This window comes from Miscanthus floridulus, chromosome 11 (assembly GCF_019320115.1).
Source record: "Miscanthus floridulus cultivar M001 chromosome 11, ASM1932011v1, whole genome shotgun sequence".
Lineage (NCBI taxonomy): Eukaryota > Viridiplantae > Streptophyta > Magnoliopsida > Poales > Poaceae > Miscanthus > Miscanthus floridulus.
This window is the reverse complement of record NC_089590.1, coordinates 58,819,264-58,890,722: the sequence shown is the minus strand read 5'-3', so window position 1 is coordinate 58,890,722 and position 71,459 is coordinate 58,819,264. Positions and strand designations below refer to the sequence as shown.

General features: G+C 46.3%; 3 protein-coding genes and 1 pseudogene across 7 annotated transcripts; 1 reads left to right on the top strand and 3 right to left on the bottom strand.

Moving 5' to 3' along the window:
* Positions 1-30,911: 30,911 nt before the first annotated feature.
* LOC136490869 (B-box zinc finger protein 24-like) lies at positions 30,912-32,302 on the top strand. 2 transcript variants are annotated; one of them, XM_066487067.1, is made up of 2 exons: positions 30,912-31,768; positions 31,901-32,302. In XM_066487067.1, exons 1-2 carry the CDS (start codon positions 31,198-31,200, stop codon positions 32,131-32,133), a joined length of 804 nt encoding a protein of 267 aa, XP_066343164.1. In that variant the 5' UTR covers positions 30,912-31,197; the 3' UTR covers positions 32,134-32,302. The 2 variants fall into 2 exon arrangements, with proteins under 2 accessions (XP_066343164.1, XP_066343163.1); XM_066487066.1 differs by having other exon boundaries at positions 30,930-31,764; positions 31,897-32,302.
* Positions 32,303-32,437: 135 nt separating this feature from the next.
* LOC136490868 (uncharacterized CRM domain-containing protein At3g25440, chloroplastic-like) lies at positions 32,438-35,968 on the bottom strand. Of its 2 annotated transcripts, none has more exons than XM_066487062.1 (4): positions 35,269-35,968; positions 34,570-34,876; positions 33,935-34,345; positions 32,438-33,577 (listed from the first exon to the last, which is right to left on the bottom strand). In XM_066487062.1, the coding sequence occupies exons 1-4, from the start codon at positions 35,409-35,411 to the stop codon at positions 32,996-32,998; spliced, it is 1,443 nt and encodes a 480-aa protein (XP_066343159.1). In that variant the 5' UTR covers positions 35,412-35,968; the 3' UTR covers positions 32,438-32,995. The 2 variants fall into 2 exon arrangements, with proteins under 2 accessions (XP_066343159.1, XP_066343160.1); XM_066487063.1 differs by having other exon boundaries at positions 34,570-34,860; positions 35,269-35,483.
* A 1,163-nt stretch (positions 35,969-37,131) lies between these two features.
* Positions 37,132-42,179, bottom strand: LOC136493185 (uncharacterized). Of its 3 annotated transcripts, none has more exons than XM_066489235.1 (6): positions 41,491-42,179; positions 41,239-41,374; positions 41,050-41,114; positions 40,364-40,457; positions 39,985-40,029; positions 37,132-37,646 (listed from the first exon to the last, which is right to left on the bottom strand). In XM_066489235.1, exons 4-6 carry the CDS (start codon positions 40,409-40,411, stop codon positions 37,434-37,436), a joined length of 306 nt encoding a protein of 101 aa, XP_066345332.1. In that variant the 5' UTR covers positions 40,412-40,457; positions 41,050-41,114; positions 41,239-41,374; positions 41,491-42,179; the 3' UTR covers positions 37,132-37,433. The 3 variants fall into 3 exon arrangements, 1 of the variants encoding a protein (XP_066345332.1); XR_010768313.1 differs by having other exon boundaries at positions 37,194-37,608; XR_010768312.1 differs by lacking the exon at positions 37,132-37,646 and adding an exon at positions 38,569-39,700.
* A 24,940-nt stretch (positions 42,180-67,119) lies between these two features.
* Positions 67,120-68,217, bottom strand: LOC136492019 (UDP-glycosyltransferase 82A1-like; annotated as a pseudogene).
* Positions 68,218-71,459: the final 3,242 nt, after the last annotated feature.

Sequence of the window (71,459 nt, the reverse complement as noted above, 5' to 3'; positions counted from 1 at the left end):
ATCACCAAGTACCTACATCATTAACCTAAGCACACTTTGGTACCCAACTCTTGTTGGGTCCTTTTCGGTTAGTCAACAAGTGCTTAGGCACCCAAATGGCTTTAGCACTAGTTTGTGGTGAACACATCATTATAAACAAATGTGTTCGGCTTAGGAGCGTTACCATTTGGGCATTCATAACTTAGATGCCCCTTTCTTCTACAAGCATAGCATATGCGACCTTTGTTTGCTCTATACTTGTTTTGCTTGTATGGACATCTATCAACCTTGTGGCCCATCTCATTGCATCCATAGCATCTTCTTGTTGCAACTTGGGCTTCCTTTCTTGCCTCTTTGTATATTGGACATTTCTTGGTAGGATACCCCAATTTCTTGCTCATGAGACAAGCGCTTTGTCCATCACTTTTCTTTTGGTTGGCCAACTTGTTTGAGGCCTTTTGTTCGGCCACTTTACACTTGTCGGCCCAACTCTTATGTGGACACATTGCTCACTCATGTCCATATAATTCACAACCATAGCATAACCTATTTCCATGTTTCTTGCTCTTGGTTGTGTTGGCCTTACTTGAAATGTGATTCTTTTGTTGGGCTTTGGAGGAAGCAAGGTTTGAACCCTTCTCAAGCTTCTTCACCATGTTATCACGGTTATCTTGAGAAGGTTGTGCTTTCTCCCTACCCTTCAACCGAATCACATCTTTCTTTAACCTTTTCACATCTTCTTTGAGCTCTATGTTTTCTATAAGATTTAGCCCAATCAAAGATTGGCTTGCTTGAGGAACACACTCATTAATACAAGAAATATTTAATTGAGATGGTGTACTAGTGAGTGAATGTGTGAGAGGTTAAGAAAATTTTACCGATGTGATCACAACCTCATGAGCTACCTCAAGCATGATGCTTGATTCTACTACTTCATCATGAGAGCACTTTAGATGAACATAGTTTGCTTGTAGCACATTATACTTGCTTGATAGTTCATCTAGCCTTGCCTTGAGCTCAAAGTTTTCCTTCTCTAGTTGTGAAACACTAGAAGAGAAGTTAGTAACTAAAGCATGCTCAATTGACATTTTTTTATACCTTTCACTTAGAGCCTTTAGTTCTTCCATCTTGGAGATGAGAAACAATTATTGCTTTTGAAGTGATTTCTCTTGCTTCTCAATCTCTTCTTCAAGCTCATCATTCTTTTCAACTATCTTCATGATGATGAACTTGTCTTTGCGGTTGAGATGATCAAGGTTGTAGTTGTCTTCAACTTCAACATCACTCTCATCTTGATCATCTACCTGTGCTTTTGCCTTTTCTTGATCTTTCTTGTTACTCTTTTTCTTGCTTTTCTTGGCCATAAGACACAAGTGATGAGTATCATGAGATACTAAGGTTGACTCATCACTTGGTCACCACCGGGCTTGAGCATCGTTGCAAACCACTGCTTGCTGTTCTGCTGCCTCGGCTATACCGGACACGTCCGGTATGTGCAGGCAGACAGCAAGTCATGCGCTACTTGCACTTCTTGCTCCGGCTCAGTGCTCTTAAGGTCTTGTGAGGCTTCTTCGCTGCATGAAGACACAATGGACATACTTTCCATTGACTTGGTCTCAAATGCATCATCACATTTGGATTTTCCGTATAAACCAAAAAATCTAGTCCAAATGAGATGAGCACTCTTCGGAGGTGGTTGTCCATTGAAGATTGCCTCATCTTGAACCTCTACACTTAATGTACTCAAAATGACATTAATAGCTTGAGCATTGAGTTGCACACATATCTCTTCCTCTTTTGACAAATTTTTGTAGTTGCTCTAATCAACTATAGGAAGAGTTATGCTTGCATCCACAATATGCTCAACAAGAGGACTAATATCCCTAAAAGCATTGAGTACATGAATTGACCAAGGTAGAAAGTTTGAACCATCATTTTGGAGAAGCACTGGCTCCAACTCGATAGGCGTCGACATCCTTTTCTTACGGCGGTGAAGCTTTAGGTGAGAACCTCTCTCTGATACCAATTGAAAGGACCTAGGATGCCGCCTAGAGGGGGGTGAATAGGCATTTCTGAAAATTAACACCTTTAAATGCGGAAACAATTAGAAAAGGGAGTTTCCAAAATGGAAACTCCAAATTAAGAGTAATACCACCCCTCACAAGTTAGCCACAGAGTAAACAAGGTATAAATAATATATCTAGAGGCTACAACCCTGCAACACAAAGTTAGAACAGAGAATAAATATTTTCAATACTGAGCTTTAATACCGGACGTGTCCGGTATACACGATTTCTGCATATCAACCCCGAACTTGCTCCTTCGATTTCTATCTTCAAACCAAACTATAGGCACCTACTAGAGATGACAATATACATAGAGAGCCTGCACAAGAGCTAGAGCAACACAAATATCAAATGAAATGCGGACTGAGACACAATATTTGTTTTACCGAAGTTTGGACTCGTTCGAGTCCTGCTCTCCGTTGAGGGGGCTACAAGCGACCCAGCGAAGGTCAGCCCTAGAGGGTACCATGAAGGTCACTCTAGCCGGAGTCTTTTCCAACTCATTTTCCTCCTTCCACTAGTTGATTCTGAGGCAGCGGAATTGACCGTTATAAACTTTCTGAGGCACACCACAATCTCTTGGGTGCTCTCTAGCGACGCCTAGCTATCTAGGACCGAAGAGTCCAAGAGTAACAAATGCGAATCACGAGATTGACAATATGCACAAGTGCTCAAGTGGTTGGATTTCTCTCTTTTTTAATTTCACTCAACCCACAATTTGATTTGGGAAATTTGATCAAACACTCACTAAGAGAGGGTTGGGAGAGTTAGCAAAGCTCAAAAACGTGCTAGAGGGTCAGCAGAATCAGCAGCCTCCAAAGGTGGAGGCTTGGGGGTATTTATAGTCCCCTTGGAAAAACTAGCCGTTTTATAGCCATTGCCATACCGGATACGTCCGGTATGACTTATACTACACCAACGGTAACTAAGTTACAGTGTCAATGTGAGGCGTCGGAACTCCCGATGAATGCTGGAACTCTCGATAGTCGGAACTCCCGACTCATGTAGGAACTCTCGACCCTCAGCATATTTGAAAACTAAGTAACTGAGTTGAAGTTTGTGTGTTGTTGGAACTCCCGACTCATGTCGGAACTTCCGACCGTCGGAACTCCCGACTTACATCAGAACTCCCGACTCTCAAGGCATTTGAAAACTAGCCGTTAGCCTCTGGTCCTCCATACCGGACACGTCTGGTATGAATACCGAACACGTTTGGTATGACCACCACAGTGAACTCTCCAAGTCAGTTAAAGCGCGAGATGTCGGAACTCCCGACCATTGCTGGAACTCCCGACCGTCGAAACTCCCGATGAACCAACCCGAGAACAACAATTTTACCATTGCTAGGCAAATACCGGACATGTCCGGTATTGTTAGACCAGCAAGAAATCAGTAAGCTCTTTTGTCTCTCAAATACTCAAAACTCACATGGGTTGGCTTGAGCACTTATAAAATGTTATCTATCAACATGATGCATCCCTCTTAATAGAACGACATACCTATTAAACTCAAGATTAAAGGAAAAATGAATTTATACCGCTTGAGTTGATCTCTTTTGAATTAATGTCGTCTCTTTCAATCTTCATCAAGTAAGGGTGCCAACATGTTGCTATTGATCTTGTCACTTGAGCACATGACTTGAATCCATTCATCAAATATGAATAACTCCAAATGCATCAAGTCACTTCAAGCACTTTGTCCAATATAGATTTGATCCTCCACATCAATATGACCATCGTAGCTTGATTAGTACCTCAACTAAATGCAAGTACTTCCTTCTTCACCCTAGCTAGGTTCTTCGACCGCCAAGCCATCGCTTGCCCTTCACCCTTGCTTAGTACCTCGAAGCCTTTCCTTGCTATCTTCACCATCTTAAGCCATCAAGTCACATCTTGTGTTGAATCAACCATTCATTTGTATTGTTATCTTTTTCATTTCAATTTAGCAAGCTTCAAATATGAGACCATTCCATATGCAATCCCTCATGTCTCATTAATTAATTCTTACGAGCTTGCTTTCATATAGAACATAGAAATCCCACAATAAATAAGTATTTGCATGAATTCTATTTGCATTGTTGTCTTGTGCTTGAACTAGATCGTTTTATACAACAACGCATCATTTTGGCTTTCATTAAGTACCTTGAGATAACCTATTACCTATCCACACTTAGCAAATGGGTTAGACCTTTAATCACGTTGTCATTCAACCATCTAAAACCCACTTGTCGGTGTTTCGGACCGGGGGGTCCTCAACCGACTAGTGAATTTGTTCTGCATGATCCCGAACCGGATGGTGATGCAAAGAGACACAAGGTTTATACTGGTTCAGGCAATCGGCGCCCTACGTCTAGTCTGAGAGATCGAACTTGTATTCCTTGCACCGAGGTGCTCGTAGTAGGGGGTTACAAGCTAAGGGAGAGAGGGAAACTAGTCCCAGGTCTTGGCGGGGTGTCGTGTGGACCGTCTGAGACGTTGCTCTCAAGCGGCTGGAATGTGTACGTGTGTGTTTTTTCGGTGTCCCCGTTCCCTCCGTGAGTCCCCGCGCCGGAGGGTGCGTGCATCTCGGAGTTGGCCTCCTGAAATGGCCCTGGCTGCCCCCTTTTATAGCTGTAAGGAGGGAGCCAGGAATACATGAGAGAGCTACACGTGGAGCCTTAGAAGGAAGATCTAGTACTATTTCCCTGTAGCAGCACAGTGTCGGGAATGGCAATTGGTACTTGATCACTGGTGTGTCACGCAGGCCATGCCCGAGGCTGTTGAAGTCGTAGGAGTCCTTGTTGACGTCTAGTCAGCATGGCCTTCACTGTAGGTGACATGCCATGCCCTGTGGATTTTTTGACTTGGTGGGGCGTCGAGGCCTGGCAGGTGTTTGTGACTGTCTGCGTAGAGGCCTGGGAGGTGACCTGAGTATGATGCAGGGGCCTCGGTGGTCAGCGTCGTACCCGGTTTAGGTGGAAAAGTGCAGGGCATGTGGCCGCAGGGCATGGTAACCCCTGCACCATCAGTAAGGGATGGTAAAAAGGAGATTGGACCGATGTCCCATCATTCCTGTTGCCATACCCTACTGGTTGTGGCTGATGTAGTGGGTGCATTCATGCACATTAAATGGATGGGACAACCTGCCAGAGGGCCTCGGCGAGAATCAGCCTCGGCGAGAGGGCCTCGGCGGGGCGAATCGGCCTCGGGGAGAATCGGCCTCGACGAGAAGGCCTCGGCGAGAGGGCAAGGGGGCCTCGGCGAGAGGGCCTCGGCGAGGGGGCCTCGGCGAGAGGGCCTCGGCGGGGCGAATCGGAAAATCGGCCTCGGCGAGAAGGCCTCGGCGAGAGGGCCTCGGCGGGGCAAATTGGAGAATCGGTCGAGGCCCCGTGGTTGTCCTTCGGCTTTGATATTTGTAAGGTCTAAGTAATCTTTTCGGTTCTTGCTTAGGGTACCCCTTTTTCTAGTATCCGACACCACTAAAGGGCTAGATGCACTTTTAGGCGTCCTCTAGTTGACCAGAGGGTCAGGCTCTATCGTTGGATGCTCATCAAGCTCCATGACTTCAGAGTCAGATGGAGCCGATGGCTAGTTAGCCCCTAAGCTCAATGCAGGTGGCCCATTACCAATCTATTCTGGCTCCTCATAGCGGACCGAGGGCTCATTGAGAAGCCTCGGGATGTGATTGATCTCGAGACCATCGAACTTGTCCTCCAACTGATGGACTTCTTGGCAATACGCAGCCATCTTGGTGTTGTGGCTGCTTGATTCCTTCATGACTTGGTCGATAACCAGCTAGGAGTTGCCCCAGACGTCAAGCCGTCGGATACCCAACTCGATAGCGATAAGGAGGCCGTTGATGAGTGCCTCATACTCGGCCACATTATTGGAAGATGGGAAATGGATGCAAACCATGTACCTCATGCTTACCCTGAGGGGTGAAATGAAGACCAGCCCCACGTCGGTGCCTTTCTTCATCAGCGAGCCATCGAAATACATCATCCAGTACTCTTGGTCAAGGACTGCTGGTGGCATTTGGACCTCGGTCAACGAAATCAACCATCACTTGGGAATTGATGGTCGTCCGAGGGGCATATGAAATGCCTTGACCCATTAGCTTGAGTGCCCACTTCGCAATTCTTCTTATGGCATCCTAGTTTTAGATGACCTCGCTGAGAGGGAAGGACATCACGACCATCATCGGATGTGACTCGAAGTAGTGACGCAACTTCCTCTTGGTGATGAGGACGGCATACAGGAGTTTCTGGATTTGGGGGCAGTGAGTCTTGGAATTGAACAAGACCTCGCTAGTGAAGTACACGGGTCACTGCACTTTAAGGGCATGTCCCTCTTCTTCTTGCTCTACCACTAGGGCGACGTCGACCACTTGTGTGGGGGCCTCAACGTAGAGCAGAAGTGGTTCCCCATCGGTCGGAGGGACCAAGATTGGGGCCTTCGTTAGGAGCTGCTTCACCTTGTCAAGTGCCTCTTGGGCCTCGGGCGTCCATTCGAAGCGGTCGGCCTTCTTCACAAGCCGATAGAGGGGGAGACCACATTCGCCGAGGTGCGAGATAAAGCGGCTAAGCATGGCAAGGCACCCCGTAACTCGCTGTTCCCCCTTTATGTTTTGAATCGGGCCCATTCTCGTGATGGCTGAGATCTTCTCCTGGTTGGCTTCGATGCCATGCTCTGAGACAATAAAACCCAGCAGCATACCCCTTGGGACCCCAAAAATGCACTTCTCGAGGTTGAGTTTAATGCCGTTTGCTTGAAGTTTCACGAAGGTCTGCTCTAGGTCGGCTATAAACTGGGCAACCTGTTTGGAGTTGACCACGATGTCATCCACGTAGGCCTCAATGATCCGCCCGATGAGATCCCCAAAACACTTGAGCATGCAGCGTTGGTACATAGCCCCCATGTTTTTAGATCAAACGGCATTGTGACATAGCAGAATGATCTGAATGGGGTGATGAAAGATGTCGCGAGCTGGTCAGACTCTTTCATCATGATTTGATGGTACCCAGAGTACGCATCAAGGAAGCAAAGGGTTTCGCACCCTGAGGTCGAGTCGACTACTTAGTCTATGCATGACAAAAGAAACGGATCCTTTGGACATGCTTTGTTGAGACCCGTGTAGTCAACGCGCATTCTCCATTTCTTACTCTTTTTCGTACAAGAATGGGATTGGCTAACCACTCGGGATGGTACAATTTCTTGATGAACCCAGCAACCAAAAGCTTCGCAATTTCATCACCGATGGCCCTGTGTTTCTCCTCGTCGAAGCGACATAGGCATTGTTTCAATGGCTTGGAGCTTGGCCTGATCTTCAAGGCATGCTCAGCGACTTCTCTCAGAATACCTGGCATGTCCGAGGGTCTCCACACAAAGATGTCTCTGTTGGCGTGGAGGAAGTCGATGAGCGTGCTTTTCCTATTCGGAGGAAAGCGTGGTGCCAATGCGCACCACTTTGCCCTTAGAGCCGCTGGGGTCTATGAGGACCTCCTTGGCGCCCTCTATAGGCTCAAAATATCCAGCCAGCCACTTGGGGTTGGGCGCTTCTTCGGTGACCTCCTCCCTGATGGCCACAAGCTCTTTGGAGGCGACAATTGCCTCGACATGTTTGCAGCACTCGACCTCGCACTCATAGGCACGCTGGAAGGAGGTGCCGATGGTGATGACCCCACGTGGACCCAGCATCTTCAACTTTAGATAGGTGTAGTTGGGGACAGCCATGAACTTTGCGTAGCATGGACATCCTAGGATGGCATGGTAGGTTATATGGAACCCAACCACCTCGAAGGTAAGGGTCTCCATCCTATAATTGGTTGAATCCCTGAAGATGATGGGTAGATCGATCTGCCCAAGTGGCATGGCCTACTTTCCTAGCACGATGCCATGGAAAGGTGCCTCGGTCGGCCGGATGCGCGCTCGGTCGATGCCCATGGCATTGAGCGTTTCAACGTACATGATATTGAGGCCGCTGCCTCTATCCATCAGCACCTTGGTGATCCACTTCATGCCAATGATTGAGTCGACCATGAGCGAATATCTTCTTGGCTATGGGACGCTTTTTGGGTGGTCGATCTGATCAATGGTTATGGCGGACTCCGACCATCAGAGGAAGGTAGGCGGGGCCGGCGCGGCCGTATAGACCTCGCGACATGCAAGCTTCTGGTGGCGCTTGGAGTCATAGGCCACCAACCCTCCGAAGATCATGAGGCAACCATCTAGTGTCGGAAAGCCGACGTCCTTTCCCTTGGTGTCATCTGTGGTCGGCTTGGGCTCCTTACTATGCTCCCCCTTGTTGGAGCCTCTGGAAAAGAACCGCTTCATGAGGACGCAGTCCTTGTATAGGTGCTTGACGGAGAAAACATGGTTTGAGCATGGCCCTTTGAGCAGTTTTTTGAAGTGGTCTGGGGTGCCCTCGGCGGGCTTCTAATCCCCTTGCGGTCGATGGTGGCCACGAATGAGCCCTCGCACCACTGCTTGTTCTTTTTCTTGTTGGGACAATTGGAGGCACCTTTGTTGGTGTCCTTGTCCCACTTTGCCTTGCTGTTGAGGTAGTCGAAAATTGCCCCGACCGCCTTCTCGCCCGAGGCATTGCTAGTGGCAATGTCGAGGAGCTCCTTGGTGGTTCACGGGCCCTTACATCCTAGCTTGTGAACCAGGGACTCGCAGGTGGTCCTAGACAGGATAGCTCCTATGAAGTTGGTGTCTGAGACGTTGGGCAACTTGTTGCACTACTGGGAGAAGCACCAGATGTTCCCATGAAGAGTTTCCCTAGACTTCTATTGATAGTTTTTGAGATCCCATGGGTTCCCAGGATGTGCGTATGTGCCCTAGAAGTTTCCCACAAAGATCTCTTCTAGGTCCGCCCAACTTTGGATTCGGTTGGGAGGAAGGTATTCCAACCACGTTCATGTCGAATTGGCCAGAAATAATAGAAGGTTGCAGATAATGAAATCGTCACCCATTGGTTTGGCAAGCAAGCCGATAATCCTTGAGCCATAGTCTAGGGTTCATTTCCCCAGAGTATTTTAGGATGTTGGTCGGTGGTTGGTACCGCTGTGTAAAGACGGCGTTGAGGATGTGTCGGCCAAAGGCCTGAGGTCCCGGCAAGTCAGGGCTCGGGCTTCGATCCTCACTGCTGTCGTAGCGTCCGCCATGACGAGGGTGGTAGCCATGGCTAGCCTCCTCCCTCGCATCGTCGTGAGTACACCTGCAGGCATCAAGGGTGTCGCGCGTGTCATAGTGGAGGCCAAGATGTTCATGCACCGCAACAGCAGCGCGTGGCCTACTGCCTTGCCATGCTTGGTGGACTGACACATCCTTGTCGGGTCACTCTAAGGGCATGCGCTGGCTAGTGTCCAACTAGCATCGCTAGGACAGTAAGCTCTCGGCTTGCTACGCCACCGTAGGCTCGAGTAGCATGCGAATCTCTCGATGGGCCCGACAATCCTTGGGCGTCGTGGGCCCCGAAAGCCCCTAGAGCAAGGCCGCTACAGCAGCGATGTTCTGGCTTGCCTGGGTAAAGTGTGGGAGGGCTTCGCCATCCTCGATGATCCTTCGGTTCATGTCGCAGGCTGCGGCGCGCGCACGCCCACCATCTCCATGGCGCTCGATCTCTCACTCGAGCTCCACATGTTCCTGCTCGAGGTGGAGTCATGTGAAAGGATCAAGATGCCCAAGAGGGGGGTGAATTGGGCTAATTCTCAATTTCTTTGCAATAATTAAATCCAACGGTTAGCCCAATTAACCCCTTGTGCCTAGAAAGTGTTTCTAATGTTCTACCACACAAAAAGTCTTGCAACATAAGTTCCAATCCTACTCTAGCATGGCAATTATATAGATGTAAAGACAAGTATTGAATTGCTCAAAGTAAATGCTGAAAGTAAATGCTCAAAGTAAAGAGAGAAGTAGGAACGTGGCGATGTTTTGCCGAGGTATCAGAGAGTCACCACTCCCCACTAGTCCTCGTTGGAGCACCTACGTAAGGGTGTAGCTCCCCCTTGATCCACACAAGGATCAAGTGCTCTCTACGGGTTGATTCTTCGACACTCTGTCACGATGAATCACCCACAACCGTGAATGAAGTTTGCTCTAATGGATCTAAGGGCTTTTTAGGAGCTACCTAGTGCTAGGTTTAGCAAGTATGCACCACACCTAACCCACTAGACTCACCTAGGTCAAGCTACACGTCCATACCCCCCTTAATAGTACGGCCAAAGGAAAAACAAAGTCATAAACTACTCTAAGTGTCTCTTCAACACCAAACGACACTTAGAACTAGTCCATCCTTAACATTGTCGTCCATCCTTTGAAAACCGAAACAATTTCCATCGTAGGGGCATGACCACCATGATAGCCCAATCGATCTCCATTACCATGACCTAACTTAATTGCCTCTACAAAACACATGTTAGTCATAGTAATCACGTATTGTCATTAATTACTGAAACTCAACTAGGGGCCTAGATGCTTTCAATCTCCCCGTTTTTGGTGATTGATGACAATACTACCTCGAGTATGTGAAAGAGTTGTGGTTTTTAACATGCTTGGTTTGTATAAGCTTTTGACAATAAGAACAAAAGAGTCAGGCAAGCTTATATGACCCAAGCCAATATGATGTACTCAAAAGATATGAAAATAAGCATGAGTATAAGTAATAAAGCTCATTTGCATCGGAGTAAAATGCGGAAGCAAAGCAAATGAGCATAGCACAAGTGATATGACATATAAATAATCCAAAGTAGAGAGCACACATGTCATATATCACGATCACGTAGATATCGCTATCACAAAAATATAGTTTGATGCATAAAAGTAAACACACGAATGCATAATAGTGTATCACTCATAAAACTCCAAATGTAATAGATAATCTAATAGATAAACTAAGCTCCCCCTAGATATGTCGCTCCCCCTAAGACTAACATACTCGATCCCTCTCCCCCTTTAGCGTCAAACACCAAAACCTAAGGGTCAGTCGGTGGGGCTACAGTGGATGAGTCAGGTGCTAAGGTACAAGGAGCAAGCTGGAACTGAGTGCCATCATCATCTGAACCAGAGCTCTAAGCAGTCTAACCCTCTATAGCTGGAAGCGACGCTAAAGCAGTATGGGTCGGATCAACAACTAGAACTGCTGTAGACTGTGCAGGTATGACTGGAGCAGCTAGCTCTAATGATGCCACTAAGGAAGGGAGCGTCTCTGTAGTCCCGGTAATAGGTGAAACTATAGAAGGACCTAGGACATGCAAATATGGTAGAGTAGGCTGCCCTGTCAACTCACTGAAAGTCGCTCCAAGACTCCTGGAGATTGAGGTATCTGGCACTAGTAGCGAGGAAGTCTGAGCCAGTGTGAAGCCCATCTGAAGAGGTGTGAACTGCGGGGCTAACACGGGTGAAGCAAACCACTAGGACACCTGCTCTGTAGGTGAAGCAAACTTTGCTGGTGGTTGTCCCTGACTCTAAAGCCCACTAGGCTGTAAAGCTGGAGTCATAGAAGTGGTGGTAGGCTGACCAAGCTAGGGTGAAGGCTATGGCGGTGGAACCCCAATAGCTGTCACTACATGCTGCATAAATCCAAGGAGCTGCTACTGCATGAGGAGCTGCTGCTGATGCATGGTCTACTGCTGCTGCCACTAAAACTCATCCTGCCGAGTCTGAAACTATGCAAAAGTGGCGACGGTCTCCTGAGCCTGGTGAGCCTGATCCTGCCCCACCCGCTCAAGTATGGCAAGTAGAGTGGGGTCTGTCTACGGTGTAGGTGGAGCTAAACTAGAGCTACCGGCCTCATGGTCATGTCGACGTGGAGGCATCTAAGGGATGCCCTAGTAGTCCTCATCTGAGCTGTCGCTGGGGTTGCTCTCGACCATCCCCTCCTGCTGAGCATCAAGTTGCTCCTCCTCTATAGCTGCTATGCCCTTGATAGTCTCATCCTACTGAGCTACATTCTCTGGCACCTCTGGACGTTGGCTTGGCTGGCTAGGTGTCCTCACTGCACTATGTCTGATCATCTGAGTCATATTGTATGCGGGGAACTCTGTAGTGGCACCACTGTACTCTGCCAGCATCTTTGGTAGCCTCATAGTAACTGCCCTATGGATCAGGAATGTAATCCAGTGAGCATACGGTAGCTGCTTGTGACCCCTAAACCTCTCTATAATAGTATCCTCCATCTCTGATAGAAGGAGATCCCAAATATCAAACACTGTCTGCTGCATCAGAGAGTTCAGTAACCACAACTATATGCGAGTCAAGCCCTCGCGATACCCCATCCTCGAAAGCAGTGTCCTCCTCATAATGGCATCAAGCACTCTAGCAGTGGGAGTGAGATCACTGGGTGTCCTGCTAGACCCCTCGCCGAATGGCTCTATGAAGCAGTGGCGGACTAGATCTATAGGGGGCACCATACTGCCATGAGGGCGTCTAGGGGGCGATGTCTGTCCATAGCAAACCTCATGTAGCCGGATGGGCTGCTCCTGAAGCCTAAGTATCTCTCTGACCCTAGTGCTCGTCAGCCTATAATCTCTGCCACTGAATGCAAAGTATATAAATCTGTGCTGCGGGTCAATCTAGAGAGAAGCATAGAACTGACGGACCCAAGATGGAACATATAAGCCTGTCCGTCCAAGTAAATCTATCAACCCTGGTAGGTAAGATAGGTAGGGGCGAATATGCTCTCCAGCTACTGCAATAATAGTCTCAATGTTACACACCCTCTGAGATCTGAATATAGCCCCACTATTAAGATATGCATTATAGAAATCTTCCTGCAGAGGTGTGTAGAACCCCTCTGAAGCACGCTCATCCCACCTTGGTGGAAACCACTGCTCAAAGTCCACGAATCTGAGTTGTTGAACCTGCTTGGTCGTGGCCACCCTAAAATCCAAGTGGGTCACTAGGGGTGGACCCTGTGGTCTAGGCGGTGGACGTGAACCCCTCCGCTGGGTCTCAGACCTTAGAGTGACTGGCACACGGGTACGACCAGAGTGACAAAGCTGTGGCTAAGGTGCCTGCTCTATCTCCATGGCCTGCTCTCCCTCCTGAGTTTGCGCTGCTGGCTGTGGCTCCTGCTGTGACCCCCCCTTGATGCTGACTCTCATCCAAGACAACTCACCATCCCTCAACCATGATAGTCCCAGCTGGACCACCATGACGGCGCTCAACCTACTCAAGTGCGGCTCTAGTAGAAGGAGAGAGCTGATCTATGATCTGGACTCTACTCCTAGCACCTCCTGCCTCTGCATGCTCTACTACTGCTACAACTGTGGCTGCTCTAGCTGTATCTGCATCTGGATACTTCCGCTTCTTTGTTGCAAGCTTCTTCGTTGCCTTGCCTTTTGGATCTATAGGCAAGCGAGGTGGGGGTCTCGGATCCTCATCATCGGGATCACCTCCAACATTCTTGACACAAAACATCTAATGGATCTAAAAAGAACAACTGCCGCTGATGAAGATCAACTGCCAACTATTACTTCTGAGGCTTGACCTCGATCCGTACTTGCGAGCTTGGCCCCGAGTTGACTGACAACTGCAAATAGGACCACAACGGCACCGACTCGTTGCACAATAGAATAGAGGGTATACAAATAATTTTAATTATTCATCTAGAGATATGAAACCCTAGGAAAGCAAGCAATTAGATACGAAATTAGAACCGAGAGCTTGCTACCTGACGAACCGGCGAAATGATGAGAAGTAGAACAGATCGGGGGACCACCGGGTCGACAATTGGTGATTAGGGTTCCGGTGAAGTGCGGTGGTCGAGCAATGCAATGTAGGGCAGTGGATTAGGGCACGGGCGAGGGCTAGGGTAAGAGCTCGATGGTCACTGGAACAAGGGCTCAGCGGCACTGCTGCTGTGGGGGCTTAGGCGGCGTGCGGGCATGGGCTTACGTAGGAGCTTGGGTAGGCAGCGCAGGCAAGCGGGAGCTCGGGCAGGCGATACAGGCAATGGCGGCGCACGGCATAGAGGCACGAGTGGTGGCGTGGGCAGTGATGGCACGCGACGCGGAGGTGTAGGCGCGGCGTAGTGTGGGTAGCTACGGCGGTGGCGCATGGCGCGGAGCTGGCGGCAGCGTAGAGGATGGGCGTGGCATGGGCACAACACGGTGGCTCGGGCATGACGCAGCGCAGGCAGCGGCGGTGGCGCGGGTTAGGGCACGGGCAACTTGGCACGGCGCTGCATTATATGGGGTCCCCCGCGAGATAGAAAAGGAAACGGAGAAGTAGCCCTGAAAACTCATGTTTCCTACTGACCGAACGCTCCGGTGGTAGTGACCGGACGTTGCCACCCAGCGTTCGGTCGATTCCAGAGAGGTCCAAATCCGATGGAATCACGACTGGACACAACCAGAGTCCGGTGCAAGCTGCCCTCAACGTCTTCAATCGACTGGACGCTGGATCGCCATCTGACCGAACGCTAGGAGAACACTATTTCAGTGTCCGGTCACTCCTTCTCAGCAGCAGTTCACCTGCTGTGAACTGACCAGACACCAGAGTCTGGTGCAGCGTTCGGTCACCCTTTTTCTAGGAAATCTTCAAAGTCCTTCGTGCTGCCTGTTCTTAATCAAGTCCCAACTCCAATAAGATCCAAATAAACACCGATTGGGACTGATGTGAGTGACCTCTCTCAAACCCTCAAAATTTTCAAAATATTTTGCCTTAGGCTATAATTCTTTTTAAGAAAATAGGTAATAAGAGGGCAATTGAAGATAAACGACAAAGCAACATTCATGCATATACAATGCAATACTTGAAAATAAATCTAGTTGCTTGTCAAGTTTGATCCAAGGTTAAGCTTCTTCACACGCTTTATGGTGGTTATCTTAACCATGTTAAACAAGCCCTATATGCATTACCAAAAATTAAACATGTTGTATATTACAATGCAATGCAAGGGACAACACAAGCTCATTTTTTAGTGAAGTTGCTAAAATCAAGAACATTGAGCTCATTCCACAATCGACAAAAAGTCACCTCATCTAGCGGTTTAGTGAAGATATCCGCCAATTGATCCTCGGTCCTTACACCTTCTAATGATATATCATTTTTAGCAACACGATCTCAAAGAAAGTGATGGCGGATATCTATGTGCTTGGTGCGAGAGTGTTGAACCAGATTATTTGCAAGTTTTACCGCACTTTCATTATCGCACAAAAGAGGTACTTTTTCTAGAACTACACCATAGTATAGCAAAGTTTGTTTCATATAAAGTATTTGTGCACAACAAGCACCCGTGGCAATGTATTCCGCTTCGGCGGTGGACAAGGCCACACTATTTTGTTTCTTGGAGGACCAAGACACAAGTGATCTACCAAGCAAATGGCACCCTCCGAATGTGCTTTTTCAATCAACTTTGCAACCGGCATAATCCGAATCGGAATAGCCAACTAATTCAAATATAGCTCATTTGGAATACCAAAGGTCAATGCTTGGTGTGTGCTTAAGATACCTAAGGATTCTTTTAACGGCAATCAAATGAGTTTCCTTAGGATTAGCTTGAAATCTAGCACACATACACACACTAAACATGATGTCGGACCTAGATGCGGTTAAATATAACAAGCTACCAATCATAGAGCGGTAGATAGTGTGATCAACCGTGTTACCTCCCTCATCTAGGTCGAGATGTCCATTAGTTGGCATTGGTGTCTTGATTGGCTTACATCCATCCATCTTGAATCTCTTGAGAAGATCATTTGTATATTTCTCTTGAGAGATGAAAATCCATTCTCTCATTTGCTTGACTTGAAAACCAAGAAAGAATGTAAGCTCTCCAATCATTGACATCTCAAACTCCTTTGACATCAATTCACCAAACTCTTTGCAAGAATCTTCATTTGATGATCCAAAGATGATATCATCAACATATACTTGACAAATGAAGATGTGCCCATCAAGCTTCTTGGTGAATAGTGTGGTGTCGACATTCCCGATGGTGAAGCCCTTCTCAATGAGGAAGTCTCGAAGGCGCTCATACCAAGCTCTTGGGGCTTGCTTAAGCCCATGTAATTCCTTGGACAACCTATAAACATAATTAGGATATCTAGGGTCTTCAAACCCGGGAGGTTGATCAACATAGACTAGTTCATCAATAAAGCCATTTAAAAATGTACTTTTCACATCCATTTGATATAATTTCATTTCATAATGTGATGCATATGCAAAGAGGATACGAATGACTTCTAGTCTTGCAACCGGTGCAAAGGTCTCTCTAAAATCCAATCCTTCAACTTGAGAGAACCCCTTTGCAACTAGCATTGCCTTGTTCCTCACAACTATGCCTTGATCATCTTGCTTGTTGCGGAACACCCACTTTGTTCTAATGACTCTTGCATCTTTTGGCCGCTCTTCAAGAGTCCAAACTTTATTGCGGGTGAAGTTGTTCAACTCTTCATGCATGGCATTTATCCAATCTGGATCTTGAAGAGCTTCTTCTACCTTGGTACGCTCATAGCAAGAGACAAAAGAGTGATGAGCAATAAATGAAGCAAGTTTTTGTGAGCGAGTCATTACACCCTTTGATGGGCTCCCTATGATGAGATCTTATGGATGATCTTGTAGTAAAGGTGTATTTCTTCTATTGACCACTTGAGGAGGAGGTTGTGGAGCATCAACATCTTGTGCTTGTACCACCATTTGATCATGGGAGACATGAGTATCTTTATTTTCTACTCTTCCATCTTTATCACAATCTTGTGGCACTTTTGATGAAGAAGGCGTATTAATCACTTGTACATCATCTTCATCATCTTTAGGCTTGATGTCTCCAACTGGAATGTTCTTCATAGCCTCCCTCAATGGTTCATCACCTATATCATCAAGATTCCCATGTGCTCTTTGGGAGCTGTTAGATTCATCAAATTCCACATCATATATTTCTTCAACCAAGCCGGTGGCATGATTAAATACTCTATATGCTTTGGACTTTGATGAGTAACCAACAAGAAAACCAATATCATGACGTCTTTAAAACTTCCCTAGGTGTTGCCGCTTCTTGTAGATGTAGCATTTGCAACCAAACACCCTAAAGAAAGAGACGTATGGCTTCTTCCCATTGAGCAACTCATAAGGTGTCTTGCTAATGAACTTTTGAAGGAATAGACGGTTGGATGCATAGCATGCGGTGTTGATAGTTTCTGCCCATAGAGCTTCGGGGGTATTGTACTCATCTAGCATTGTTCTTGCAAGAGTGATCAATGTCCGGTTCTTCCTCTCAACTACACCATTTTGTTGAGGAGTATATGTTGTGGAGACCTCATGCTTGATCCCAACTTCATCACAATAGACTTCTATGTTTGTGTTATCAAATTCCTTCCCATTGTCACTTCTAATCTTCTTGAGCTTTAATTCAAATTCATTTTGTGCCCTCTTGGCAAACTTCTTGAAGCAAGATGCAACTTCGGATTTGTCATGAAGGAAGAATACCCATGTATATCTTGAATAGTCATCAACAATCACAAGACAATAAAGATTTCCTCCCAAACTCTTGTATGTTGTTGGTCCAAATAAATCCATGTGAAGGAGTTCTAGCACTCTTGTGGTTGACATGAAAGCTTTGGTTGGATGAGTATTTGCATCTTGCTTGCTGGCTTAACATGCACTACAAAGCTTGTCCTTCTCAAACTTCACATCCTTCAACCCTCTCACCAAATCGTTCTTCATTAGCTTCTTGAGTGAGCTCATCCCAACATGAGCAAGTCTTCTATGCCATAGCCACCCAAGTATTGTTTTGGTGAATAGGCAAGTCTTCAAATTTGCATCTTCAGAGGTGAAATCCACTAGATATAGGTTGTTGTATCTAAATCCTTTAAATATCACTTGATCATCATCCTTTTTAGATACAACAACTTCCTTCTTGGTGAACAAGCATTGGAAGCCAAGATCACATAATTATCCAATGGATAGCAAGTTGAAGCTCAATAAAGCAACATATAGCATATTTGAGATAGAATGATCATTTGATATTGCCACTTTGCCCAATCCTTTAACCTTTCCCTTTGAATTATCTCCAAATGTGATTCTTTCTTGTCCATCTACTTCTTCATCTAGTGAGGTGAACATACGAGGATCACCGGTCATATGTTGTGTGCAACCACTATCAATAACCCAATGACTTCCACCGGTCTTGTAGTTCACCTACACACAAGAGATTAAGCTTTAGGAACCCAAACTTGTTGAGGGCCCTTCACCTTCTCAACAAGTGACTTTGCAACCCAAATTTTCTTAGGCCTATTCTTATTGGGAGGTCCTAAGAACATGACTTTTATTTTCCCACTAGAATCCTTTCTAAGCATGTAGTGAGCATTGAAGGCAAAAGGGCTAGCATGCTTGGGCAAGGGTTGTGGTGGTGGAGTTTGGCACTCATGGGCAAAGCGACCTTCTTGTCCACACTCAAAACATCTTTTTGGCTTTGGCTTTGACTTGTGTTGTTGTTGAGCTTGAGCCTTCTTCTCTTCGTTTGCTAAATACCCAATGCCACTTCTATCCATCTTCATGATGGTGTTCATAAGTAGCTCACTTTGTAGATACTTGCCTCTTATGAACTTGCTCAATCCAATCTTGAGATGCTCTTTCTCTAATTTGAGCTTCTTGTTTTCTTCCTTGAGAGCATCATTGTTTTTCTCTTCCTTGAGCTTCTTGTTATCTTCTTTGAGCTTCTCATTCTCAAGGATCAAGTCACCATCATAATCAAGAGTTTCTTGTACACTAGTGTTGTGGCTTTTGATCTCTTCAAGATCTTTCTTGAGCTTTTCATTGTCATTCTTGAGCTTGACAAACTCATCATAATCATCGGCCTCAACCACTTGCTTGCCCTTGCTACTAGAACTTTGATCAATGCTCTCAATGATCAAATCATCACATGATGTAGCTATATCAATCTTAACAACATCGTTAGTAGCATCATGTGGCTCATTGGATAAGAATTCTTGAGCAATAACAAGATTATCATGATTGATCTTTAGAGTTGTATATTCTTCTTTTAGCTTGTTATGGCTAGTGATGAGCTCATTGTGTATCCTCTCAAGTTTATCATGTTTATCTCTAAGCTCTTTCTTAGAAGATTTGAGCACCTTGAGTTTGGATGATATAGCATCATTTGCTTGTCTAAGCTCAATACTAGCATTTTCTGCCATATCACATTTTGCTAAAAGTGAATCATTCTTAGCTTCTATCTTTTCATTCTTAGCTCTAGTCTTTATAATGATCTTAGTGTATTGTTTTAGCAATCTAGCAAGATCATCATAAAAAGGTGATTCATATTCATCATCATCACTATCGCTATCATCATTACTAGCATGTTCATCACCACTACTATCATCATCATTTGATACCTTGCGTTCACCCTTGGCCATAAGGCATAGGTGTGTAGAGGATGATGGCGGTGGTGGCGGTGAAGATGATGAAGAGTCAATAACAATTGCGGCCACCTTCTCATTATCACTATCATCATCGGATGAGCCACTAGATGAATCAATATTCATGAGCCAATCACCGACGATGTATGTCTTTCCACTCTTCTTCTTCTTGTGGAAGTCTTTCTTCTTGCCATCTCTCTTCTTGTATGGTTTATTTTTCTTCTTCTCATCTTCTTCTTCATTACTTGAGTCATCTTTCTTGCCCTTGTACTTGTTCTTGAACTTGTCTTTCTTAGGCTTGGTGCATTGGTGTGCTAGATGACCAAGTTCTCCACAATTGTAGCAATCCATCTCAGAGACCGGCTTTCTTCTAGAGCTAGTGAAGAACTTCTTCTTCTTGCCATCGAACTTGATGCCACTCTTGTTGAGCTTCTTTAGCATCTTGGTGGTTTTTCTCACCATGAGAGCAAGACTTGTATCATCAACTTCATCATCACTTGAGCTCTCATACTCAAGTCTTGCTTTGCCCTTCTTTTGGCTAGCTATGAATGCTAAGTCCTTTTTTTTCTTCTTTTTAGAGGATGAGCCATCTTGAGGTGTGATGTGCATGTACATCTCATGAGCATTGATCTTTCCCAAGATTTGTGTCGGTGTAGCGGTGGAAAGACACTCAAGATCTTTCTTACAACATCGGATGGTTGCATTTGAGTGAGTCCAAGCCCATTGACTTCCTCTACAAGAACATTCAAGCGTGAATACATTTCATTAGCACATTCTTTATGAAGCATCTCAAAAGAGTTAAGCTTTTTCATGATAAGATGATAGCGTTCCTCACGCTCACTCTTTGTTCCCTCATGGAGCGCACAAACGTCCGACCATAGTGCATGGGCGTCTTTGTGGTTCCTCACCTGGTTAACCACATCTTTGCAAAGTCCTCTAAAGATGGTGTTTCGAGCCTTTGCATTCCATTTCTCATAATTCACCTCATCGCCTTGTAGGTTAGTAGCATCCCGAGGTTTTAGGAAGCCTTGTGAGGCGGCTCTAAGTATTCCAACATCTAGAGCTTCTAAGTACGTCTCCATGAGAATTTTCTAATATGGAAAATCATCCCCCTCAAAGATAGGAGGAGGTCCATCCCCATGAAACATCTTTATCTAGGCGGTTAAGCCTAAATACGTGAGCACGAGGCTCTGATACTAATTGAAAGGATCAATATGCCCAAGAGGGGGGTGAATTGGGCTAATTCTCAATTTCTTTGCAATAATTAAATCCAACGGTTGGCCCAATTAACCCCTTGTGTCTAGAAAGTGTTTCTAATGTTCTACCGCATAAAAAGTCTTGCAACCTAAGTTCTAATCCTACTATAGCATGGCAATTCTATGAATGTAAAGACAAGTATTGAATTGCTCAAAGTAAATGATCAAAGTAAAGAGAAAAGGAGGAACACAGCGATGTTTTACCGAGGTATCAGAGAGTCGCCACTCCCCACTAGTCCTCGTTGGAGCACCCGTGCAAGGGCGTAGCTCCCCTTTGATCCGCGCAAGGATCAAGTGCTCTCTATGGGTTAATTCTTTGACACTCTGTCGCGTTGAATCACCCATAACCACTCACAACTTGAGTTGGGTCATCCACAAGCTCTGCCGGATGATCACTAAGCTCCCAATCACCACCAAGCCATCTAGGTGATGGCGATCACCAAGAGTAACAAGCACGAACTCTCACTTGACCACAACAAGCCTAATGAGAAGGGTGGATGCACACTTTGCTACTCTTGATCTCACTAATGAGGGCTCTCTTTGGGATTCTCAAATCTCAATCACCTCACTAGGACCTTGCTCTTCTTGGTACTCTCAAAGGTGTTTCTTAGCTGTTGAAATGAGCAAAAGTACCCCCACACACGAATGGAGGAAGTATTTATAACATGGGTTGAAAAATGAACCGTAAAGTGCCTCTGCGGGGTGACCGGACATTCCGGTCATGTTGACCAGACGCGATGGTCAGTTCACCCTGAATTCCAGTGATCAAATGGTGACCGGACGATGGACAGCGTCCGATCATCACTGACCGAACGCGTCCGGTCGTGATTTTCCCTCTCTGGAACCTTACTGGAGTCGATCGGACGCTAGCCCTCAGCGTCCGGTCACTTCACCTCTCAGCGTCTGGTCACTTCTAGATGACTTCACCTTGATCAAATGAACTGACTGGACTCTATGCCAGCGTCCGGTCACACCAAAGCCAGCGTCCGGTCAGTATTTGACCCTCCATTCACTTCCAATTTTTGAACGTAAGTGAATCAAGTTTGCTCCAATGGATCTAAGGGCTTTTTAGGAGCTACCTAGTGCTAGGTTTAGCAAGTGTGCACCACACCTAACCCACTAGACTCACCTAGGTCAAGCTACCCGTCCATACCCCCTTAATAGTACGACCAAAGGAAAAACAAAGTCCTAAACTACTCTAAGTATCTCTTCAACACCAAGCGACACTTAGAACTAGTCCATCCTTAACCTTGTCGTCCATCCTTTGAAAACCGAAACGATTTCCATCATAGGGGCATGATCACCATGATAGCCCAATCGATCTCCATTACCATAACCTAACTTAATTGCCTCTGCAAAACACACGTTAGTAATAGTAATAACGTATTATCATTAATCACCGAAACCCAACTAGGGGCCTAGATGCTTTCATCATGCTTCCTCAGCTGCTCAACCAGTAGGCGAGGTAGGGCCGCTGCGTCCCCCTCGACCTTATCGTTGAGGTCGTTTGTTGGGGTAGCCTCTCCCTCATGGATGCTTTCAATGTGTCTCTCGGGGGTACCTACCATGAAACATTCACGCGAGGGGTGATGACTCTCCTTGCTGGAGTCAGAGTCAGAGGGCGACTCCGATTCTCCCGTGAGGAGGTCATGGAAAGATTCCATGACATATTCGGTCATCTCCACAAACTCGTCGATCATAGGGGATGAGGGCATGCGTTGCGCCACAAGGTGGTCGACGGTCTCCGTGGCATTGCACAGACTAAACAGGAGCGTTGTTAGGGTGCTCCGGATGAGTTATTTCGGGGAGAGCGGCTCTCCTCCGATAAGCTGCATCATGACATTGGTGAACGAGAAGGTGAGGCGGCACAGGTCCTCCCGGGACGGTCGGCGTCCCAGGAAGGCGCCGAGCTGGCGCTCTAGCCTCCCGTAATTGAAATCGAGGAGCTGGTCGCTCCTAAGGGCGTGGGCCTCCAGTGCGTGTAGCCGTAGCTCCTCAAGCGCCTCGGCGATCATGTCGAGGTCGGTGGAGTGGAGAGGTTGGATGGCGAAGAGAGCCTGCACCAACTCTCCCTCCGTCGCGATGATAAAGTCCAGGTTCCCAAAGCGCACGTGCGCCCTCGGGACCCAGCTGATGCCGTGACTAGCCATCTGAGGCCTAGTGTGGACGTCGAGACGCGTAAAAAGCCCCTACCTTGTGCGCCAACTGTCGGTGTTTTCGGAACACCGACGAGTAAATTTGTATTTGCGCGTCTGGCTCGGATGGTGTGCTCGGAGGACATAAGGGTTTATACTGTTTCGGGCGGAACGTCCCTACTTCTAGTTTGTTGCTACTCATGTTACCGTCACTTGGTTTGCAGTAGGGGTTACAAATAAGCGAGAGAGGGAAAGGATCCCAAGTCTCTAGTGGAAGGAGTGAACGGGTGCTGAGAGCTCGATTCCTGCTCAGCCATGTGCTTGTGTTTTTTCTCGTGGTTCGATCTCGTACGGATCTGGATCCCCCTTCATGGGGCGCCCTGCTTCTTCTTTTATAGACAAAGGGAAAGCGTGGGTTACAGTGGAGGAAAAGGAGAAGAACGAGAGAGAAGAAGGCTTCCAGGATCACCGGGTCCTTCTTCTCCTTCATGCGGGTCCCCCCAATGATGTAGATGTCAACAAGGATGGCTCCATGTCGTGGCCCTGTTCATCACTGGCGCCATGCACAGGCGCCATCTACCGGTCATGGCGTTCCATTCCGTCCCAGCGAACGTCGTGGTGAACTTACGCGCCTGTCAGCGCTCGTACGAGGGTGAGGCAGAATAGCACCGGCACGCCGACGTTGTTCTTGATGTGAATCCTTAGGTATGGCCCATCATAACCATGGGTTTCATCGAGTCGTGCCCGTCTCCTCCCTGGTGTTAGAGTTTTGACCCAGGCCCATACGCTTGGACCTGGAGTAGTTGGCGGCAGTATGGGTCCCCGTCGGACGAGATGGAGCCCGCGACCCTTGGGGGCGGGCGATACGGAGCACGAATCTGGAGGGGGGGGGTCGGGCGAGGCGGAGCCCGCGACCCTTGGGGGTCGGGCTAGACAGAGCCCGCGACCCTTGGGGGTCGGGCAAGATGAAGCACGTACCTAAGGGTTGGGCGAGACAGAGCCCGCGACCCTTGGGGGCAGGCGAGATGGAGCACAAACCCGAGGGGTCGGGCGAGCCGAAAGCTGCGTCCTTGGGGTCGGGCGAGACGGGGCCCGCACCCAAGGAATCGGGCGAGACATTTTAATACGTCTTGCTCTATCCAGGGAAGTCAGCGTGGGCACTAACCTCCATGCTTTGGGTATCCCTAATATCGATACCCGACAGTAGAATCCGTCCCGCGAGTAGGGACGCGTAGGGTGCAGACGCCGCAGAGCGAGTGGGCGAATCAAACGGGGTGGCGCGAGCAGGGTCTGTCTGGACGACCAGACGACCGAACAAGAGCATTACCGTGTTTTTTTGGTGAGGGGGGAGAGTCAGAGGGAGTAGTAATTCCATGAGAAGTGCATAGGAAACATTTTTTTTTTTTTTTGCAAAGTTCAGAGGAAGTGGAAGGATAGAAAACACTTGTTCTGACGGGCCTTACTCGCACAACGTTGAATCGAGAGCCGAAGCCCACTACGATTGGGCCTTGCCATGAGCCCATGACCACTGCTTGTCTGCATTGTACGTACAAAGCTCGTTTGATTTCTCAGGCACTGATGAGTAGTACTATAATAAAAGCTCTCCAGTCTGGTGTTAGATGCGAAGTTTAATCAAAAGAATGGTACGTTTAATTTCTGTACCGATGCAACTGTGCTAGTACATTCATGGACGGCGACCGGGCGGACCTAACTCTCGGGGCCCCACGCGTTATGGGGCTCGCCGCTCGCCCTACATCTGCGGGACGAAGCAACGCAACGCAGGCCACAAATTTGATCGGCAGCGGCACGCCCAAACAGCGACTGTTTCCGAGTCCAGAGAATTTTTTTTATTCCTTACGAGTTGTAGTATCTGAATCTACAATTAACCACACGCCGCACACACAACACAGATGTACGCTAAATCTAGAACCTATACTACCTACTACACACGTCTACAAGATATTTACGAAGACGACACGAGCTTCGCTAGTGACGGACACGTCATCTTCCTTTGTGGTCCATAGACGCTTGAGCATACCTGTACAGAAATTTAGGGAAAAAACTACGGTGAGACACCAGCGCCAAGTCCAGGACTCCACCGGCTCCTGCCACCCGCACTACGTGCGGTCCTCAAGTCCAAAGAATCTAACTCATCATGAATCGAAATCAATAAGGCTGTGTTTAGTCCGTAAAATAAAAATTTTTGGATGTCACGTCAGATGTTTTAGAATATCGGAAGGGGTTTTTTGATACTAATAAAAAAAACTAATTACATAGCTCGTCTGGAAACTGCGAGACGAATTTATTAAGCCTAACTAATCCATCATTAGCGTAGGTTAGTTACTGTAGCACTTATGGCTAATCATGGACTAATTAGTCTTAAAACATTCGTCTCGTGATTTTCAACCAAACTGTGCAATTAGTTTTTTTCGTCTATATTTAATACTCCATGCATGTACCGCAAGATTTGATGTGATAGTTTGGGGTGAAAATTTTTAGAACTAAACCAGGTCTAAGTGCACCGGATGAACCGTGCCGCTGAAAAGAAAACAATTCCGCACCTTTTCTCTCTCTCCCTTTATTTTTTTCATTGAAGGTCTTTTCACTGGTTCTTGACCTTGCTCGTTTGATCGTATCAGCCATGCTTATCAGCTATGATATAGTATTTTTCTCTCACAACAAAACAGTATTAGTCGACTTATGAGCCACAGAAACGATCAAACGAACAGGACGACTCGCTGGAGTAACGCATGTTATGATTTCATATATATTGACCATATTCACTTGTTTTAGAATCCGTATTTTTCAGTTTATTTTTTAGCCAGAACAGTGTTTTGGTTTATTTTTTTCAGCGAAACGAACGGGCCATTCTTGCCAGATTTCGAACAGGGCTGTTCAGAAACCATAAATAAAGCGGTAACGTGTCAAGTGTCAAATTTAAGCGCTGGTGTAAAGGAGGAACAGAGATGGAGAATTAGCATATTGCTAGCATCCGAATGCCCACGCATGCAGTACGTTCCCGGCACCGTCTCGCGAGCCCACATGAAGCCAACATCGTCCTGAACGTAACCACAATCGAGAAGAGGGTGACGGGATGGCGAATGCCCAGCCAAGAGACACGGTGGCGAGGCAATAGACGGTGAAAAGAGACGTAACATTCGATCTATTTTTAAAATATTTAGATGTAACATTTATAACATACGTCTAAAGGTATATGAAACACTTGAAACATGCATATAAAATACTTATAAAAACACCTGAAAAACACTTTATAACCATTGCAGAAACATACACAACATCCAGATAAAATACTTGCAACATATGTGTGAAATATATGCAACATCCAAATAAACACGCTTGCAACATGTCTTAAAAACAGATGAAACATTTGGAATAGAAACTTGCAACATACTAGTACAACCATTACAACATATGCAACATCCTAATCTACTTTAACAATATTCATACCTATGAAACATTAAAAAAACTTAAAATATAGACTTGCAACATGCGCTTTCGGCGTAGCATTTACTTGCTGCTCGGACAAATTAGTAAAGGCTCGTCGAGCTCGACATCGACGCAGAGCTCGATGCCATGGAGTGCCACGGGGGAGGAGGGATGCCAGCAGACAAGCGGCTGTGCGGATTCAGGTCAGACTAGGGCTAAGGCTGTGTTTAGTTCGTGAATTTTGAGAATTTAGCTACGGTAGCATTTTTATTTTTATTTGGCAATTATTGTTTAATCATAGACTAATTAGGCTCAAAACGTTCGTCTCGCAATTTTCAACCAAACTGTGCAATTACTTTTTTTCGTCTATATTTAATGTTCCATACACGTATCGCAAGATTCGATGTGATAGCTACTATGACCTTTTTAAAAAAGTTTTTGGAAACTAAACAAACGGACGTTGCACTCGCCCCACCGTCATCGAACTATCCGTCAGATCCTTTACCGTGCTCTCCAACAGTTGTGCATCTTGTGCACGGCGCGTGAGACGCGAGGCGAGTCCCTTCGCCTCTGCACCACAGGCAACAACTGCTGCCAATCTCGTCGATCGGCTCTGGGAGGAGAAGCAGTACAGAAGAAAAAAATATTGTATTTACGAAACGAGAGTAGGTAAGAGAATAAGACTGTGCTAGATCCATAGCAAGGAAGCTATGTACAGATAAGCATGGCGCCGAATTATTTTAACGGAGCTGCGTTTTAACGATGAGTAAGCCGTTCGATTTTGACTGGGGTCATGTTTAGATCGTAAAAAATTTCAAACCGATGAATAGTAGCACTTTCGTCTTATTTAGTAAATATTGTCCAATTGTGGACCAACTAAGCTCAAAAGATTCATCTCGTGATTTTCAACTAAACTGTGCAATTAATTATTTTTTTTACCTACATTTAATGTTTCATATAAGTGGCTAAAAATTGATGTGATAGAGAGAGTGAAAAAACTTTGGAATTCGGAGGTGGGACGTCAAACGCGCGTATCATTATCGAACCTGTAACCTGTTACGGCCTCTCCAGACTCCAGATCCGACGGTCGGACACCCGTCGGCGCGGCGACAAATCGACCCTCAAACAAAGCTGAGGCGCAGGATCCCCGACTCATAAAAATCAGCCAGACAAGTTCAGGGCAGCAGGCTTTCAGCTTTCAGGACAGCCGACTTGCTTCGTGTTTGTCGTTTCTGTGAAAGAAGATGAATTCCTCCCCCCTTGTCTGGCCGCCGCATTCAAGTCCTTTGGCCGTCCCGTTTCGGTGCTCGACTTCTGATGATCCCTGTTGCGTGCTCTAATCTAACCCGTGCTTTCGTCATAGTGCGGTCATGCTTGACGCAGCGGAGCATTTATCACTGCGTAGTACCAGTAGTACAGTACTCCCTCCGGTCACAAAAAAAAAATATATATTACGTGCCATGAAAACTAATTTATGACTAAATTTTTATTGAATATTATTTACATTTACGGCTCCAAAATAATTTATTATGAAAATACATTTCATAATAAATCTAATAATATCTATTAGATATTATAAATATTAATATTTTCTAATCTATAATTAATCGAATTTAAGATACTAAACTATAACACTGTGCTAAAATTATATTTTTTCTGCACGAAGGGAGCATGTACTGAGGTCCACTCTGCCAGGGGTATTCTCAGCACTGCGCCCCAACTGTGAAAATTTTAACCCATAATACAGAGGGGTTTTTTTTTTTACTTCTGCATGCAACGCCGGGAATTTTCTTCCTCTGTTGCTAAGGCCTTAACGATATGCACTTCGAGGTGCCAAAATATCGTGGGACAAGGTATGGCTGAGATCGAAGCACTCTCCGCCTAGAACACACGCTGTACACCCGTGTGCTGCCGTGCTGGCCCGCGGCAGGTTCTGCCATTTTTTTCCCCCCGAAGCAAAGCAGGTTCTGCCAAATGGAATGGCTATCCATCAGAAAATCAGCGCTCCATGGCCACATATATCCCCAAACGTTACATGACACAGCTCCTGATTCGCGCCGTGGAGATCTTTTCTTTTCTTTTTTCTTGAGACGACTCTTCGGTCCTTGTTAGGTCTTGTTTACACCATATAGATATAAAAGCTACATTTAAAAATTATATTGTTAAAATCTAGATTACAGAAACTGATTTGAGACGTTGTTTGGTCCATAGCATGTTTAGTATAGCTTCTCTGGGAAACACTTTCCTAGTAAGCTATACAAATAGAGAATAAAACATGGTATAAATATTAAATAAATTGGTCTACCTAATTTCTGCAGTTTAATATAAAAATGGAACCGTGGGGGGAAGCACCTAGAAAAGCACATCGTTTAGTTTTTAGCGTTAGTTTATGTACAAAATAGAACCTATGAAGTTGAGAAAAGTTGTTTTTAAAAATAAATTACCAAAATACCGTACTTGAACTTCTTTTTATTTTTCTCGATCACGCAAAATATTTGCGCGTCTTTGTATTAAGGTAGAGAAAAAGTTCAATACAATATGCCTTCGAGCGCCTCTCTAGGGTACTGTATGCTAGGTTGTTACATTGGATAGAGATCAACTCAAATTTGCGGCACTGGCAAAAAGGCGGGCCTGGAGGCAACAACTCACGCAACGCCTGCATATGAGTGGTGTCGCCATTGAATACCTCATCGGACGTCATCGTCGACGTTGACGGAGGTGACATCCCGTTGGAGAGTCCCAGACGCTTTATTACAAGGTACTCACCTCGCTTGGCTATCGGGATATAAGCTGTGGCCTGTGCCGCTATCCGTCTGCTTCGCTTGGGGAGCGAGGGCGGTGCACGTCCGCCGAGGGCCGCCTCATCTCCAGGCAGCTCGAGAAGTGGCAGCTGCCTCGCCTTTGTAACTCGCTCGGTTATTGACGTCGTCCGTCACAGCCATGATCGTCCATCGGGGACGGGTGGCTGTGTCCTCGCCTAGAGTGATGGCATCAGACCTCTCTAGACACACCTCGGCATCCACGACGTCGGCCTGTCGCTCCCGCGGTGGCATGACGAGTGGCTGACCCTGCATAGGCGACAAAGAAGGCGAGTCCGTCGTCCCCTGGGCAGTCTTCATCGGAGAATGGGTGTTCACCAACGATGCATCGACGGGTACTCCAGGTGGCCAGCTCACGATGAACGAGGCGACGAGCTCTTCCAGCATTGGGTCGACCCACGCGGGAGGCCCGCGCGCCTGTGCCCAGCTCCAACAGCAGCGGGTCAGGCTCGAGGTGTGCAGCAGTAGAGATGGCACCGTTGTCGGAGTGGTCGACAGGCGCGCCCATGCTGGTGTCCCTCGCCGGCTTTTATGAGGCACGGTATTGTCTTTAAAGTCTAGAAACTAGAAGAAGCAAGGTTTGTCTAGCTTACCAGTTACCACCCTATTTCATAATCTAGGGCCTTGTTTAGTTGGCGATTTTTTTGGAAAATAGTACTGTAGCACTTTCGTTGTTATTTGACAATTAGTGTCCAATCATAGTCTAATTAGGCTTAAAAGATTCGTCTCGTGAATTTTGTCTAAACTGTGTAATTAGTTTTATTTTTTATTTATATTTAATGCTTCATGCATACGTCCAAAGATTCGATGTGACGAAGAATCTTGAAAAATTTTGTAAAATTTTGAGAACTAAACAGACACTAGTTTTCTCTAGATTTCATAAGCTATGTACGTTTGGAGCCCTAGATGGACTATGAAAGCCAATTTCCACAATCCCTTAGATTCCAAACATGGCCTTGGTGCATGGTGCCCCACTCTAGTGAGTCGATATGGCGTGCATCATAATCTCAGTCTCACACTCGTGCATCATAATGGCCTGTTCGCTGGTTGGTTTCTAGGTTAATAAGTCCGACTGGTGTTGATTTATTGTGAGAGAAAAATACTGTTACTGACTTATAAGTCTTAACTGAAACCAACAAACGAACAGACTGAAAGAACAGTAGCTCTCCTACTTTTTTTAAGAAAAAGAGAAAAGATCATAGAAGATGAGTAAGACTTGAGTTACAGCAGATTTAATCCCCTTCAGTCCTTTTCTATCTCCAATTCACGACCGAAATCGAACCAGCTGGAAGTGTGTTCGTAAAGCTGAGCATGTTGCACTCACGTGTGGACAACTGGACACTATGGCACATATCTCAAACGTGTGGCGCGTACGGGATTTCCCCTGTCGATGGCCACGCCGTACCAGGTACACTGGCGGACCATGCGTGCACATGGACAGAAAATCCCCGCCCGAAACGGAGAACCAGGTCGCTACCGCTACCGGTACCGTCTGTCCCGCTCGCGCGTGCAAGTGCAAGCTACAACTTGCAAGTGGCCACAATTTCATCGTCTCCAATTCCACGGAAAGATCGTCTCGCCCATCCCCACGCGGGGCGCGGGGCGCGGGCCTCGTTCCTGGGCCGAAACTGGTCGAAAAAATACTATTTCGGCTAAATTATTACGAGAAAAAAATATAGTTTTAATTAAAAAAAGAAGCAGAACAAATCGAATATGGTGAAGTCGAACAGGTCCCACACATCAGCCGATCAAATCAAAATCTTGGCCCGCGCGGCCGCGCCCGCGGTCCCGAGGAGATACTCCCGGCTTGCAGCGGAAGCCGCCAAGCAGCTGGCGGAGCCGAGAGCGCCTCTCGTCCACACAGTCACCCCGTCCGGCTGGTCCGGGTCCCCCCGCCCACACCCACCGCGTGCCGGGCCGGAACGGGGCGAGCCGGGGCGTGACGCGCGCTGCGCGATTTATACGCGCCAACCACGCCAGTTAGCTCGCTGCTTTGCTCCCGTTGCCGTGCTGATTTTTTAGGTGGCTGCTGGCCTGCCTGTCTCGAGCGGGAAGCTCCGGATTACGCGAGGCCTGCCTGAGAGCTGGGTGGGGTGTGTGTGTGCCGCCGAGCCGCTGAGGTGAGGAGTAGGAGAGGGCCGGCCGGGCGGCGGCATGAGGATCCAGTGCGACGCGTGCGAGGCCGCGGCGGCCACGGTGGTGTGCTGCGCCGACGAGGCGGCGCTGTGCGCGCGCTGCGACGTCGAGATCCACGCCGCCAACAAGCTCGCCGGCAAGCACCAGCGGCTCCCGCTCGTGCTCGGCGACGCCGCGGCGCTGCCCGCCGCTAGCAGCCTCCCGCGCTGCGACATCTGCCAGGAGAAGCCGGCCTTCATCTTCTGCGTCGAGGACAGGGCGCTCTTCTGTCGCGACTGCGACGAGCCCATCCACGTCCCCGGGACGCTCTCTGGCAACCACCAGCGCTACCTCGCCACGGGCATCCGCGTCGGCTTCAGCTCCGTCTGCGGCGCCGCCGGCGCTGAGGGCATCCCGCCGTCGGCGCCGCCCAAGGGCAGCTCCAACAAGCCCGCGGCCGTCAGCGCGCCAGCTGCCGGGGCCACCAAGACAACGACGGTCAAGGAAACGCTGCCACGGGAGGTGCCGTCGTCGCCGTTCCTGCCACCGTTCGGTTGGGCCGTCGAGGACCTCCTGCAGCTGTCGGACTACGAATCCAGCGACAAGGCAAGTACCTAACCATCCAAAACCTTTTTTTTTGTTCTTCTTGTTGTTGATTGGCAGCGAGGACTAGAAATCAACCACAAGTGTTTCACGTTCTTACTCAATTTTTCATCTGTTTTGTGTTCGCTGTTGCAGAAAGACTCGCCTCTTGGGTTCAAGGAGCTGGAGTGGTTCGCGGACATCGACCTGTTCCACGCCCATTCGCCCGCCAAAACCACTACGGCGGAGGTCCCCGAGTTCTTCGCCTCGCCGCAGCCAGCGAGCAACGCCGGGTTCTACAAGACGAACGGAGTAGCGCGCCAGAGCAAGAAGCCACGGATGGAGGTGCCTGAGGACGACGAGGACTACTTCATCGTTCCTGATCTTGGCTGAGACGAGAGATCTTTGCATGATTCTCCTGTCATGTGATGTGTATGTATGCAAAATATGTATGCCATCATGAGATGCACTGACGCTTACGTTGGACATATATATGTAACTATGTAAGGCAGGGCCATACTTTCGGCCTGATAAATGAGATCGGTTTGATGTATGAGATGAATTCACTTGGTGCAAATGTTCTTCAGCTGGCGTGCCATTCTATCAGATGTTTACCAGTGATATCGTGATTGCATCAGCTAAACATTTGTGTCGCCTGAACACGGTCAAATTGACTAACAAGTTGATTAACAGAGACAGGTTTGCAAATGGAATAAAAATGCAGTGTACCGAGATCATTCGGAAGCACCAAGATCTGCAACATTCGATAATTTATTCTTTTACAATCTGTGCGCAGTTTATTTCACAATCACAAGACATCATTACAAATTAGCTATTTTTGGGTAAAACCTGAAATGTTATGCTAACAATACAGGGAGATCAACCAGCACTACGCACAATCTAGCTCCAGTAAAAGGAATATTAATAAGAGAACCAAATGAAGCAATACCAGTTTTGTATGAGCGGATACTCGCATATCTTGAAGGCTTTACAAAAGTTAGCACTTACAAAGGAGGGCTACGGCTAACACCAGGAATTTCAACAAAAGTATGGAACCATAAGAATATGCTCTATAACATCAAAGCTATCAGTCATCGAATTCAAATGGCCCCATTGAATTCCAGTTATATTATGATCACTGTAAAACAATAGTGAGGGTTGGTCCTATCACTAGACGATCGTAAATTCTTTCTCCACAATGTACTTTTTGCAGTGTACATAAATATGAAGATCGTCATATACAAATCCCATTTTTTCACCTTTTCTTCAACAATGAACTAGCTCTCAGAAAGATTTTATCAATCTCATCGAGCTCTGACACTTTCAGTTCTTTTGAAGGTGAATCAATCTTACCTGAAAGTGAAGCGATCTTCCGTAGATGCGCCTCGAAATCATCTGGTTCGTTATCATTTTTTTCTGAGGGAAACTTATCCAGCCTATCGAGATACAAGGGGCGATCCTTGTTGTCCTCTTCCTGCTCCTCTGATTCTGTCTCAAAAATGTCAGAGAGATCCTCAGACTCTGAAAATGACAAAGACTCTGAAGCTGAGTCATCCTCAACCTCAGAACTTTCATCCTCTAACCTCTTGGATCCCTCTACACTTCCTGACAGGAGATCAGATACGGTTTTGCTGTGAACTGAACTACAAGGTTCTTTTCTCGCTGGCATACTATTTGTATTGTGTGAAATTGAAGCAACATGTTTCCCTACACTTTGTCCTTTATGCTCTCCAGCTAACTTCATCTGCGCATAAAGATCTTCAAGCTCCTGCTCAAGCCTAGGAATATACCGCCTAAGAGCTCTGAGCTTTTCCATATATTTGGATTTATCCAGTGCCTAATTGAAAATTCCAAAACAATAAATATGATGAACAAAAGAACAACTTTTAGAGAAAAAAGGACAACTATTTGTCTATGCTTTAGTATATTATTAATTTACACCTCAAAACACCCTTGCCTCTACCTAGATAAAATTGGCTGGATATGTTTCCAATTCTGTAATACAGTGACATTGATAGATGACTTGTTGAAACAAATCAACAAATTTAGGAAGCCTTACCGTGGTTATATTGCTTGAACTTCTTGGAACTGTCCTATTACTAGTGTTCTAATGTTTTTTACCCAACTATAACATACATCCTATGGTAAAGATGTAGATATGTTTTTCCTTGCACTATGATGCCAGAAGACGTACCTTTTTCCTAGAGAGTGAAACTTTTGGAGACATGATTTCTGGTGGTGGCTGTGCATAGTTTTTCCCTCTGTACATGATAATTGTGTTCCCATCTTGAATGTCAAGTACAATCCCACCACTTAGTCTGGCTAACTCAGTGGCAATTTCCTCCTTGACCTCCTCTGGTGTGAATGTTTTCACAATTACCTGGAGAGTTTGATGCTTTTTCCAATGCAAGTGCATGTTCAAGATCACTCCCTGATAAATTCCACGTCTTCCAACAGGCACATAGTTTTTACATTTTTGGCCCATCTTGAGGAAGTAGAAGTGCTCTTCAGGTGTAAGCACCTCAGGATCATGTGTAGGTTCTGATGGATCTTCCGGTTCAATTTTTTTCAGTGCTGCAACAAGCCGCTCTTCCTTCTTTCGAGCCTTTATGGAACATCCAAGAAAACATAGAATACATTCAGAATAGAGTGATTATGAATTATAGGCGATAAGAAGTAGTTTCTTGCTAGAGTGAAGGTTCAACAAATGCCAAAGGATGAATAGGAACATTGGATGAATGTAAGCAAACATCAATTATTTATTTTAAAGAATCACTGCTACCAAATCAAATATGTAATAGGTATGGAGGGAATGGCAACGCAACTTACTAGCTTCAGTTTGTACAAAATCTTCTCCTCTGCAGTCATTCTTTGGATCTCCTTTTTCTTTTTCCATCTCAAGGATTTCAAAAATCTTGTTACTGCCCTCCTTCCTTTCAGCTTTTTCCTCTTGGGTTTTGGTTCACTAGAATCAACTGGTACAGACACTCCTGGATTTTGTTGAGGCCCTGCAGTAGCCTGATTTCCACTATTGACTGATCGACTTGTATGGATACAATGGTAGGCTTGAATGTTACAACTTTGCAACCAACTGAAGAACCCAGGATCTCGGTTGAAAACCTTGTGGAAAGTATAACTAGAACAGAATTAGAACATGCAAAACAAGAAAACTGCAGAATTGTGGAATTGTTTCAATAGTGAACTGGTCCACCGCTGAGAATCAGAATGTGCTCATAGGTATGGGTGCGCACAGACAGAGATAAAAGTATAGACAACAAATGTAAAAACGTGGCTGAAAGCAATAAACTGTGTTCGAAGGTTCCCCTCTCCGGCATTTAGACAAACACCTGATGCAACTATGCCCCGGAGAGGCTCTATCATTTCATCGCAGACCAACGGCACAGGAGCAATCGAAAGCAAAGTCTAGACACAGTAATATCTTCATCATCACCTCACTAAATTTGCATCGACCACTTAATAAAGTAATAATCAGGGCAGGAGGATCAATTGGGTTTGTCTGACTCTTACGATGGTGAGCTGGGCAGCTGCAGCGTCCCATGGGAAGACGCCAAGCTCCCACCGTAAGACGAAGGGAAAAGCGAGCGAGACCGTGGTTCCTGTCGCCGCCACAACCTTGTGTGCCGCTGGAGCAGGAAGAGACGGCTGGCCATCACCGGGCCAGCAGGGCACACGCAGTAGGGAGCGAGAGGGAGTGTGATAGAGAAACCACGTCCGCGCCTTGGGCCGAAGCGTGCGGAAGCTCTAGGCGCTAAGCCGCCGGCGGGGAGGCGGGAGTACCGCCGACGCCGACCGCGTGGGGGCTCCTGCGCTGGGCGGCGCGAGCGTGCGGGGGCAATGGCTGGCGCATTGCGGCGCGAGAATTCTGCGGGAGCGGAGTGGGGAGCGCTTCTGGGTGACGGGGACGACGCCTCGGGCTCTCTCAGCCGTGTGGGCCGTGCAAAAAACGCCCGCGGCTGGCTACAGGCCCAGCCGCCCAGGCCGGTGTAGAAGGAAGAGACGCTCCTTGTGGGCTTGGCCTGAGGAGGACTTCCTGGGCCGAACTCTATTTCCGTTTTTCGTTTGGAGGGACACTGGTTCCTTTTAAAAAAAAGGAGTAAGAGACACTGGTAAACTTCTCTAAAAAAGGAGACACTGGTAAACTGTTTTCATTTGATTGAATGAAGAAACGGATAAGTAATTAAAATGTGACTGACTAGCTCAATCTCTGAGAGTTGGATTAGAGGATCCCTATTTTTGAGTGATCCATCCCCTTGACGGCTCCACTACGCTGCTGGCAGTTAATAAAAACAGGGGATCACGTCTGGAGAGAGGCAAGGCATGACAGAACATGCCGACAGGATTGGGTTATACTAGTAGTCACGAAACTTACATTTGACATGTGAGCGAGATAGATAAACACCATGTTTGTTTAGGCTGGTTTGACTTATAAGCCATGACTGAAAATACTGTTGGTTGGTTTGGTGTGAGAGAAAAATATTGTTAGTTGACTGATAAGCCAAATACGACTAAACAAACAGGCTGAAAGTCATGCAATGCAGATTTCACTTGACTGCTGGCCTGCGCTACACGGCAGTACGGCACCTCGTTTTACTAGGCGGCCAGGTCATACAGCTGGGGGAATGGAAAGGCTTCTAAGCGAGATGATGGATCCTATCAAGACCTACGACTGCAGCAATATTACTGTAGCAAAGACCTCCGGCTGCAGCCAATGCAGCCGAGCACACTGACGCTTCCATGGGTTAATTTATTTTCTCATAGGTACGTTGATGGACAAAAATCATTACCCATTGTGTCACGACCCGACTATCATTCCAAATTTAAACTTTGCAAAAAAAAAGTCGAAGACCTCACCCCTGACCATCACCTCCTGACCCTTGAAGTGAACCTCGTTAATCTCTAGAAACTTCTCATAGATGATGCAGCTCTACCCTTCTATGTCTTGAGATCATCTTTTCTCCCTACCTTTTTCATGCCATGGTCGGGTTCGTCAACACACTGTTTCATCTCTCGGCTCGCATCGAGCAACGTTCAACCGTGAGTTAATCAATGTGAGCTAGTCACCTCTTCTCAAACCGTGTCTTACAACTTTCTGTAATAGGGATTCCTAGATATTGTAGTGGTAGATCACCCAATTTGCAGCCAAAGAGTTTGGTGTATTGTGTTTTTACATCCTGAGTTTCACCAAAGCAAAATAATTCACTTTTATGAAAATGAACATTGATGACCTAAAAGTTATTTAAAAGCAAAAAATTAAAAATACTGTGTTTATATTCGTCCCATTATATTGGTTTGCCTACCTAATGGACTATTGGTTTGCCTACCTAATGGACTGGATGTTAGCTAGGATCTGGACTAACACTTAGCTATTAATCTGCATATATTTAAATAGACTGACTATGGTTGCTATTTATTAGTCCAAATTATCCAAATAAATCTTAAGGTTAGTATTGTTTGTCCGAGTGATTCGAACAAATCCTAAGATTAGTCTTGACATATTTTGTGGTATAAGAAAATTCACAGCAAAAATCAAGACAATGCAATTCTAGCAGACGGATACGAAAAAGTCCAGCAGCAACATTAACTATTCTAGCGATATTTCATAAAACGACAATATATTTAGGTCAACAGGTGAAATACATTACGTAAGCATGATCCACCGGTACTCCACCATACTAGTTTTTCTTGCTCCCCTGCTCCTTCCGTCCACCAACAGCAACTCCGGCAACAAATGCAGCAACACCTACACCTACTACCGCAGCCATTGGTGCCATCTTGTTCCTAGTGGCTCTTTTCAGCTTCTCATATCCCCTGGACAGCACGCCGACGGCATATCCTCCAGATAACATGCTAACAGAAGTGTTAGACCGTGCCTTGGTCCTCATTAGCTGCTCATACAAAGCAGATTTTTGAAACAAAAGATATCGCAAAAATCAACATGCTTCCACAAAATCAATAATGAATGAGGATGTAGTCGACTGGTCATGTTGAATGTCAACAAAAGAAACAAATTTTTTTCCTTGATAGGCAACAATACTTCACTGGCAACACAAGTTACATAAGCCATTGAAATTTGACAAGGTAGTCAGATTTAAATATCACTATAATAAGAGTTCATATTACACCTAACTTCCTAAGACTATATTTCAGTTTACTTAACACCCTAAGTCTACAATATCGGATCAATCGCTGTTTTTTTCTTAGAAGTTTTATGAAAGCGGACAGTAGTGTTGCTTCGTAAGCAGCCACTTCATATACTGCCTTCCACATCAGACTTCCTCTCCCTCTCCCTCTCCCTCTCCCTCTCTTGCTCTTCTATTTGCTAATGGAATTGACACACACGGCCTCCACCTACAGCATCCCCACTCATGTGAAAAATGAAAAAACCACCGTCGCTAAGCCTGTTCGTTTGGCTGTGGCTTGTCGTAAACGATCGTAAATTTCCAGCCGGAATAGTATTTTTCTCTCACACAAACCAGCCAGCAGTACTTCTTCACGAACCAGCCAACCGAACAGGCTAATGATGATGGCATTGCTGTTATCCACCACAGCCAGTGCACTCCGGAACAAGGTATTGATAGCGACAAGCAACCTCCTCCGGCAGCCTTTCTAACCTCGATGGAAGGGATTATTTCAATAGACTAGTATAGTCCCCGTGCTAACGCCACGGTTTTATTTCAGGGATATACATAAAAACAACTAACGATAATATATTTTTCTGTGCTAACACTATGGTGACCTTCGGTATTACAAATCAAACATTTATTTAAAAGATAATATATGCATCTGCAACAAAGCGAAGATGTGGTATGTTTAAGATTCACTAAAAACAATGATACATTGAGTTAGATACATTAGCACTGATCTCATTTGAAATACATTGATAACTTCATGGGACACACTCAAAGGGTTAGAACTACAATAAGTATATTTTCTGCCAATCGTCTTCTATACCCTAGATACAGAGGCGTAAATAAGTATGTCTTGGTTGCATTGATCGCCGTGGCAAATGTTCAGCATGGTGTGTGTGAAGGACCTTTCTACCAAAATCTTCTCTGCTTCTAGCAAGCATGAGATGGTCCAAACAATTGTGGATGGCTGCAGCTATGTTGCATTGAAGATTGAAATTAGCTTGTTCTAAATATCATACATTAAAAAATAGAGGAATTATTAATTAAATGGACTATATGAGAATTATTTACTGGAAACTTTCAATTCAACTTTCTTGAAGGATCTCACGAGAAACTGGGAAACTGCAGAGAAAGATACATTTAGTAACTTAATCATACCAACTGTAAAACACCACAATCATACCAACTTTTAGTAGGCACCACAATCTATATCATGACAAAGAATGTTCAGTTACTAACAAGATAGTATATTGCTCATGCTAATGCTACATCCACATTAAATCCCAAAGGCAATTGTAGGCTAAATATAAAACATGCATCGGCCTTATAGGTTACACATGTCCGTGCTAACGCTACGAACCACGCTAAGTCCAAAGTTAATTTGGTATCCATGCACAACATTCCATAAAGGCTGCTTTATTCCTAAACAAATTAATGAGAACTGTGAGATTACAAGATTTAGTAAACCATAATCAATCATGCAGTGTCAGGACATTTATAATTTGTGCCAATACAAGATATGAATCTCTCTCCTTTATAAACCATGATATAGCAGCTCCAAGTGATACAAATTATTTTTTCTGGTAATGAACATAAGCTCAAAAGAGGAATTTCTACAAACATTTTAGCATGATAACTACACCTGAATGTGCTTTCCTGTATGGGCATTTTTCTCAGTTGGTTGTCACCTACCAAAGAGACAGGCTCACTTCATGAAATGTTGATCAAGCAGTCACCTGACCTTGATGGATGAGTCAAATGCCAAGCAGCTCCTTCTAACTTTACAACATAGTATAATGCCCGTGCTAACGCTACGGCAACACACAACCAGACAAATCAAATAAGTAAAAGGCATACTCCTTCAAGTCTTCAAATAAATGACGTTTCGAGGTTGTCCTAAATCAAATGTTTTATACGTGGAGTCTAACTTAATTTGTATTATGTGTTAAGTTTTTGCAATTTTGCCATAAAAAGAGACTAATTTTTTTGTGACTCAAAGAGACTACTAATTTAATTCGCACAAGAACACAAGCAATTGTAGAAAAGGAAAAAGCCTGAATACAGATAACATAAGTAATCAAGCAGAGAGTCATACCATTTTCTTTGATACACAGAAAGTTAGAAAGTTGATATAAGGCACCTGAAAGAAAAACATGAGCTACATTAGTAGGGTCATAAGATGCTCAGGAAATGCAAATGACAAAACTTGTGCACATCAGATGGCAAATAGAGCAGTGAAACCCTTTATCAAACAACTCTTTCTACCTATTCATCGGTACACCTACAACATTAATTTAAACCAAGCAACAAAGGCTTACTAATATAACAGAGCAAAGTGTCAGTTTTAAAAGCAGATGGGTGTACGAGGTATCTCATGTAACAATACCTCGGAGGCTTCAAGTGGAGTCTAAAACTGTGTTTTCCAAAAGAAGAAGAAGATGATGAAATATAAGCAAAGTGAAGCGTCACCTCACCTTTCCCTGAATCAACAAAAATTCATTCTTGCTCTTAGTGTTTGACATCTCTTAGAATAAACAGAAGTTCAACCTTGTACTAACTTCAAATGATCTGAAATTTGGCAAAGTACACCAACAAGATCAAAACAGAGGACAGAGGAGTATCTGTTAGGGGTTGACTGAAAAAAGTGTGAAATCCAAAATGTCTTGAAAACTTTTATTCAGAAGCCACATGAGACAGCATTCTTCTAAGCCAGACCAACATGTCACGGTGAAATCTCAAAGGTAGCTATTATGCAAGACAGTAAAAATATGATGAAATAGTCATGGTGCCCAAAGTTATTACACGAGAGATGTAGTATGTTTGCATCATAAAAATTTCAAAAGACAAAAGCCAACATGTCAACTATATACAACAGATAACAACCAATGAGATATTGGTTCATTTCCTGGACACCATTCATCAACTGAAATTTATGTAAATTCTCTGCAGGGATATATGAGAAACTTGGACATAGAAAACATTCGTCCTTTCTCACAAGGTCACCTATGATAATACTAATATAGTGAATTTATATTACACGAAGGCAAACGTTGAAATCATGCAGGATTATATGATGGGAACATAACAGTAAGACCAAGCTTGCAATGGGATTTAGTAATGCTGATGACTTTCTAAACACATGTGCAGGGACAACGTGAACCTGAAAACGCATATCCATCTGAATATATCCATCTTCTCTGCCGAAATATCCATCTGAATATTCACCTGCACCACACAATTGACACGGATTAGATTCACACGAACATCTGCAGCTCATTATATTTCCAAGACCAAAATTGCAACAGGAGAGCGAACAAAGGGAGTTAAATCTCTCAAATCGCTATCTCACCTCACCGCCGAGATAGTAGAGAGGTCGCTGGAGGAGGTGAGCACCGTGTCGTGGAAGGTGGACCTTCCTAGGACCCGCACCATACTCGGATCCACCATGTGCTTCCCGCCTAGTATCTTCAGTATCGTCATCTTGCCTACCACATGGAAAAACGAAGCCACCGCCGAGCTCGATCAAATCCGAGAGAAACAAAGGACAAGGTGGAAAAACGTGTAGTGGGGGCGGGCTACGCCCGCCGGGACGCTGACTCACCGAGACGCCACGACCGGGCCTGCCGCACCTTTGCGCGCCGTCACGCTGGGCCACCTGAGCTGGGGCTGCCCCGCCGGGATGCTGCAACGCCGCGATCGGGCCTCTGCGCGCCGTCGCGAGGCTATGCCGCCATGCTGGGCCTCCTCACTGGGACGCCGCGTGCCGCCGCCGCCGGATTCGGAGGCCTGCTCCCGGTTCCCCGAAACCCTAACCCTAGCCGCCGCCACCACCGGTGGAGCCGGTGCAGGTGCCGTTGACGTGTGCTCGCTCCTGCATTGCGCCCGCTGCCTCCGAGTCCTCATCGACAAACCAAGTGCCGGATCCACTCCTCCCTTCGCAGCATCCGATCGTACTTCACCGGATCCGGCTGCTCCTTCGCCTCCGCCGGAGAGGGAGATCCCATCCTTGATGGCTGATGTGGGGCCGCCCATGGTGTGGAGGACAGGAGGTAGAGGTGGAGTAGGCCCCGAGCGGAGGGATCGCCGCGCGCCTGCACCCGTGTGGCCACGGCGAAGGAAGACGAAGAGGTGGATCGCGTCGCTCGTTTCGCGAGGTGAGGGACGCCGAAGAAAGATCGGTGTTGGATTTTTTTTCTAGAAAAATTGATTGGAGGGCGTTGTGGGAATCGAACACAGGATCGCTCGCTTGGGCGCTGCGCGTTGTGCGGTGCGGGGTGGAGGCGTGGAGCAGCGTTGAAGCCTCTGGATGATCCAAATAAGCCTGGCCGTTAGATGGAGTTGAAGCCTCCCAGGGAGGATTACAGGCCACTAATTTTAATAAAGTTGAAATTCTGGGTACAAAAGCTTTAGTGTACAATGGTTGAACTATCTCAGCGGGGGACACATTCTTGGGTGTACCTAGGATAGTTTTGATTGATCCCTTATAGTAGAGATGTAGCAACAACTGCAATTTTGGCACCATATAACAAAAATACAATTGGGTTTTTGCAGTTGTCCATAAAAACTGTCTGAAAGGGGTCAATGTGCTTTGTGGGGCTGGGGACACTATACAAAAAAATTTCAAACACACAACATATTGGACTGCAGAAGTTGAGGTTCAATTTCAAATAAAGCGACTTAAATGTATTAAACTATTATGAAACTCTGAGCAGGCAATCTTAAACGTTAGACGTTTGAGAGTTTTTTTTTAAAAAAAAGATTTGGAGAAATTGGAGTCAAAAGTGATACAGAAAAAGGCAATGGGTGCAGTGCAAGTGTTTATTTTCCTTCTCATGAAATTGAAAACCAAGAAAGGAAAGTGCTTGCAAACTAACCTGGGCATACAAAGAAAGGGAGTAGATGAGCTTCCGAGAAGCTGCACAATGGATATCATCTATGTACTGATCCCATATTTTGAGAGCAACAGGGTCATCAAGGAAGTGGAGCCGCACCTTCTCTGCCTCGGCCTGTAGCTTGTGCAGTGCCTCAGGCACTCGCTGACGTATCTTTCCTGCTTGACTGCAATGCCATTTGTGCTCCTCCGCGCTCATACCACTCTCAGGACCATAACCCTGTACATGAATGAAGGAGATTGTCATTACCGAAAAACAAAGCACCCTGAAAATTCATAATTGTTTGAAATATTCGCAAGAGCATCTTACCAGTTCTATATTGTTGCCATTGATTTTGCTTGTGTCTGCAAAAGGTTGCAAGTAAGACAGATTAGCGCTATAGATTGGATTTCGAGTTTGTTACAACAAATCAATTCTATCCTACCATAGCTCTGATGGCGACGGATATCCTTGATACGTCGTGATCTCCAAGTTGGTAGTTGCGCCTAGTCCTCGCGGGCTTCCTCCTTGGTCATCCTCCGTTGATGGGCCAGATATATGGTCGGTGAGGGTACCCTGGGCCCATATCTTTGACAGTAGCCCTCGTAGGATTTAATGACGGGCTCGTAGAGCTGTACCATCCTTCGGGTGCTGTGAGTCCCTGTAACGCTCGGGTGCCGTAGGTCCCGATGAACACTTTTCGGTACCGAGATGCTTGAATACAATCAGAAGGTCCTGAGTATTGGGATGACTGTGCGGGTTGCGCTGACTGGCAGTAATGCCTTCCCGAGTTTCAAGATTTCTTCGGGTGGAAGTCTCCCACCTATTTGAGCGCATCGCATGCGCGTCATTGAATCCTGTAAAAGATAAGGATAGTGGTGCCTGGGAACTCAAACCGTTATATTTCCCATGCTTTTTCTTTGCGGAACCCTCTCGATGCCTGGGTGTGTTTTTAATGCCAACCACCCACTCCCCCACTACCATCTTTAGGGCGCTTATTTAAACAGGGGGTAGGGAGGCCAGTGAGTCTCACCCCTCCTTTCTTCCCCAAATCCCTTAGACTTAGACAGGGTGTGAGAGTGGTGATTCTAGTTCTGCGCCATGGTTCATGGTGATTTTCGGCGGTCACGCCGACGTTGGGAGAAGGCTTTCAAGATCGGGTTCCACAGCGGCCTAGCGGCGGCCATTCTCCTTGGGTGTTAGAGGAAGTTCCGCGAAGATGGGGAGGAACAATACCATTGGTGGCCTGGGTCGCTGAGGACGCGGTGGCTGGGCTCACCGGTGGTCGGCGCTCAGGAGCTCCCCGGATCAGAATATCTGTAGGGAATCCTGGAGGGTAAAGGGCAGCTTGCTGTTGCCGGGAAACCCTTTACCCCACAGATCTCGATCTGGCTGCTCTTGTGTATCGATTCAGAGGCTTGACGCCATCGAGTCAACGTTGTTCGCTCCTCCCTGATGCCGCAAAAGATGGCGCGAGCCGCCCTCCTCATGAGGCTTCTCCTCCTCTTGGATGTTAGAGGAAGCTCCATGAGGTGGGACTCCTGGAAGCGTCTTCCAAGCATCGTCTAAGCTTGTGAAGGTTGAAGGCGGGGTAAGGGTCACTGTGCGCCTTCATCCGACTTCTACGCTTCATGAGATGTCCATCGCTTGAGTGGTGAAGTCGAACCTATACTTAGAAGGTTTATCATAACTGTAGTAGTCTCTGATAGATTGTGGTTATTGTAAGCCTGATGATGTAAGAGGCAGCAGAGTTTAATAAAAAAGAATGACTTTTGTTGATTTTGAACACTACTACCTATTTCCCGATTAGATCGGGTGGTTTGAAGATTTTTGTTCAGTCGAATCCGACCTTGCATTTTTACGGGCCCCCTTCCCGACCCGATGGGTAGTTAGTGTAACTACGGGTTATGCAAGGCGACTTGATCTGAAATTTTACTATGACCAAGTGCGGTCATTCGTGGCTCTAGAAGCCAGCAATCCCGAGAGCTCAAGGATTACTTGGGCGAATAGCGAACACATGTAAGCCTCTGGGGCTGTGGTGTATGCTTTTCTATCGAGTTAATAACGGGTAGAACGGGTGAACGTCCGCTATTCGGAAGTGGTAGGACAAAGCCTGACCAGCTAGGGCACATCATAAAACTCTTTTTCCAGATTTCAGGAGCTTGTACTTTGGTTGCAGCCATGGGCTGACCAGTTTTCTGGTTTCCCCCGGAGGGGCACACATCCGCTGAAATAAGGTACTTAGAGCCTGTTCGAACATTCAAAGGATTTACTTAGCCTCGAGGCCAGAGGTTTTAGGATCGGCTAGCGACCCCCCGAACATCCTCCTCACTCTAGAAATGGTAGGGGTTTGGCTTTCACGATTCTGAGCCAGAATCACCGACTGCACCTGCCGCTTTGGTGGGCTACGCCGGGCTTTGGTGGGGTCCAAATGTTGGTCCACCCAGTTTCACCAGCAATTTTGGGCCTCAAGCCCAGGGTCCATAAGGGTTTTTACTAGTATTAGCCGTCCTTATAGGTTAGCCGAGGGTGGAGACGGTCCGTCCCTTTGCCGCCGTCGACAAAAGCAGTAGTGCTCACTCCTCTGCTTACCTAGCAGACGTCGACACATCTAGATCTTGCTCCCGGTAGTCGTAATCATGGCACCGAGAAAGACCCTGGCCAAGAAAACCAAAACTATTAGTTCAGTAAGTGAAGAAGATATGAGCTTGAAGAACAGAGGGGGACGGAGTCCCATCCCTAGTTCTCCGTGGGAGGTGTCGACGGCGATGGAGGACATCAAGAATCTTGTGGTTGGGGGATTCCTAGCGCCAAGGGAGCTTTCGGGTTATCGGTGTGCCCTTGGCTAGGATGTTCCCGCCCCTAATTCCGGTGAGATTGTAGTCTTCATCGACTTCTTTCGTCGTGGATTCTAGGTGCCCGTCCACTGGTTCGTCCGAGATCTCCTCCAATACCATGACGCGTAGGTACATCACCTGACCCCAAATGGGATCATGCTTCTGGCGATGTTCATTTCCTATTGTGAAGACTTCATGGGGATCGAACCCCACTGGGCGTTGTTCTGTCGTTGCTTTGGCATTCTTCCTCAATCTAACCAAAAGGTCGCCGGCAGCCTTTGGATCAAGGTGGCCGACAAATCTATATTCTTTAACATCGATATCCCTTCCAACGTCCTAAATTGGGCGAAGAAGTGGTTTTATGTCTATGATTGTTCGGCTCCGGCCTTTTCCCACAAGCTCCCACCCCCTCTGCCAGCGGCAGAGAAGGAAGAAGTTTCCAAGTCCGAGCAAGAGGAAGTGGATGAACTCGAGAGTGACCTGTAGGATTACCACCGGAGGAGAGGGGTTGCCGGTCAGGCTTACCTGGCGGCCTTCTTTTGGAGGTGGATCCAGCCCCTGATGGAACATGCGTCCCTGATGGGTGACTCTCCCGACGTCGTCAGTCCGTTAGGAGAGCCCATTGAGCCGATGACTGCACTTCAGGTGCTGGTTATTACCAATAGGTGCTGGGTCCAAAATCCCAGCTCATAGGCAAAGACCATCTAGTGGAGCCCCTAAAATCGAAGCCGAGAGATGATGAGAACTCGGTAAGATGTCAGTCATTTAGTGATCAGTTGACAATCGGTTCTGATTTCCTCGTTGAATTTACTCCGTTTTGCAGGATCATCGAAAGTACTGCTCCAAGGCCCCTTTGGACAAGGTCCAAGAGCGGAGGACCGATGGTGCAGAGACATCCACCAGTAATGGCGAGAGTCCACACTTTGAGAGGAGTTGGGTGCCATTGTTCTTGCTCCCCGCCCAGGCCATGAGAGTCTGCAAGCACCAATGAGGGGGTGAAGCCCCCGAGAGGAAGAAGAAGAGGCAACACCGAGCACATGCATCGGTAGTGCCAGGTACGTCGGTTATCCTTGGCTAGTCATGGCTTTAGTGTATGTAAATTCAGTTTACCATGAGTTGTTCGTAGTGCCAAGGGCTCTAGGGTCACCCAGGACCGCCGATGACAAGCCATTGTGGCAGAACCACCCGAAATAGCGTACTTACGAAGGCACTCGTCTTCCATCAGACACTAAGCACCCCGAAAGTAACTACAGCGAGCGGTGTCCGTCGGGCACACCCTAAGGGAGAACCCGAAAGATCCACATTTTTCCCAAGGATCCAATAATGAAAACGAGTTACAACACAAGTCTATCTCATACATTAGAGTTTCTTGAAAAGTACATTATTACAATACCAAATACAGAGTGCGAAATAATAAACAGCGGAATATTAAAAGATAACATCTAGCAATAAGATAACGAGGATTCCGTCTGAGCCCACTAGATGGATCCTCCACACAAGGAACTCCTCAAGCGTCACCTGCAACAGGGGTAAATAAACCCTGAGTACACAATGTACTCGCAAGACTTATCTGATAGTGGGAATACTTTCCCGACTCCAAGGAATATGCTAGGCTTTTATGGTTTGCTGGTTCTCTTTTAGCAAAAAGCAATACTAATAGTGAGTCCTTATTGATACATTATTATCATCAGCCGTATTAAGTTTTCATCTAGTCAATCTATATAAGCATGTTCTACTTTCAAGCAAGAGTTGAGCAATCAGTTCCATTTCTTCTCCTTTCAACTTTCAGTTCTTACTACGGTGCTAAACCGCAGACAAGCCGTACCGGATAACCCGGCGATTCGCGAATCAATGTGCCCAGCTGGGTGCCCCGAAGACACACGCCCCGCTTGTACCCCAGGCACAAGCAGGACTAACCCACCACTCTCCTGTCCCGGGTGTCTAGGTCCCCGTCCAAACTTGGACTCCAAGCCCCCACATCCTGAGTCCCGGACTCAGTGCGGTGCAAGGACCTCCACCACCTCCTCTTCCCATCAGTCGGTCCGGAAAGAGCCGGATCCGCGACAAGAGAGCAGCAAGCCTTCCCTGCGCCCATACCCAAGTATGTGCTCGGGACAATAATCTGTGACTTGCCTAGAGTCATATGCAACGACCGGTCCTTAATCGACATAGACAGGGAAAAAGTGTAACCGGGCTATGCCCTGTTGGCCGCAGGACACAACCCCTCACACCCACCAGTACCAAATCCACATCCCTGTCCGGTCACCATTTTCCTTTCCATTATTTCATCATGATATCATAGTTTAATCACCTATTTGCGAGTAACGACAGGTTACTCACGCTACCGACATCCTGAGCATAGCAGCTACTCGACCTGTACTAGTAGAACTCATGGTGGATATATTTATGCATGTAGCTTCCATAAAAATGCATGTAACGTAAATACATATCATATAATATATTCAGTGATCATTTAAAAATAGGGGTTATGCACCGGGGCTTGCCTTGGGCAGGCGCGGTGTCAGCAAAGTCAGTGACGTGCGGCTCCGGAATATCCTCCTGCACGAGGATCTCCTCGTACTCTTCGACGACTTCGTCGTACTCTTGCTCGCCGAAGGTCACGATCTCCAGTGGCTCGTCCTCTATATGCATGCAGTGATGATGATGCAATAATTAATATATAGGCAACCGCAACTCTTAAAATAAGAATACATCTACCAAGCTACTAAGCTAACTCTAATGACTAATACGCAAAGTTACCTATTATTCCCACTAAACAAGTATGAAACATTTCATGTATTATCTTAGCAACTAAAGGCATCCTTATTGTTAATATCAATTTACTATATATATAATAAAACAAGGCGCACTAGCTACCATGCATCATAAAAATTTATTCTCTAAATAACCATAACGAGCATTTCAAAATAATAAAGTAATCCTAAAGGTATCACTGAACTATACGAACTAATTACACTAACAGATAGATCATGAATTTAAGAATCTAACAAAATTTATTTCACAATCAATAAATAAATTCAAATGAGCTCTAGAGATGAAGAAAACGATATTATTGGAGGAGGCTAATCACGCAATTGAACTTGTTGACTTGCACATGACTGTGGGTCTAGAATTACTAGATGAGACCGCGAGTCAAGAAAATAAGAAGAAGAATGAAGGAATTCTTACAGGCTAGCTACCTCAGAATTGAATGAAGTGCCACCTACGGTGATCGATGTGCGGAGGCAATGCAAGAGGAGAGACACCAGGGAGCTTAGCAAATGCTTGCCCTGCGTGGAGTGGAGCAGAGCCATATATAGCACTGATCGTGGGTGGTCATGACAAGCCAAGTAGTCAGGAAGCATGAACGAGTTGGCAGGGTTGTCCTCTGGCTCCGTGCCGTGTGCGGTGGTGAGGTCTGGGTCATGAGAGAATTAATTCAATGATGGACTTTGAGTGATCTTGGACTTACGAGCACGTCAGGACTAGAGTGGGCTTTGGGGCTGAACGTGTTTGGCGGTGGGGTGCTGGTTTATTTATGCAGGTCAAGGAATTAATTGAGGGGGAGATCACAGGTCAAGAAAACATTAGAGAATGAAAAGATCAATTATAGACTAGCTACCTTAGCTGATTATTGCAGCTCAGGAGAAATCGATAGACGCAGCTTTCACGGGTAAGAATAGAGAAACTTGATTCGAGAGAAGCAAGTAAGCAGCGGAGCGAAATAGCTCGGCGTATCCTTTTAAAGATAGGAGACGCAGGAAATGGAGAAGCAAAGACGCGATAGCGACGCGTCATAAGATTAATGGCTAAACTAGCTTGCTTAAAGGTAATAAAGTGCCGCGGGAACGACGTGCTGCATGGATAAACAGCGTGTTCCACTGGGTACGGCGATCTTTCCTCGGGTGAACAGTGATTTTCCATGGGTGAACAGTGTTTCGTCGGATGAACAGTGTTTTCTGGGCGGCTTCAGTCCTACCATGCGGAAAATCTTCAATGCTACAGTGCTGTCGTGAGGAAAGGATCAGGCATCAGGAACCGTGTTTTCTACTGCGAATAGTGTTTCTGCGCTGCTACATAGTCGCATGTGGAAAAAGTGCCTGACCTTCATTTGCAAAGCAGCTGAGCAGTGAGCGAGCGGAGTGCTTAGCGGGCTGAGCTTGTGAGTGAGATTAATACGTAGCGTGTGCGACACACTATGGCAGTGGTAGCGCGTCGTGCACTGATGATTTTGCAAGGCGATTAGCAAGCGAAGTAAAGGCGGGATAATTAGAACAACAAGAGATGACAGTGGCGCGTCGCGAGATTGATGGAGATAAAAATCTTGCCAAGTGGTATGCTAATAATTAGTGAATGACAATAATTTATCATTTGACTTTGTGGCTATGGAGCTCTCACGTGAAGAGAGATGACGTGCTGGAAGGACAACTTAGACAAGGAATAAATTAGAGCTCAATTTGAGAATTAGTGCAATAAAATTTAATTTCTCATTTACCACATGCAATAATACATAAACATGATGCTCATGACATGGTTTAATATTTTGATTAAGGCGTAACACCGAGGGTGTTACAAATCTACCCCCTAAAACAAAATCTCGACCCGAGATTTCATATGCCTAGTGTGAGAACAAGGTAGGAAATACATTTCGACGTAGCAACTAACTATCAGAACCATTGAGGAGATGGGGGTAATGCTTCAATAGGTAACTCTCTTGTTCCCACGTGGCTTCAGCCTCAGAATGATTTTGCCATTGTACCTTGTAAAACTTTATCACCCTGTTCCTGGTCACTCTCTCCTTCTCATCCAAAATTTTTATAGGATGCTCCACATAAGACAGATCAGGTTGGAGCGGAAGTCCTTCTATTTCTACAGATTCTTCAGGAACTCGTAGGCATTTCTTCAGTTGCGAGACGTGAAATACATTGTGAACTGCCGAGAGAATTTCGGGGAGTTGGAGACGATAAGCAACGGGACCACACTGCTGTAACACCTTATATGGACCCACATACCGAGGGGCTAACTTGCCATGGACACCAAACCGATGTACCCCTCTCAAAGGAGATACCTTGAGATACACATAATCTCCAGCTGCAAATTCTAAAGGTCTTCTTCGTTTGTCGGCGTAAGCCTTCTGTCGACTCTGAGCTGACTTCAAGTGTTCACGAATTATATTTACTTTCTCTCGAGCCTCCTTTATGAAATCCGGCCTGAAGTACCCACGGTCTCCTACCTCAACCCAGTTTAGTGGCGTCCTACACTTCTGTCCATATAAAGCTTCAAATGGTGCCATACGGATACTCTCTTGATAGCTGTTATTATAAGAAAATTCGACTAGCTTCAAACACTGATCCCACTTCTTAGGAAAAGAGATGGTACAAGCCCGTAGCATATCCTCGAGCACCTGGTTCACCCTTTCAGTTTGACCATCAGTCTGGGGATGGTATGCCGAGCTTCTGAGAAGACGAGTACCCAAACACTCCTGGAGTTTCTCCTAGAAACGAGAGACAAAAACTGACCCTCTATCAGAGATGATGGTGCGAGGAACTCCATGTAGGGTCACAATCCGATCAAAGTATAACTCTGCATACTTCTTGGCATTATATCTAGTGTCCACCGGAAGGAAGTGGGCAGACTTGGTGAGACGGTCCACAATGACCCAAATAGAATCAAAGCCCGAGGAGGTGCGGGGTAAACCCACAATGAAATCCAGGGAAATATCCTCCCATTTTCAAACAGGAATGGGCAAGGGCTGCAGATATCCAGGAGTACGCATATGATCTACCTTGACTCTACCACAAGTGTCACACTCCGCAATGAACTGGGTGATATCTTGCTTCATGTAAGACCACCAGTACAGTTGGCGTAGATCATGGTACATCTTGTTGCTACCAGGGTGGATAGACAGCTTGGAATGATGGGCTTCTTTTAAAATCTTTCTTTTCAGCTCTTCATTGGATGGAACCACCAGCCTATCCTTGTATCTCACGACTCCCAGCTCATCAATACTAAAATGAGGTCCACGTCCTTCAGCTAGCAACTTCTTGATGTGAGGAATCTCTTCGGGGTCTTCCTTTTGTTCCCGAATAATTTGCTCCAGCAGCTCTGAGGTCAAAGCAATCTGAGCTAGCACCTCTGTGTGGTGAAGTGACAAGGGTATATCCTCAACCTGATGCGACTTACGACTTAAGGCATCAGCTACCACATTGGCTTTTCCTGGATGATAGTGGACTTCCAAATTATAATCCTTGATCAACTCTAACCATCTCCTTTGCCTCATGTTCAACTCAGACTGAGTGAAAATATACTTAAGGCTCTTATGGTCAGTGAAGATATGCACTTTGTTGCCCAACAAATAATGCCTCCAAATCTTCAGAGAGTGAACTACAGCAGCTAGCTCTAAATCATGGGTAGGGTAGTTCACCTCGTGCTTCTTCAGTTGGCGCGAAGCATAAGCTATCACACACCCCTCTTGCATAAGCACACACCCCAATCCTGTCTTCGAGGCATCACAGTAAACATCAAAGGGCCTCTCAATATCAGGTTGAGCCAATACAGGAGCAGTGGTCAAAGAAGTCTTCAGGGACTGAAAAGCTTGTTCACAAGCTGGACCCCAAACAAACTTAGCTTCTTTCTGGAGCAGCTTAGTCATGGGCTGGGCTATCTTGGAGAAATCGGGAATGAAACGTCGATAGTATCCAGCTAGCCCAAGGAACTGACGGATCTGGTGCACAGACCTAGGAGACTTCCAATCTAACACATCTTGCACCTTGCTGGGATCTACAGAAACGCCCTCAGGTGTCAACACATGTCCCAAAAACTGCACTCGATCTAGCCAAAACTCGCACTTGCTGAATTTAGCATACAGCTGGTGCTCTCTGAGTCGAGTCAGGACTATCCGAAGGTGACAGGTATGCTCTGCATCATTCTTGGAGTAGATCAAAATATCATCAATGAACACTACCACAAACTTATCCAACTCCGGCATGAAGACTGAGTTCATCAGGTACATGAAGAAAGCCGGGGCATTGGTGAGATCGAAAGACATCACTAGGTACTCATACAACCCATACCTAGTAGAGAAAGCTGTCCTTGGTATATCCTGTGGCCTAATCTTGATCTGATGGTAGCCCGATCGGAGATCTATCTTCGAGAACACCTTGGCACCAGCTAACTGATCAAACAAAGTATCTATGCGGGGCAAAGGATACTTGTTCTTAACTGTTACCGCATTGAGGGGGCGGTAATCCACACACATCCGCAGGGTACCATCCTTCTTCTTCACAAAAATCGCTGGACAACCCCATGGTGAAGAACTTGGGCAGATGAAACCCTTGTCCATCAACTCCTCCAGTTGCTTCTTCATTTCTGCCAGTTCTCTCGGAGCCATGCGGTACGGACGCCTGGAGATAGGAGCAGTACCAGGCTCAAGCTCAATGGAGAATTCTACCTCATGGTCCGGTGGCAATCCAGGAAGATCTTCAGGGAAAACATCTGGAAACTCACATACTACTGGAATGGAGGTAAGATTAGGAACGGCTTTAGCATGGGCAGTAACAGGTAAGACCGGTTCTGAGGGTATGATGAGAGACATCCTATCCTCAGAAAATGGAAGCCGTAACTCTACACTTCTTCTCTTCATATCCAATACTACCCCATACAACCGCAACCAGTTCATTCCAAGAATAGCATCAATGCCTTGCCCAGGCATTATCATGAACTGTAGACGGTAAGTGTGGGTGGCTAATACCAAACTTACTGTATCCGTGCAGGTATTGATGAACATCTGAGAACCCGCAGTATGGATCTTATAGGCATACGGTATAGCCAATAGTGATAAGTTGTGCCGCTCTACAAACCCCATGCTCAAAAAGGAATGCGATGCACCAGAATCAAACAACACCAAAGCTGGATGGGATTCGATGGTAAACATACCAGCCATAACTGTCTCCTGCTGCATAGCTTGCTGAACATCCGTGAAGTGCACCTGACCAGATCTGCTGGGCACCTTCCTCTTGATGAAAGTCCTCTTAATCAGCCTAGAATTTGCAGACGGCTGAGACGGCTGAGCTGTCTGCTGCTGAGGACACTCCCTGGCATAGTGGCCATCCTTGCCACACTTGAAACAAGCACCAGGCTTGTTCCCGAATCCCTGACGAGGTGGAACCAGCTGTCCCTGAGTCTGCTGGGGCTGCACCTGCTGCTGAGGTGCCTTGTACTGAGTAGCAGAAGTCTGTGATGTCTGCTGGGGTGACCGGTACGGAGGCCCACCGGATGGTTGATAGGGCCCCCGCCTAACAATCTGCACCTTCTGAGTATGGGGATGGCTGGAGGATCCAGCTGCCACCCGCTTCCGCTTCCAATCCGCCTGAGATGCCCGCTGGAAACCCTCAAGAGCAATGGCGGCGTTCATCAGAGCCCCAAAGGTCTGATAGTTCCCCAGGTACAGTTTCTCCTGAAGAGCAGGAGTGAGACCGCGAAAGAAGCGATCCCTCTTATTGTCATCCGTGTCCACCTGACTACCAGCATACTGAGCCAAGTGGTTAAACTGGGTCACATACTCCATTACTGTCCTGCTCCCCTGACGTAGCTCCATGAACTCGGTCACCTTCTGGTGGATAACACCAGCAGGTATGAAGAACTCGCGGAAAGCGGTGGAAAACTCCTGCCACATCGCTGGGTGATCCAGCAGCTCCGCGGCCTGGAAAGTCTCCCACCAGGCACTTGCGGACCCCAAAAGCAGTTGGGACGCAAAGTGCATCTTCTGCTCGTTGGCCACTCCGAGCAGCCGAAACTTCTGCTCCAACGTGCGAAGCCAGTGCTCCGCCTCCAACGGATCGTCTGACGGTGTGAACGTGGGCGGGTGGGTTTTGAGGAAGTCCTGGTAAGAGGACTGTCCCTCAGGACGACGAGCACCACCCCCATTCCCACCGTTGCCTCCGGGGCCTCCACGGGCGAGACCCGTGAGGGCCTGTGCCATAATCTCCATGGCACAAGCTGTCTCCTGACGAGCAGCGGCTGACTCCTGGCGAGCAGCCAACAACTCCACCATGACCTCCGCGGCGGACAGCGGCGGAGGCGGTGGCGGAAAAGGCTGAGGAACCAAGGGTGGAACCTCCCGAGCTCCCTCGTTGCCACGCTCAAAGGCCTGAGCACTGTCACCATGGCCCTCGTTGGCCGCTCCCGAACTGGTGCTCCCACGTCCGGACCTCAGATTCATCTATAAGAGAGATGAACCATCCATTAGGACACCTTCCCGATCAGGATCCAAGGGTTAAAGAAATGGCAGCACATTTTTTTAAGGCATTCATTAAGTTAGTCCTACCAATTTACTACTTTCATTATACGTGAAGGGGGATTCCTAGTTCAAGTAAGATGCTATTATATGATGCATGCTTCGACCTATACGTTCACTCAAGCCGGAATATAGCGGCGTTCGTAAAATTTTCGGCACATCGCACACTCACTTTCCGTATACTAAGCGATTTCTTACGTCATGTAAGTTAGTGTACCTGCAGAAACTGATTAGATAAAACCAGTGCCGCTATCCTAGATATACCATATGGCTAGGGCTTATACTTAACTTAATCGCATCCTACTTTTCGCAAAACTTTTGTTGGTCCACTTTTAGTTTTGTAAAAGAGTGAGGAACTCGTGACCATTATTGGCTCTGGTACCAACTATGGCAGAACCACCCGAAATAGCGTACTTACGAAGGCGCTCGTCTTCCATCAGACACTAAGCACCCCGAAAGTAACTACAGCGAGCGGTGTCCGTCGGGCACACCCTAAGGGAGAACCCGAAAGATCCACATTTTTCCCAAGGATCCAATAATGAAAACGAGTTACAACACAAGTCTATCTCATACATTAGAGTTTCTTGAAAAGTACATTATTACAATACCAAATACAGAGTGCGAAATAATAAACAGCGGAATATTAAAAGATAACATCTAGCGATAAGATAACGAGGATTCCGTCTGAGCCCACCAGATGGATCCTCCACACAAGGAACTCCTCAAGCGTCACCTGCAACAGGGGTAAATAAACCCTGAGTACACAATGTACTCGCAAGACTTATCCGATAGTGGGAATACTTTCCTGACTCCAAGGAATATGCTAGGCTTTACGGTTTGCTGGTTCTCTTTTAGCAAAAAGCAATACTAATAGTGAGTCCTTATTGATACATTATTATCATCAGCCGTATTAAGTTTTCATCTAGTCAATCTATATAAGCCTGTTCTACTTTCAAGCAAGAGTTGAGCAATCAGTTCCATTTCTTCTCCTTTCAACTTTCAGTTCTTACTACGGTGCTAAACCGTAGACAAGCCGTACCGGATAACCCGGCGATTCGCGAATCAATGTGCCCAGCTGGGTGCCCCGAAGACACACGCCCCGCTTGTACCCTAGGCACAAGCAGGACTAACCCACCACTCTCCTATCCCGGGTGTCCAGGTCCCCGTCCAAACTTGGACTCCAAGCCCCCACATCCTGAGTCCCGGACTCAGTGCGGTGCAAGGACCTCCACCACCTCCTCTTCCCATCAGTCGGTCCGGAAAGAGCCGGATCCGCGACAAGAGAGCAGCAAGCCTTCCCTGTGCCCATACCCAAGTATGTGCTCGGGACAATAGTCTGTGACTTGCCTAGAGTCATATGCAACGACCGGTCCTTAATCGACACAGACAGGGAAAAAGTGTAACCGGGCTATGCCCTGTTGGCCGCAAGACACAACCCCTCACACCCACCAGTACCAAATCCACATCCCTGTCCGGTCATCATTTTCCTTTCCATTATTTCATCATGATATCATAGTTTAATCACCTATTTGCGAGTAACGACAGGTTACTCACGCTACCGACATCCTGAGCATAGCAGCTACTCGACCTGTACTAGTAGGACTCATGGTGGATATATTTATGCATGTAGCTTCCATAAAAATACCTGTAACGTAAATGCATATCATATAATATATTCAGTGATCATTTAAAATAGGGGTTATGCACCGGGGCTTGCCTTGGGCAGGCGTGGTGTCAGCAAAGTCAGTGACGTGCGGCTCCGGAATATCCTCCTGCACGAGGATCTCCTCGTACTCTTCGACGACTTCGTCGTACTCTTGCTCGCCGAAGGTCACGATCTCCAGTGGCTCGTCCTCTATATGCATGCAGTGATGATGATGCAATAATTAATATATAGGCAACCGCAACTCTTAAAATAAGAATACATCTACCAAGCTACTAAGCTAACTCTAATGACTAATACGCAAAGTTACCTATTATTCCCACTAAACAAGTATGAAACATTTCATGTATTATCTTAGCAACTAAAGGCATCCTTATTGTTAATATCAATTTACTATATATATAATAAAACAAGGCGCACTAGCTACCATGCATCATAAAAATTTATTCTCTAAATAACCATAACGAGCATTTCAAAATAATAAAGTAATCCTAAAGGTATCACTGAACTATACGAACTAATTACACTAACAGATAGATCATAAATTTAAGAATCTAACAAAATTTATTTCACAATCAATAAATAAATTCAAATGAGCTCTAGAGATGAAGAAAACGATATTATTGGAGGAGGCTAATCACGCAATTGAACTTGTTGACTTGCACATGACTGTGGGTCTAGAATTACTAGATGAGACCGCGAGTCAAGAAAATAAGAAGAAGAATGAAGGAATTCTTACAGGCTAGCTACCTCAGAATTGAATGAAGTGCCACCTACGGTGATCGATGTGCGGAGGCAATGCAAGAGGAGAGACACTAGGGAGCTTAGCAAATGCTTGCCCTGCGTGGAGTGGAGCAGAGCCATATATAGCACTGATCGTGGGTGGTCATGACAAGCCAAGTAGTCAGGAAGCATGAACGAGTTGGCAGGGTTGTCCTCTGGCTCCGTGCCATGTGCGGTGGTGAGGTCTTGGTCATGAGAGAATTAATTCAATGATGGACTTTGAGTGATCTTGGACTTACGAGCACGTCAGGACTGGAGTGGGCTTTGGGGCTGAACGTGTTTGGCGATGGGGTGCTGATTTGTTTATGCAGGTCAAGGAATTAATTGAGGAGGAGATCACAGGTCAAGGAAACATTAGAGAATGAAAAGATCAATTATAGACTAGCTACCTTAGCTGATTATTGCAGCTCAGGAAAAATCGATAGTCGCAGCTTTCACGGGTAAGAATAGAGAAACTTGATTCGAGAGAAGCAAGTGAGCAGCGGAGCAAAATAGCTCGGCGTATCCTTTTAAAGATAGGAGACGCAGGAAATGGAGAAGCAAAGACGCGACAGCGATGCGTCATAAGATTAGTGGCTAAACTAGCTTGCTTAAAGGTAATAAAGTGCCGCGGGAACGACGTGCTGCATGGATAAACAGCGTGTTCCACTGGCTACGGCGATTTTTCCTCGGGCGAACAGTAATTTCTGCGCGTGAACAGTGATTTTCCACGCATGAACATTGTTTCGTCGGATGAACAGTGTTTTCTGGGCGGCTTCAGTCCTACCGTGCGGAAAATCTTCAATGCTACAGTGCTGTCGTGAGGAAAGGATCAGCATCAGGAACCGTGTTTTCTACTGCGAATAGTGTTTCTGCGCTGCTACAGTGTCGCATGTGGAAAAAGTGCCTGACCTTCATTTGCAAAACAGCTGAGCAGTGAGCGAGCGGAGTGCTTAGCGGGCTGAGCTTGTGAGTGAGATTAATACATAGCGTGTGCGACACACTATGGCAGTGGTAGCACGTCGTGCACTGATGATTTTGCAAGGCGATTAGCAAGCGAAGTAAAGGCGGGATAATTAGAACAACGAGAGATGACAGTGGCGCGTCGCGAGATTGATGGAGATAAAAATCTTGCCAAGTGGTATGCTAATAATTAGTGAATGACAATAATTTATCATTTGACTTTGTGGCTATGGAGCTCTCACGTGAAGAGAGATGACGTTGCTGGAAGGACAACTTAGACAAGGAATAAATTAGAGCTCAATTTGAGAATTAGTGCAATAAAATTTAATTTCTCATTTACCACATGCAATAATACATAAACATGATGCTCATGACATGGTTTAATATTTTGATTAAGGCGTAACACCGAGGGTGTTATAGCCATCGGTAGGGACGGTCTCAGTCGTTGGCAACTTTGGCCCAAAGGTGGAGTATGTCTCCTTTGAGCAAGGTTCTGGGACCTCGCGCTGGCAGTTGAAGAAGCCCACGTTGCTGGATGTTCCTAGTGATGAGAACATGTAAGTTCAATCCTTTTATCTTGCGATTTTGTCGGGTGATGGGTTCCTAACGCTTGCTGTTTGGGTGCAGTTCTCGATCGAAGACCTTGTCAACCGAGAGGTTTCCCAAAGCAATCACGCTAGATAGCGCTAGCAAGACCATAGCTCCTGGAGTTTGCTCGAACGAGAGTGAGGATTTGAGTATTTCAGAGAGGATTTGGGTAGCTCATACCCTTATTGACTTCACAGCTGGTTTTGACACAAGCGCGCTGCCTTTGGAGGATGCTCAGGAAGATGTTTCTCCGGTGATCTAGGTAGGGCCTATGTAGGGTGAACCTGCTTGGGTTCCTAGTGTTGGTGACCGAGGGAAGGAGCCTGTCATTGAGCCAGTTCGCGAGCTTGGCCCATCGGGGTCATCCTTGGAAGTTATTCCAGAGGACGGTCTTGAGAGGGTGTTGCTGTGAGTTGACTCTCCCCCATAGGTGGACAATGTCCGCCTAGTCCCTCTTGGGTTTCTAACCAAACAAGGAGGGGGAGGTCCATCGCTGCAAGCTTCCAACGCTGGAGGCGAGAACTTGTTCGATGATGTCGAGGAGTGGCGTCGTCTCGTATCTAGCTTCGAAGAGCTGGACGGGATGGCAAAATACGCGAATAGTTTATCCGCTGCACTACAAGCCCTGGCCGATGCCGTGAAGACCAAGAGCACCTCGGCTGGGGATTCCCTTAGTGTTACCTTAGAGGTATGATTCACATCGGGTGCCTTAGCCCCTGAGCATTGGGTCTGGTGGTCACACCAGGTTGCCCTTGGCTTGTACTCAGGGCCACACAGTGGACCCAATGGGTCTAGCCCCTGAGTCTTTGGTTGATTCATTCTGAATGAAGCTAAGACTTATGTCGTCTTATTCTTGTAGTATCTTCAGAAGAATTCCTCGGCCAAGTCCGTGTTCATTCAGGAGAGGTTCTCTCGATCGGGCAACGAAGCAAAGGCGTGGATAGCCGAGCTAGAGAGAGAGGTGGTGGCTTGAAGCGCCATCAGGATGAGACCCAAAGTGGGGTTTCCGCCAAGATCTTTCTCCTTAATGTTTGGTGAGGCTTGTAAAACCTTTATTACCTTTTCAGCTGCTGCCGAGTCTATTATCGGGCTATCCCAAGAGAAGGATACTCTTTGTGCCTCTGGCTCCGCATACTAGAGGGAGAGGTAGAAGCGAGCGCTTGCTCAGGAAGAGACAGAAAAGCTCCAGAAGCAGATCCAAGGTACGTTTTGTTTTCGATAATGAATCATGTTACGATTGTATGCGAATTCTTGGACTAATACACTTTGTTCGCAGCGGAGTCAGCTAAGGCGAGGTGCCTTAAGGATGAGCTTGCTGAGTGTAAGTCTAATTATGCGAACCTAGAGGCCATAGCCGCTGAAGCTGAGTGACTACATGCATGAAAGGTCCTAATGGCTAGAGGGAGGGTGAATAGCCTATTAAAAATTTCTACAACAACACTAAGACAAATTATTAGTCAATAAGATGGCAAAGCGAATTTTGCGCTAGCACTATACTTGGGGTTGTAAGCCACCTATCCAATTCTGTTTTCTATGATCTCTAGTATATCACAACAAGGCTATGTCTCGAATTTATACCTAGGTGATCAATCTAGCAAAAGTGATACAATTAAGTACTACACTATCTAGTCTTGACTACCACAAGCTCTATACAAATGAATGTACAATGAAATACAAGAGAGTGGTAGAGAGGTATACCACCGTGGCAAGTGATCAATCATTAAATACCAATGAATACCAAGGAGACAATCAAGGCACAATGTTTTTTTCTCCGAGGTTCACTTGCTTGCCAGCAAGCTAGTCCCCGTTGTGGTGATTCACTCACTTGGAGGTTCACGCGCTAATTGGCATCACACGCCAAACCCTCAATAGGGTGCCGCACAACCTACACAAGATGAGGATCACACAAGCCACGAGCAATTTACTATAGTACCTTTTGGCTCTCCGCCGAGGAAAGGTCAAGAACCACTCACAATCACCACGATCGGAGCAGGAGACAGTCGCCAACCTCCGCTCGATGATCCTCGCTGCTCCAAGCCATCTAGGTGGCGGCAACCACAAAGAGTAACAAGCCAAACCCATAGCGAAACATGAATACCAAGTGCCTCTAGATGCAAACACTCTAGCAATGCACTTGGATTCTCTTCCAATCTCATAAAGATGATGAATCAATGATGGAGATGAGTGAGAGGGCTTTGGCTAACCTCACAAGGTTGCTATGTTAATGCAAATGGCCACGAGAGTGAGCTAGAGCCGACCAAACGATATTTATAGACACCCCCAAACAATAGAGTCATTGGCTCAATTATTGGGCTGACCGCGGGACGACCAGACGCGCAGGTCGTGTGCATCGGACACATCCGGTGTGGTGACCGGACGCATCCAATCGCTGCATCCGGTCATAGCCTGACCACCACATGCCCTTTCAAATTGTTTAGCCATTGGCGCCCAACGGCTATCTCTGTGCACAGTAATACTACATGATCGGACACGCTGTTAGAAAATGTCCGGACCCGGGAGACGCAGCGTCAGGTCAAGTCCAGAGAGCTCCTAGAGCCGCTCTAGGCTGACCGGACATGTCCGATCACACCGGATCGGATGCTCCCAGTGTTCGATGAATTATTGCGCTGAAAACCCGAGACTTGCTGTTCACACCGGACGCGTCCGGTGTGGCGACCGGACGTGTTCGGTCGCTCTCTACAATTCTCATTCGGGCTATATCACTTTGACCTGACGCTAAACAGTAACTCATCAGCGTCCGGTCACTCCACTGAGCCAGAGTCTGGTCACTTTCACTTAGTCAGTCACCTCGGGTCCAAATATCGAACGTGTCCAGTCCTGATTCTGGACGTGTCCGGTCACTTCTGTCTGACTACCCCAAGACTGGATAAAATACCGAACGCGTCCGGTCCCAATTTCAAACATGTCCGGTCACTTTGTGACTAGCGTGACTAACTCCTTTTCAACTCTATCTTCTTTACCCTTGCATAAATGTGCCAACCACCAAGTGTATCACCGTGTGCACATGTGTTAGCATATTTTCATAAATGTTTTTAAGGGTGTTAGCACTCCACTAGATCCTAAATGCATATGCAATGAGTTAGAGCATCTAGTGGTACTTTGATAACTGCATTTTGATATGAGTTTCACCCCTCTTAATAGTACAGCTATCGATCCTAAATGTGATCACACTCGCTAAGTGTCTCGATCACTAAACCGAAAAGCTCCTATCAATTTCACATTTGCCTTGAGCTTTTTGTTTTTCTCTTTCTTCTTTTGCAAGTCCAAGCACTTGATCATCACCATAGCATGACCATCATCATGATCTTCACCATTGCTTCACCACTTGGAATAATGCTACCTATCTCATGATCACTTAGATGAACTAGGTTAGCACTTAGGGTTTCATCAATTCACCAAAACCAAACTAGAGCTTTCAATCTCCCCCTTTTTGGTAATTGATGACAACCCTTATACCAAGATATGAATTGAAATTTAATTGAATCCATATTGCTTGCCCAAGCATATTTACCATGTGTAAAAGGATATGGACAAGTTTCATGAACCCCGAATGGTAGCAATTGCTCCCCCTACATATGTGCTAAGAGTTTGGATAGTAGCTTGCATATATGTTTAGATAGGAAATGTAGGAGTCAATGTCTACCAAATGATGCTAAGGTATAAGAGATTGACCTTTGAAGCGTGATACCAATCGGAGTGCATCAATAAACCATCCTTAGCACCATGAGTAACTATACATCCACAAAAAGCTAGAATACCCCATGAGATCAATATTAGAAGTAAGGGTCTAGTTTTCATAATATGAGCATGAGTCTAGTTACTTAACCTATGCATGCTAGTTTTTTTTTCATTTCATCATTCAAACCTACAACTAGCATACACCACACAAGCATGGATATTGAAATTTAAAACTTGTGCCATGCAAGCAAATATATGAAATGCACATTCAAATGCACCATACAAGTTCATGAGCTTGCTCCCCCTACTTGTGTGCTCAAAATTTTAATTGATCCCCTTACTTTGTCATATCTCTCCCCCTATGTCAAATTTCCCCCTACTTATGTATTTGCTTCTCCCCCCTTTGTTGTCTTTTCACAATCTTTGTACACTCTATTTCTCCCCCTTTGTCATCAATGACCACAAAGGTTCAAGTATTAGATAGGTTAAGATTATCAATGTCAATCAATGAGGTGAGGACCATTTTTCCAAATTTGGTTCAATCTAGAACATTTGCCAAAGATATTGAACTTGGTTTGATCCAAGGACAAGCTTCTTCACACCTCCAAATAAGGGTTATCTTGTATCATGTTGAGTTAAACACTTAGAGCTCATTTTCTAGATCAAACACTAGGTTTACAAGCCCACAAACATGTCATATGCTACCACTAGATCAAGTCAAGCATAGAAGCATTAGTGGTACCATACAATCATCAAATTTATTTGATTTTCATGAGTGAGCCTATTTAATGTGAAAAATGACTAGATGCACTAAACATGTCCTTAGCAAAGGATGTATGCATGCCAATCAATTTTTACCTTGGATTGCTTGAAGGAGAGGCATATCATATAAGTGAGGGGGTGCATCAACACATATTTGAGAAATCCAATATGTTCAACTCATTCCTTAGCTTGTAAAACCTTTTCTCATTCAATGTCTTGGTGAATATATCAGCAAGTTGATCTTCGGTGCCTACACTCTCAATGCAAATGTCCCCTTTTTGTTGGCGATCTCTTATGAAATAGTGACGGACATCAATGTGCTTTTGTTCTTACATGTTGGACCTTGCATCCCGCATAATCCGAGTCAGAGTAACCAACTAGCTCAAACTTTGCTCCTTTGGGATACCACAAACCAACATTTTATGTATGCTTTAATTACCTCAATATTCTCTTTGTAGCCTTCAAATGACTTTCGCTTGGCGAGGCTTGAAATCTTGCACACATGCATACACTAAACATGACATCCGGCCTTGATGTGGTCACATAGAGTAGACTTTCAATCATAGACCGATACAATTTTTGATCCACTATATTGCCACTTACATCACTATTCAAGTTGTCATTTGTCCCCATTGGTGTGCTAATGGCTTTGCTATCACTCATGCCAAACTTCTTGAGCATGTCTTTGATATACTTGCCTTGACTCATAAATATACCATTCTTCATTTGCTTAATTTGAAGACCAAGTAAGTAACTTAACTCTCCAATCATGGATATTTCAAACTCATTAGCCATCATCTTTTCAAACTCTTCACAAAAGTCTCAATTGGTTGATCCAAATATGATGTCATCAACATAGATTTGCAACATAAATAAGTCTTTGCCAATCTTCTTGGTGAAAAGAGTGGTGTCAACCTTGCCCATCATGAACCCTTTAGAGAGTAGGAAGTCCCACAATCTCTCATACTATGCTCTAGGTGCTTGCTTCAAGCCATACAATGCCTTCTTCAACTTGTACACATGGTCGGGCTTCTTGTCATCTTCAAAACCGGGAGGTTGCTCAACATATACTTCTTCATTGATGTAACCATTGAGAAATGCACTCTTAACATCCATTTGATAGAGTTTGATGTTGTGGGCACAAGCATAGGCTAGTAAGATTCTAATTGCTTCCAATCTAGCAACCGGGGCATATGTTTCTCCAAAGTCAAAACCTTCAACTTGTGTATATCCTTGTGCTACCAATCTTGCTTTGTTCCTTACTACTATCCCATCTTGATCTTGCTCGTTTCTAAAAACTCTTTTGCTTCCAATCAAATTGTGTCTCTTTGGTCTCTCTACCAATTCTCATACTTGATTTCTTATGAAGTTATTCAATTCTTCATGCATAGCAATCACCCAATCAACATCCTTCAATGCTTCATCTATCTTCTTTGGTTCAATGGATGACACAAATGAGAAATGTTCATAAAATAAAGCCAATCTTGATTTAGTTTGCACACCTCTTGAAATATCACCAATGATAGTGTCCAATGAATGATCCCTTGCAATATTGGTTGGTTGGAGTATTGAAACTTGTACTTGCTTGATCATTGGGTTGAGATGATGTACTAGCCACTTGATTTTGTTCATTGTCATGAGAGCCATTTGTACTAGCTTGATTTGTATCATCTTGCAAATTTGTGTTAGAGAGCACTTGCACTTGATCATCTTCATCATCATTCACTTGACTAGGCCTCAATTCACCAACATCTATGTTCTTCATGGCATTTGAAAGTTGAATGCCTCTAACATCTTCCAAGTTCTCATTCTAATTTTGGGAACCATTGGTTTCATCAAATTCAACATCATGAACTTCCTCAAGAGTACCACTATCCAAATTCTAAACTCTATATGCTATGCTAGTAGTTGAGTATCCAAGTAGGAATCATTCATCACATTTCTTGTCAAATTTGCTCAATCTAGTGCCTTTCTTCAAAATATAGCATTTGCAACCAAAGACCAAAAAATAAGCAAGAGTAAAATGCACCGGAGGTCCATTAACTTTCGTTGGGGTGTCATCTAGGTCCATCAATTTTGAAACTGCATTTTTTGGTCCATAAACTTTTAAAATGGTTCACTGCAGGTCCATGCCATTTATTTAACCTTAAATCCCACGTACATTTGCAGAAACCCCCTACCTTTCTTTATTTTTTGACGCTGTCGCCATCCGCACACCTATTCAAGCGGCTGCACTAGCAGGAGGCGCTGCAGCGCCGGTGCGGCCTGAGCACCGAGGCGTATATGGCCGCGGCTGCGCGGCTCAGGTCATGGCGCCGCAACGGCACCAAGGACGCCGTGAGAATTTAACGAGAGAGATTGGCGCCGTGCCTCGCGAAGCCTGGAGCCAGCCAGTGACGCGGCGAGACACAGGTGGGGTGATGCCAGGAGCGGTGGAGTCGGCAGAGGCGGACGCGGCAGTGGCAGCTGCAGCAGCTGCTGCTGTGAGGCATGTACCACGACCTGGCGCTGTCGTTGCGGTGCGAACTCCGCGATGCGGCCGCGGGGTTCTCGTTCCTGCGCCTGCGCGGCCTCCGCGCGCTCCTCCGTGCCCTGCGCTCCGTTGCCGACGCCGGCGCTGGCGCCGGCGCCCTGCTGCACCAAAACCGGAGCGAGGACATGGACCTGATGCGTTCGATGGGCCACTTCTCCAGCCACAACGCATAGCAATTGAGAACTTGTCCCACTGTCCAGGCATCCCCAAGTATCCCCAGCTTCCTAACTGAAGCTCCAGTGCTTCGTGTACTGCGTGTGTGTGGTGACAACTGAAAAGAACTAGCCAACTAATAGTAGTAACGGCAGGCAGGACAGACCAGAAGAACAAACGTCGGGCATTGCATTGCATTGTTGATGAACGAACAACTTTGAGCGAATGCAAATGCAGAGGTGCAGCAGTAGCACCGATATGATCGTGAGGCCGTACGTACCTTGACGGCATTGTAGGGGTGCGCCGCGGCGGCGCAGGCCGGGCAGAGGAGGCAGCAGCCTTCGAGCACCCTGAGCGCGAGCACGACCTCGGAGTCCGTGGCGGGGTTCCTGAGCCTGGCCGCGGCGGGCTCCATGCCCAGCACCTGCGCCACCGTCAGCACCGCGTCCCTGGCCCCGGTCGCCGCTGCCTTGCGCAGGCTGTGCTCGAACAGCACCGGGATCACTGCAAAACCCAGTTCCATCGGCACGAGTGAGTAATGGAGAAGATGGAAGAGGCAGAAGAGCCGGGATGACAGCGAGACTAAAGGTGTTGTGATAATCGGGTGAAATATTCATTCTCCACAACTGAAATTTTAGTTACATCAATTTTCCTACGAACCACACTAAAATAGTCACAATAACTCTAGTACAAGTCAATTTTTGTTTATTCCTTTCTATATACACATGCTTTACTCCCTTTGATGCATGCTATTTTGGAAGAAGAAAGGGGAAAGCAGTTGGGGGGGGGGGGGGGGGGGGGGGTGTGAGGGATAAGGTGTGGGGAGAATATTTTCACCCAAACTCTGAACCAATACCGTGGAACGATCATTCTCCTGGCGAGTTATTTTTTTCCACTGATGACTGAATTTGTGCGATGCTCAAGGAACGTACAAAGTTGTCATGAATCATAATCCCTTGTCTAGAGCTAGATTCCGCCATTAATTCGGGCATAGTAGATCGTTTTATTTGCTAGCATGGATCACAACCATTTTAGTCGTGAAGAGAAAAGAAAAAGGAAGAAGATAATGTACATGGCGACGGTACCAATACAATCGCTACAAGCCTACAACACGTTGTATAGTTGCACCAACAGCGGGTGATCTCTCGTGATCTCGTCCACGAACGAGCTGACGTTCCAGTCGGCGGCGCGCCTGGTCTCCACCGTCACGACGTGGTCCCGCAGCGCCCAGACCTTCTCCTGTAGGCGCCGGCCCTCGTCGCCGTCGTCCATGACCCTCCCGATGCTGGCCACGCCGTCGTCACGCCTCATGCCGCCGCCGAGCCTGAGCCCGATCCGCCACACCCCCGTGATGTAGGCACAGTTGATCAACTAGTCCCCAGAGACCGGGTAGCAGAGCAGGCACACCCCGTGCTGGATGGCCTCCAGCGTGGAGTTCCAGCCGCAGTGGGCGAGGTAGCACCCCACGGCGGCGTGGCGGAGCACGTTCTGCTGCGGCGCCCAGTCCATGAGCTTGCCCCGCGCCCGCCACGTGGTCCGCGAACCTGTTGGGGAGCCCCGTGCGTCAGGACGCGTCGTGCTTGAGCGCCCATAGGAACGGGCGGCCTGTGGCCCGAGCCCCAGCGCCTGCTCGCGGACCTTGTCCAGGCTGATCGACCCCACCCAGCTGCCGAACGAGACGTACACCACTGACCTGGCCCGCTGCGCGTCCAGCCACCTGATGCACGTCGAGTCCGCGCACCACATGCTGGGGTTCTTGTTCCCGTTGCCGTTGCCGCACTGCTGTGGCTGCTGCTTCGTGCGCTCGCCGATGATGCCGCCCGGCAGCAGCGCCCGGGCCGACCGGGAGGACATGGGGGCCCTGCCGTACGAGGCGGTGCGCGTCGTCGTTCTCGTTCCCAGCGGCTACTGGACACCTAGCCTCGACCTCGGCCGGGAAGGTGTTGACGACCACCCAGTGGAAGCCCGGGCGCGGTGCAAGGTCTGGAGCCAGAAGGCGAACCTGGACCTCCGAGTGGCCGAGTCACCGACGAGCCACGACAGCTCCTCGACACGGAGCTCCACCTGCGCCGGCAGGATCTCGAGGCCCCAGATCGTCGCCGTCCGGCCGTCGTCCCGAACGACCAACAGTTCATCGCTGTCAGACGACTCAACAGGCAACGAGAAGATAACGAAAGGCAGGGTGTTTCTGCAAATGTTCATTGGATTTAAGGTTAAATAAATGGCATGGACCTGCAGTGAACCATTTTAAAAGTTCATGGGCCAAAAAATACAGTTTCAAAGTTGATGGACCTAGATGACACCCCAAAGAAAGTTAATGGACCTCCGGTGCATTTTACTCAATATGCAATGTTGGGCTTTCTACCATTCAAGAGCTCATATGGTGTCTTCTCTTTCAATGGGTGACAATAGAGGCGGTTGCTACAATAGCAAGCCGTGTTGATAGCTTCGGCCTAAAAAGATTGACTCACATTGTACTCACTAAGCATAGACCTTGCCATATCAATGAGTGCTCTATTCTTTCTCTCAACAAGGCCATTTGATTGTGGAGTGTATTTGGTAGAGAATTGATGTCTAATTCCAAATTCATCACACAACTCATGAATTCTAGTATTCTTGAACTCACTACCATTGTCACTTCTAACTCTCTTGATGGCTGTTTCAAACTCATTGTGAATGCCCTTGACAAATGATTTAAATATTGCAAACACATCACTTTTGTCCAATAGAAAGAATACCCAAGTGTATCTAGTATAATCATCCACTATCACAAAGCCATATTTGTTTCCACAAATGCTAGTGTATTGTGTTGGCCCAAACAAATCCATGTGCAATAACTCAAATGCTTTACTAGTGCTCATCATGCTTTTCTTAGGATGGGTGTTTCCAACTTGTTTGCTGGCTTGACAAGAGCTACAAAGCTTATCCTTCTCAAACACAATATCTTTCAAGCCTCTAACCAAGTCATGATTAACCAATCTATTCAATTGTTTCATTCCAACATGACTAAGCCTTCTATGCCATAACCAACCCATTCTAGACTTAGTGAACAAACATGTAAATAATTGAGCTTCACTAGCATTGAAATCAACCAAGTATAGATTCTCATATCTAAAGCCTTTGAAGATCAAGTTAGATCCATCTACACTTATGATCTCTACATCATCTACCCCAAAGATGCATTTAAATTCAAAATCACCCAATTGAGCCACGGATAGCAAATTAAAGTTATAGCTCTCTACTAGCAATACATTGGATATGTTTATGTGATTGGATATTGCAATCTTACCAAGCCCTTTGACCTTGCCTTTGCCATTGTCACCAAATGTGATACTATCATAACCATCATTGCCATTGGTATTGATTGAGTTGAACATTCTTGCATCACCGGTCATGTGTTGAGTGCACCCACTATCAAGAACCCAATGCCTTCCTCCAGCTTTGTAATTGACCTACAAAAGAAGATCAATTCTTTTTAGGTACCCAAACTTGCTTGGGTCCTTGAAGTTTGGTGACCCAGCTCTTTGGCACCCAAATAGCTTTCTTTTTTGAGCCCATCCATGGTGTACCAATGAACTTAGCTTTCACACCATTTATACCCTTAGTAAGCACATAGAAATAATTAATCTTAATTGAGGATACATTAGCATTTTTGCTCTTGTTCTTGCACTCATGCTCTTTATGACCAACTTGCTTACAACTAGTGCAAAACCTACCATTATTCTTCACAAAACTAGTCTTGTGAGGAGCAAAGGCTGCCTTGCCTGTCTTAGGGGTATAGCTTAATCCCTCTTTATAGAGAGAAGCTCTTTGGCTACCCAAGCACATAAGCAAGCGGTTCTCACCACCATAGGCCTTAGCCAAGGTGTGAGTGAGATCGTTGACCTCCTTCTTGAGGGTCTCATTCTTAACCATTAGTGATGCATTACATGTAAAACCATCACTATTAGATGAGGTGGAAGTAAAAGTGCTACAAGAAGTGTTAGTGGGAGCAACAATGATAGGCTTATATAATGATTCATCAATTAGGTCACAAGTTAAGCCTACATTACATGTCTCAACATGCTTCTTCTCATTTTGCTCATCAAGCAAAGTGGAATGAGCTTTTTCAAGCTTCTTGTGAGCCTTGCCAAGCTTCTCATGGGCTTCCTTTAGCCTCTCATGAGATGCATTGAGCTCACCAAAGGCTTGCTTAAGGGCTTTTAGTTCCTTACGCAAACTTTTGCATTCCCTTCTCTTAATGTCAAAGTGTTCTTTAGCATCATCTAGCATGTCAAGTAGTTCATCCTTAGTTGGTTCATCATCATTACTATCACTTTCATTTTCATTTTCATTATCATGTTCCTCATCACTTCCATCATCACAAGTTTGTACCTTAGTGGCCTTAGCCATGAAGCATGATGGAGTGTCGAAGAGAGAAGGCTTCTCATTGATAGCAATGCTTGCAAGTGCCTTCTTTTTGGTGGTCTTGTCATCATCACTATCATCATCATCACTTGAGGAAGTATCACTATCCCAAGTGACCACATATGAACCACCCTTCTTCTTCTTCTTGAAGGTCATCTTGTCCTTCTTCTCTTTCTTTTCCTTCTTGTCCTTCTTCTTATTCTTCTTGTCATCATCATTGTCACTATTGTATGGGCATTGAGCAACAAGATGATCTTTGCTTCCGCAATTAAAGCACCTTCTTGACTCTTCCTTGTTCTTGGATGAAGACTTCTTTCTTCTAGCACAGTAGCCTTTCATCATGAACTTGCCAAATCTCTTAACAAAGAGAGCCATCTTCTGATCATCCATCTCATCAAAGCTCAAGTCTTCATCTTCACTTGATGATTCTTGCTTTGCCTTGCCATTGGATGATGTGGTCTTAAATGCCACACTCTTCTTCTTCTCATCCTTCTTCTCATCTTTCTTCTCCTTCTTTTCTTAATTCTCATCATCATCTCTATATGTATCATCGGTCATTATATCTCCTAACACTTGGTTTGGTGTCATGGTGTCCAAACCACTCCTCACTAGAATAGTGACCAATGTGCCAAATCTTGAAGGTAGGCATCTCAAGAACTTATGGGAGAAGTCCTTGTCCTCCACCTTCTCTTTGAGTGCTTTGAGATCATTGCCAAGCACTTGAAGCCTATGAAACATCTCCGGCACACTCTCATCCTCTTTTATTTTGAAACTAGCAAACTTCTCCTTGAGGATATATGCCTTGGCACCCTTCACCGCTTAAGTGCCCTCAAATGACTCCTCCAACTTCTTCCAAGCCTCATAAGCCATCTCAATGTTCTCGATTTGCTCAAATGTTCTCTCATCAATAGCATCATTAATGGCACTAAGAGCAATATCATTATTTTGGAGAAGTACTTGTTCGGCGGTGGTGGGATTCTCCAGATCTTCTATCTCAATCTTGGTTTCAACATCATGTACGCCGAAATGCTCAACGC

Coding starts and splice junctions, on each gene's coding strand:
- LOC136490869 (XM_066487067.1), top strand. CDS start 31,198: ATGAGGATCCAGTGCGACGCGTGCGAGGCCGCGGCGGCCACGGTGGTG. Junction 31,769..31,900: donor CGAATCCAGCGACAAGGCAA/GTACCTAACCAT, acceptor TGTTGCAGAAAG/ACTCGCCTCTTGGGTTCAAG.
- LOC136490868 (XM_066487062.1), bottom strand. CDS start 35,411: ATGGCCAGCCGTCTCTTCCTGCTCCAGCGGCACACAAGGTTGTGGCGG. Junction 34,877..35,268: donor CAGCTGCCCAGCTCACCATC/GTAAGAGTCAGA, acceptor ATTCTGTTCTAG/TTATACTTTCCACAAGGTTT. Junction 34,346..34,569: donor TTTTGTACAAACTGAAGCTA/GTAAGTTGCGTT, acceptor TGTTCCATAAAG/GCTCGAAAGAAGGAAGAGCG.
- LOC136493185 (XM_066489235.1), bottom strand. CDS start 40,411: ATGTCAAACACTAAGAGCAAGAATGAATTTTTGTTGATTCAGGGAAAG. Junction 40,030..40,363: donor TTTTGTTGATTCAGGGAAAG/GTGAGGTGACGC, acceptor TTTTTCTTTCAG/GTGCCTTATATCAACTTTCT. Junction 37,647..39,984: donor TCTGTGTATCAAAGAAAATG/GTATGACTCTCT, acceptor TTGTATGAGCAG/CTAATGAGGACCAAGGCACG.